The sequence below is a fragment of the Manis pentadactyla genome, chromosome 4 (genome assembly GCF_030020395.1).
Source record: "Manis pentadactyla isolate mManPen7 chromosome 4, mManPen7.hap1, whole genome shotgun sequence".
Taxonomy (NCBI): Eukaryota; Metazoa; Chordata; class Mammalia; order Pholidota; family Manidae; genus Manis; species Manis pentadactyla.
In genome coordinates, this window is record NC_080022.1 from 19980477 (window position 1) to 20051153 (window position 70677).

The following is a 70677-nucleotide window of genomic DNA, read 5'->3' on the forward strand; positions in this document are numbered from 1 at the left end:
CATTGCGCACGTGGCTGCATTCAGCTGGGTGCAACTGGGGCTGAATTACCAAGATGGCTTCTCATCCCCCAGGACCTCTTGTTACCTGGCCTCTCATCATTCGGAAGTCTAGCCGACCTTATTTACAGCATGGCAGCTGGCTTCCAAGAGGACAGGCCCCAGTGTGCAAGTACCTATTAAATTAAGTCTCTGCTTGTTTCACACTTCTTGATGTTCCATTGGCCTAAGCAAGCCACATAGCTAAGCCCAGAGGCAGCATAGCAGGGGACACATAAGGGACACACATACCTTGGGGCCTGGTTTGTTGGGGGCCACCAATATAACAGTTCAGCATATACCTCTGGGTTTGTGGCACAAGGAAATGGGTGCAATTCAAGGGTAGGGGAAAAGGACAGGGTTTGCCGGGGTCAAGGGTAGTGGTGCAGGGTCCTGCCCCAGGATCTCCCTGGTGAGACACTGAGCAGGATGGTGGGCTTGGAAGAGGCAGCAGTGGAGACATAAAGTCCCTGGCAGGTATGGTGAGGGAAAGGTAGGGATGGGAGGGGGTGGGGTGCAAGGTGAAGGACCTGAGAGGTCTCCAGGCCATTCCTTCACTCAGCAGGCACTGTGCCTTGCCCCCATCCAAGCGCTGTGGACACAGAGAAAACTAAAACTTGGAGTACAACTCTGGGGAGCTCATAGTGTATAGGGGAAACGGACTATTCCCAGAGCACAGCACAGTGTGAGAGATGACAGCTTAGTGCTGCAGTGGGAAGTTGCCCAGGGCCCTTTGGGGGCCCAGGGGAGAGATTCCAGGAGTGGCGCCCAGTGGACGAGTACTAGAATAAGTAGTTGGTCGGAGCTGGAGATGGTGGAGCTGGAGCAGGGAGAGGCCAGCCTGGACCCCCAGACTGGGCCAGCTGCCTCCCAGCCCTGGCAGTGAAGCAGGGGATGAAAGCGGACCCACAGGTTGGCTCTGGGAAGACCAACTGCAGATATTCTTCCCATCTTGTGGATTAGCAAACTGAGGCTCTGAGTGGGGAAGTCCTTCCGTCCAGATCTGGCTCCTTGCATCCAGGGCTTCTTTCCACTCTGTTAATTCTTGCTGAAATCATAGGGAAGTTGGCGGGTTGTGGGGAGGGCTTTGTCTTGACCTTGCAGGGATTCACGAGAGGCTGGCATGGGAGCTAGCATGGGTGCCCCTCTCTGTGTCCTGGATTCCTGCCACTTCCCCTAAGGAAGGCTGAGCCCTGTTAGGAGACATAAAGGGAGGTGGTGACATGCGCTGGGGTTGGGCAGACTCAGGCTTGGAGCCCCCAATCTGAGCGGAGAACTCTGATCTTGCCCTCAGGTCTCCACCGTGGAGTCCAGTGCTCAGGAGCCCCCTTTCTGAGGGGTGGGGGGAGTGTACGTCTGAGGGATGGAGGATGGAGGGGAACTGTGTGGATGTCAGAGGTCGGGGCCAGAGGAGAGCATAGCATACCTCCGGCTAGGTCTGGGCTGGGTTCCCTATCAGGTGGGGGAAGGTTGGGGTTTGCTAGGTTAAGCCCTGGGGGCTCAGGTGGGGGGATAGGAGGGAGGCTGGGCTCTTAGAGCCTAGCTCAGCTCAGCTCAGCCTGAGTGACCTGGAGTTTGTCCCACTGTTCAAGGCTGGTACCAATGGTTCCCAGAGCTCTGCCAAATGGAGCCACCAGCACGGGAGCTCAATAATGCATGCGCTAGCTGGGCCCTGGCCTCTCCTTGGAAGGTGGCCCCACTTCCACCCCACGAGAGCCCTGCTGCTCCTTCCTTTCCAGCTTGTCTGCAGGTGGGGAGGTGCTGTGCCCGGACCTCAGATACTACAGGGAGGGGGGACCGGATGGGGGGGAGGGGAGGTCCTGGCATCTGATGCACTCACAGCGAAATCCTCTTTTCCTTGGAACCAGAGTGCTCCTTAGCTGGGCTGGAAACCAGCCCTTGAGAGACTGGGGGTGGGTCTCAGGGATGCTGCCAGGAGAGGAAGGCAGAATCAGGAAAGACCTGGAGAGGGAGGTAAAGACAGACCTAGAGGGTCCAAAGAAGACAAGGGAGAAAAAGGCAGCAGCAAGTGTAATGGGTGTGAACACAGGGGCACACATTCAGGTAGGCAGAAACAGGCTCTTTTTAGAAACTCGCTGAGAGCCGTTGTTCCATTGGCTGGTGGGAAGTCCAGTCTCTGCTAGTGTTGGGCTCTCTCAGTCCATGACAGCTCCTAGACTTGGGACAAGGCCTGGTCTCCCGGCCGGCATTACCTGCCCGGTCAGGGACAGTACCATTCAGTACCAGCCCTGCTTGGCACATGGATGGAATCTTTGGTGATCTGGGATCCACTCAATGTGGGGTCCAGTCTTCTGAATGCCACTCATTCTCCTGAACTCAGGGCCTAGATCCATCCACTCCCTGGGACTGGGGAGCTTGAACCGCTACCCCCCTACTCCCCATCTAAGAAGTTGGGGCAAAGCTCCCCATTCTGATCCCTAAAAGCCCTAGGCAGTTGTCTGTCCCAGAGCGGTACCCCTGCATTCCTCTTGTTCTTCAGTATCCTATAGCTGAACAGCTGGGACCAGCCCCAAAGTCCCTCTGGGGCCTGGAGGCTTGAGGCCCAGCCAGAGAGCTCTGGGGAGATTCCCCAAAACTTCCACCAACCACCCCTGTGGTGGTGAGGGGATGGCAGCCAGAGCTGGAGCTTCATTCTGAGGGAGGAGGAGGGACCTGGCACAGAGCCAGACAGTCATTAATTATTCAGTACACACTCGGGCGCGCCTGCAGGGCACCAGGCTCTAGGCTGGTCGGCAAGGCCCCACATGGCCTGGTCCTCACACATTTTATTGGAAAAATTTTAATTGTGAAATGTTTCATACATGTAGGAAATATATGTGTGTATACATGTATGTACATATAAAATAATATCTATATTTATACATATGTCTATAAAAGTATACATATCAATTAAAGAATAACAATAAAATGAATATATCCAGGCACCCACCGCTAATGTAATGGGACATTTCAGTACCTTTGAAGCCCTCTGAGTGGCCCTCCTCTGTTGCTTCCCCTTTCTTCATCCTCCCAGAGAAAAACACCATCCTGAAAATGGTGTTAATTGTTCCCTTAATGGTGTTAATCATTTGGGTTGGATTACCCATTGGACGCAGTCAGCAGAGCTCCAAGGATCCATAAGGCTTTGAGGGTCCTGTGAAAATATTTTAATTTCTTTGAAAATCAGAGATGGTTGAATAAATAAATGGGAGAGAAGACAGAAAATTTCCTGACAGAACTCCAAATATACGTAGATACTCCCCCCTCCAGGTGGGATGCTTTATCAGATTAATGGTGCTTTGTACTTAGATTGTTGCACATTTTTAACATAAATGATTGTTGAATTATCAAATGCATTTTCTGCATTAATTGAAACATTTACTTGTTTTTACTCCTCTAACATGTTAATATGATTAATTATATTAGTAGATTTCTAATGTTGAATCAACCTTCCTAGAGTAAGCTCAATTTGATCATGATGTATTTATTATCTTTGAAATATATTGCTAGATTTCACTTTATAATATTTTATTTAAGGTTTATACAATCCATATTCTTAGCTTGATCAATCTTGCCAATCAATTTTGTTCCTGTATCAGGAATTAGATTCAGGTGCAAGTCACAGACCCCACCCCCCACCCCGCCCATAGCAGCCTACTGTCCTGCCGTCCCTAGAGTGAGATCCTTGTCTTAAGGTCCTCAGTGGCACTCACCACATCTGTGTCTCTGATCGCAGGATGGAGAAGAGGAGAAAGAAAAGGGCAAAGGTTGCTGGCCACTTCTCACTGGCTGTTTAACATTTGAGTGCCCCAGGATCTGTCACTGGTGCTGTCCTTTTCTCTCTCTGCCTTCTCTCATCCACAGTCATCTCATCCAGTTACATATGCTCTGGGAATTCTGAATTCATATCTGCAGCCTGGTCCTCTCTCCTGAGCTCCAGACACACAAATTCAACTGCCCACTCAAATTTTCTGCTTCAATATCTATCTAATAGGCATTTCAAACTCAACATGGTCGAAATTTAACTCCCTGGGAAAGAAAAATCCAGCAAGATGCTGGAGCCCCAAATGGTCCCTTCCTTCTGAATGCTTCCTGAAGGCAACTTGCAGTTTGATTACAACTTGGCATCTGCTCCCCAAACAGAACACTCTGCAACTCCAGGCACTACATCCTTTAATGAATTTCGACCAACATTAAAAAAAAAAAATTGAATAGCGTAGAATAGGTTAGACAGGGAAATATCAGTGTGCCTCACACGTAATCAGGATGAGTATTGTTTTTGGAACTTTTGTCTGTGTTACTGGGTCCTTTTGTAAGATGTATTATCATGTGTTGAAATACAACATTTTGACTGGTCTAGGTTTTGGGGTTCAATGGGTACCTTCAGGGCAAACACCGGCTACAAGGCTCCTTTACTCTTGAAAAATTGCCCTTTATTGTTGTTTTTGCCTTCTGTTATTTCCCTTACTTTGTAGTCAGCTCATTGATGCTATACAAAAGATAATTTAAAAAAACGTCCCACCATCTTTTAAATGCTACATATAGGGGGGTATTTCTCTGCTCCCCTCTTTGGCCATTTTGCTGGAGACGGCACTCTCTTCCTGCCACTGTCTCCCATCTCATTCCACCACCCCAAATCACTGTGTTCCAGATCCATAACTCCTTGGTGTTCCCTACATGTGCTAAACTCTCTTCTGCAAAGAATCTTTGCACTTCCTCTTATTTCCACCTGGATTGCTGCTCCCTGGTGTTTCTAAGCTTGGTTCCTTTGCGTCCCTTCAGGCCTTCTTCATCAATTAGGATTTGCTCAAGTATAAGCAACAGAAAAACCAGCTCAAAGTAGTTTAAGAATCTATTGGCCCACTTACCTGAAGGGTACTATCTTCAGGTACAGCTGGAATTAGGTGCTCATGTGATTTCCCCACTCATAGGTCTCTCTTTGCTTCTGGGCTGTCCTGCCAGGTGGTAGGCTGGTACTGACTTTGTGGAGACAAGATGACTGCCTGCAGCTCCAGGTTTCTAATCTACTTGGTCAACAATTCCCGGGCAAAGAAAGTCTCTCTTTCCCAGCAAACATTCTGGTATTGAGTTTCATTGGCCTGGCCAGGCTCAACAGGTGAGGTTATTACTCTCTGCCAGATTACCTTGCTACTGCACCAATCCCATCAGCAAACAAAGGTGCTCCTAGGAGCTCCTGTCTTACAGAACCCCTGTTCAACCCCACATGCTTGCCAGCTAACACCCCATTTCTCTGCTTCTTTTCAAAACAAAACTTCACTGAAGAGTGGTCTACATTTGCCATGATTGCTTCCTCACTTTCAATTTATTGTTCAGCCACTTTCTTGTTTTTCCCCTTTATCATCAACCACTTCTGCTCAGGCTCCTTTGCTGATTTCTCCCCACTTCTAAATATGGTGCCTCAGGCCTCTGTCTCCTTCTCTTTTTCTATCAACACTTTCTCCTAAGGCCTTTCATCTTGTCCCATGGTTTTAAGTACTGCTCATATATTGATGACTCCCTAAATTTAAGTCTCCAGCCCTGACTCTCCAGTGCTGATTTCCAGAAGCAGCTACACACCTGCCTACTTATCATAGATTTCCAACTGGGATGTTGTGAAATAGAAAACATATGTATTGGTCTTTGGCCCCAGTTCCTGACACAGGACTCCTAAAACCCATTTCCTAAGTGATAAAAGCACTAAAAGCATCTTTTGCCCTAATATTTGGTCTTTGAAACTGGTTCCTTACACAGAGTTCCTAAATCCCTTAGAATATCCTGTGTCAGAGGAGCATATTTTGTTCTAATGAGGTGACTCTTGGTGGGCTGCTGGATGGCTTCAGGATGGGAGCTGGTCACCAGAAAAACCAAGCCCTGCTTGGAAGCTTGGAACATTTAGTCCCATCCTCTGGGAAGGGGAGAAGCCTGAAGACAGAGGTAATGATCCATCATGCCTATGTGATGAAGCCTCCATAAAAATCATTGTATGAGGTTTGGAGAGCTTCTGGGCTGGTGAACACACCACATGCTTGGAGGGTGGCACACCCCAATTCCATAAAAAACAGAAGCTCCTGTGCTTGGGACCCTTCCAGGCCTCACCCTATGTGCCTCTGTATCTGGCTGTTCATCCGTTTCTTTTTTAATATCCTTTATTCTGTAGTAAATTGGTAAAGGTTAAGTGTTTCCCTGAGTTTCAGGAGGTGTTCTAGCAAATGACTGAATCCAAGGAGGGGGTCGTGGGAACCTCTGATTTGTAGTCAAATCAAATAGAAGTTGTGGGTAACTTGGGGACCTACTACTTACAGTTGGGGTCTAAAGTGGGGTGCAGTCTTACGGGAATGAGCCCTTAACTAGTGGTGTCTGTGCTAACTCTGGCTAGCATCAGAATTGAGTTGGATTATAGGACACCCAGCTGGTGTTAGAGCTTTCATTGGTATAGAAAACACACACACATATTTGGTGACAAGAACTGTCATAAGTGAAGCATTCTCTGAGTACAATATTGACAGTAGAGAAGAAAAACAGAAAATAGTTTCCAAAGTGTGCCCAAACCAAACTTCTTTCCAAAAGTTTACCTATCCCCATGCATGCAGACTTTTACTAGAAAAATATTCTCTCTTCTATTATTTTTTATCAGTTTTGCTTTTCCATATCAGACTCATACTTAATGAACATGATTTTACAAGTCAAACTTTCATTTTTCAGTGCACAGAAATTCAAACCATATTATCTGAATGCTAGGTTAATGCCATTATTTCAAATAATCTTCCTACCTTTGAAGCTGAATGCATTCCTCTTTCAAAGTATATTGCTTAGCTGGACTACAAAATGAGATGTAATGGGCTATTCCCATAGACCCCTTTTGTTCCTACTGTAATACATAATAACAAATAGTATCATTTAGGGGGAAAAAAGACAACTCTTGACCTTGATTTCTCCACTAAACCTGTCCCTTCCTTGGTCTGGTCTTTCCCATCTCAACCAAGGGCACCACAACCCATTCTGCTGCTCCAGCCACTAACCTAGAGGGCATTCCTTCACCTCCACATGAATCCAACCACAAGTCCTCTCAGTTCCCAAATAAAACTCAAATCCGTCCCCCTCCCAGATCTTGCCATCACAACTGGCATAGCCACCATCCTCTCTCAACCGATTACTGCAGTGATCTCTTGGCTGGTCTCCCTCTTCCCCTCTGGCTCCCTTGCAGTTCATTCTAGACACAGCAAACAGCATGAACTTTAAAAAACAAATCAGAATCATGTTGATCCCTACTTAAACCTTTCAAAAGCTTCCCCTGCACTCAGAGTAAAATCCAAAATCCTCATCCTGATCTCCAGGCCCAGCCTGCCCCTCTGACCTGAGCTCTGCCCATTCTCCTTCTGGTTTACACTAATCTTTCTGTCCCAGGACCTTTGCACATACTATTTTTTCTGCTGGGAAATCGCTGTCCTCAATTCAGCACAACTGACTCTTGCTCATCTTTCAGCAAGAAAGGTCTCAGCTTAATGTTAGAATTCTTACTGTTTTCCAGGTTTCAGCTTAAATGTCACTTCCTAAGGAGAAGCCCCCCTGATTCTACTGTCTATCATGTCACCAGTTTATTCTTGTTCATAATGTCTAGGGAAGCACTGTGGCATCAGGTTGAAAACAGGCTCTGGAGACTCCAAGAATGAACCAGTGGTTACCAAAGGGGAGGGGTGTGGGAGGGCAGGTGGGGAGGGAGGGAGAAGGGGACCGAAGGGTATTATGTTTAGTACACACGGTGTGGGGGATCACGGGGAGAACAGTGTATCACAGAGAAGGCACATAGTGGACCTGTGGCCTCTTACTACACTGATGGACAGTGACTGGATTGGGGTGTGGGTGGGGACTTGATAATATGGGTAAATGTAGTAACCACATTATTTTTTCATGTGAAGCCTTCATAAAAGTGTATATCAATCATACCTTAATTTAAAAAATAAATAAATAATAAACCCTAAAAAAAAAAAAAAAGAAAACAGGCTCTGGAAGCAGACTGCCTGGGTGTTGAATCCTTGCTTGGCCACTCCTTGACCATGTGACCCTGGCTACACTGACTTAACCACTCTGTCCTTCAGTTTTCTCATCTGTAAAATGAGGTATGCTAACAATAGTACCGCATAGGGTTAGTACCTGGCATGGAGTAAGCACTAACTGTTAGCTAGTATTTTATTATTTTTTCATGGCACATCTTGGGATTTAATTATTTTGATTTCTGAAATGTAAGCTTCAAGGGACTGTGCTTTTTAAATTTACTGCTGCACCCCTAGCAACTTACACAATGGCTGGTACATACTAAGTGCATAATTACGCTGTTGAATGAATGCATGAACAGCAATCTTACCCCTTTGGAGCTTACAAACAAGGGATCACAGAGTCTTACATTGTTCTCCTTACTTTTCAACACCAGGCCACTTTAGAGATGTGAAAACTGAGACCCGTAAAGGTGGAGTGATTTGAGCAAAGCTTCAAAGGGGAAGGGTAGTGCTCTTTCCAGCTTCCCAGAGGGAAGTAAAATTTCTACTTGTCAGAAACGTGATGAAGCACCAAAAGCACAAGGAACCTGCTACATCCATCATGAACACAAGTCACAACCTTTATTCTAGGAATAATAATGAGGGCACAATTTTCATCACAGGAGAAATTAAAAACAAAACCTGTGAGCTCTCCGGATGGAGCTGTACGATGGATTGTGGGGCTGTGGACTGAGGTGGCACTGATGCCACAGTTGTGCCTTTCTGGGAAAGACATTCAGTCCCCTGTCCAAATTTTGCCACCCCCAAACATTTTGTTCCTGCTGCATTTAGGAATCCAGAGGTCACGTCCAAATGTGGGAACAGAGGCTTAGAGAGAAGTGACTTGCTCAAGTCCACATAATGAATTAATCCCAAGTCTTCTGACTTCTAGCACAAGATTCCTTTAAGCTGTAATGAATATAAAAGCTCTAATATGAGAATGGAGAGAAAGAGAAAGGGTGGAGCAAGAGGAGAAGGACTAGAAAAAGGAAGAGAAGGTGTCAAGTCAGGTACCTGTTGGCAGGCAGGGGCACTGACAGGTGTGTGGGGCAACGTTGGGGGCAGGGCAAGGAAGTCTGCCAGGAAAAGAGGAGATGGAGGCTGGGGACTAGCTGGGTTATTTTCAGAGCTGCTATCTTTGTCTGCATCTGCTGAATTATTAAACTGATAACACATCCAAGAGGGTGCCAGGCCAGGTTGCCAGGAAGAGACTGAAAGGGAGGGGTTGGATCTCTTAGTGAGGCCTGGAATCTTCTAGGCTGGGACAGAAGTAGACTCCTCAGGCCTTGACCTCCTGCCCCACCCCACTCTCAGCAGATGGAGGGGATCCTGCTTTGAGCCACAGCCACACTAACCATTCCTTCTGTTGGGCTCTGTTTCTGCTGACTGCTCTTCTGGGAGAAGCATGTATGAAATGGACAGGACTCTGGAACCAGGTCCCCCTAGGCTCTGTCTTCTTCTTGGCCTCTGCCTCAGACCACAGACAGGTATGGCCAGCCTGTGAGGTCTTGGACAAGTCCTTGCATCAGTCTGTGTCCTTGTCAGTGCCATCATATTGGCAGCTCCATTCCTCAGAGAGAAAAAGCTCCTTTCTCAGGGTTGCATGGCTAGGAAAGGACTGAGATTCAATTCAGTCTCAAGTCTCTAATTCCAGATGCCTTTTCTCTCCCTATTCTTTTATTGTATTTTAGTATTTTCTCTGTGTCCCATCTTTTCTACAAAAGGGATACGTAACTTTTACAAAGATCAGAAAAAAAGCAATAATAATTATAATTTAAAAATATAAGCCACAGGGTATAAATCTGCAAAGAAGTAAAAAGCTAACCTTTTCAAAGAATATTGCTTCTCTCACACTTAACAACTTTACATTTCCCTGTATGGCCCCGGAAGATGACTGGTTAGCCAGAGACGGTAAGATTCCTCAAGGGAGGAACAACCTAAGACAGGCATAGTCGCAGAGGGGCCATCAGGTGAGAAATTTGGGATCAACAGAGGTGAGGCTTAGAACCTCACCCCCCCTGTTTTGAGAGAAATCTTCTGTATCCGTGGATGTTTTGTTGCCCTTGTCTAGCTTGGATTAATACTTAGTCTATAGGCACAGACCTGATCATCTACATTTGCCCTCTTACAGCACTAAACTATGTTTTCTACCTTTATCTTGCATCTACCTACCACTTCAGCATTTTATTAAAAAAAAATAAGGGAGAATTGTGGGATTCACATATAAATCAAGTATAAAAATCAAATGAATAATCATATCTGACTTGATTGTTTATAGTTCATGATGCGTGATCAAAACCACAAGTTTCTGTGATATGACTGCCCTTGCACTGTTCACCATGTAAGAACTTGTTCATGTAAGAACTTGTTCGTTATGCTTCAGAAGATTGGAGACTGTTGAGAATTAGACTTGGGGTTGATTAATGATTGTGCATTGAGTCCCCTATACAGAATTTTATTGTTGTTAACAACCATTTGATCAATAAATATGAGAGATGCCCTCTCAAAAACAAACAAACAAACAAAATATATATATATATATATTCCCTGACTCCAAATATTGTATATTCCAGGCTGGCTGTGCCCTAAGAGGTAGTTGGCTGTGGCCCCCATCCACTGCCGGAGTGTTAAGGAAGCTGGGATGGAAGCTGGCAGATGCCAGACTTCTCTCACCTCTGGCCCTGTGCAGAGGGTTCCTATCTTGAGTCCTTCTCCCTTTCTGTCCTCCACCATTTGTGAATCACTCACTTTGATTCATCCTTCAGGTCTCAGTTTAAATATCATCTCCTCTCCCTGATCCCTTCACCATCCAGCTGAGCTCAGTGTCTGCTTTGTGTTCTTGTAGCATCATTGTCTCTCCCACTTCAGTAGATACCTCACTGAACTGCCATCCCCCTAGACTGTGTGCTTTCCGAGGGCAGGGAGCCATCTGATCATTGCTGTTCCTCCAGCAGCCAGCCCAAGTTTATTGAATGAGTGAAATAATAAATAAATGAATGGATAGAAAAGGAGGCTTCTCCATTCTCTACAAGCTCTAACATTATTTTTCAATTCAAATAAGCATTTATTGAGTGCCTTACGCGATCAGGCACTCTACTTAACTTCAGGGGATTGAAATAATAAGCAAAACCAGGCAAAGGGGAGAGACTGAGTAAATAAAGGGATGCATATATATCTATAACTTGTGGAAAATGCCATAGAGAATAGGGGACATATCAGAGAATAACAGGGAGGTAAAGGATGATTTTGGATGAAAGCAGATCTGTTTAAATCCTTGCTTGGCCACTTATCTACTGTGTGACCTTGGGCAAGCCTCTTCACTTCTCTGGGCTTTCCTTTCTCATCAGGAAGGAAAGGCTGCTGATGCCTCTCTCTTTGGGAGGCTGTGAGGATATAGCGAACATTCATCCCTTCAATAAATGGAGGTTGAGTATCTCCTCCTATTCAAAGAAATGACTTGCCCAAGGTCACCTAGATGGACAGTGTGGGTGTGGGATTTGAAGTTAGATCTGATTGGTTCGCTGGATCTGGCTGATGGGGGTGGCGTGGGGTGGGGGGTAAGTTCTGGACTTGTCCCCTTGATTCATCCCCCAGAAGTTGGGAGCAGTGATTGGCCTGTCAATTGCAGGCAAAATACCTGTCGATCTCCCCACATTGATGGGGTGCACTTCTGCATGGAGAAAGAAGATTTGATGACACAAAGGATACCATTTAAGTGAATGACACCATTCAGCAGGGCATTCCTTCTTGTTGGTGGCAACCTGGTAGCTCCTGAGCCATTAAGCCCTTCCGACTCCCTGAGCACCCACTCCTCTCACTGACTCTCCCTTTTTCTTCTGTGAGCCTCCTCTAGCACCAGTGCAGTCACTAACCCCTTCCCCTCTCCGTTAAGTCCATCAGATTCCCTTAACCCCTCTTCTTGCCCTCACTGAGCCCCCCTCTCCCCATCCCTGGGCCTCCACTACTCCCTGAACGCCCTCCCACTCATCCCTCCTTCTAAGTCCTCCTCCCTTCCTCTTCACGGAACCTGGAGCACCCTATGGACCCCTCCCTCCTCTCTGAGCCTCCCTCCTCTCTGAGCAGCCTTTCAGGAGCCAAGCTGTTTCGCCCACAAGTCCCATCATTCAATCTAAGGAATCTGAAAGCACTTAGAGAACACGGTGGGCGAGACTCCATCTTCCTCCATATCAAGCAAGTCCTCCTCTCAGTCTGGGGTAGTAGTCACTCTGGCTACACCTGTGCAGGCTCACCTCCCGAGACCTGCGTTTAGGGAAGGTCTTCCCAGTAGGTCTCAGAGCTGATTTCTGGCCCTCCAGTCCCTGCCCCTGCCCACCATATAGACCTCCCATCTATGATGGCACCTTCAAACGGATGGAAACTGAGGCAGGGCCATGGCGTCTGGGCCCATGCTTGGAGCAGGTATGGCAGGGTCACTTCTGCTTGGGGGAAAATGAGCAGAGCTCAGTCTTATTTTTCTAGGTTGACTAAAGTCCTAGTTAAGAAGAGTTCTTCAGTGACAGAAGACTCAGGTATCTGAGGCCCTAGAAGGCATGAACAGCTGAGCTGGTTCCATTCAGTGGTCCAGATTCGGCCACCGACTGGCAATGTGACTTTGGGCAAGACACCACTGCACCTTCTGGGTGTCTTTCTCCTCCTGTGTAAAATGTGCGGGCGGGACCTATTGGGCAGAGCAAACAGGAGCCGCGTCCTGGAAAGAATTTTGCACACCGTGGGGTTCAGGGATCCTCTGGTGGGCCACCAAGGTTTGTGAAAACCGCGCCAGGCTCAGCTGCAGCCCTTTGGTTGGTTTTGCAAGTAAAGGCCTGCCTGGCAGGGATGCAATCCGACAGATCACACCGGGAAGCTGGTTGCCCTTCTGCCTTAACCTTTCCACGGGCGCTGGGACATTGGAGAACGCGTCCTGGAGAGACTTGTGACCCAGAAAAACCAGGCAGAACGTATTCGGTCAAGGGGCAGCGTGCAGTAGGGAAGGAGCACTGTGTAAGGAGTCAAGTCTCCTGAGTTCTGGTCCAGACTCTGTCACATAGTGTGGCGTTAGGCAAAACCCTTTCCCAGGTGGGGGCTGGAGTCCATGATTTCTAAGCACCAGCTACCAAAACTTATGATTCAGGGAACCAGATCAGAGAAGATTCTGTCCTCTTTCCACCCCAGATTTTGGGCGAGTTGGACGGGGACTGGTGCTCTGGCAGAGCAGATAGGGACGAAGGACCGACCGAGAACTTGGGCAGGGTCTTGAAAGGGAGGAGCAGGGGAGGAGGGTCCGGGGTATGCCACTCTCTGATTGGCTATTCTGTCCATCGCTCCGCCCCATGTTCTATAAAATGCATCTGCTGCTGGCTTAGCGCTAGCGTGGGAGCTGCGGCCGCTTCTCTCTCCGGTGCCTTTGCTTCTGTTCTCCCCCGGACGGGGGTGGCCGGTCAGACTCTCGGGCCCACAGCTGCAGACCGCCGGGGGGCGGGGGATGCCGGGCTGCCGCATCAGCGCCTGCGGCCCGGGGGCCCAGGAAGGGACGGCGGAACCAGGGTCTCCGCCGCCGCCGCCCCGGGAGCCCCTGTCATCCCCTCAGCCCCCGCCCTCAACTCCGACCTTGACTGCGACCCCGGCTCAGGCCTCACCGCTGCGGGAGGCAGCCCCGGCGTGGGAGGGCTCAGCGGAGGGGCAGGAGCTGCAGCGCTGGCGCCAAGGCACTAGCGGGGTCGCGGGGGGCGCCGGGCCGGCAGGGGGCGCAGGCGCCGGCGTGGTGGTGGCGGCGGCGGCCGCCGCGGCGGGGGCAGGGGGCCGGGCGCTGGAGCTGGCCGAAGCGCGGCGGCGACTACTGGAAGTGGAGGGCCGCCGGCGCCTAGTGTCGGAGCTGGAGAGCCGCGTGCTGCAGCTGCACCGCGTCTTTCTGGCGGCGGAGCTGCGCCTGGCGCACCGCGCCGAGAGCCTGGGCCGCTTAGGCGGCGGCGTGGCGCAGGCAGAGCTCTACCTGGCGGCTCACGGGTCGCGCCTCAAGAAGGGCTCGCGCCGCGGCCGCCGCGGCCGCCCGCCCGCGCTGCTCGCATCGGCGCTGGGCCTGGGAAGCTGCGTGCCCTGGGGCACCGGGCGCCTGCGGCGGGGCCATGGCCCTGAGCCCGACTCGCCCTTCCGCCGAAGTCCGCCCCGCGGCCCCGCCTCCCCCCAGCGCTGACCTCAGCGCGGTGACCCCTAGCCGCCCGCGACGGACCACCGCCGAGGTGCGGATCGACGGACTGCGGACGCCGGCTGGATGGGCGGTGTCACCGACGCTGATGGGCGGACTGACAGATCACAGGAAGAGACTGTCCGGGGGCCAAGGGCCCGGTAAAGGAGGCTGAGGTGTGGTCCTAGCGGCTGGTGCGTCCGAGGGGCAGGCCGGGCGGGGTGGCGCAGGGCCAGAATCTCCCTTCCCTGGGGCTCCTGGAGTCCACTGGGTCCCTAATAAAGCTCCGTCCACTTTCTTTTGCCGACCCTCCCAGACCTCCTGGGGAGTGATGTGGTAGCACCAAGTCCCCATTATAGAGTTGGACAAATTGAGGGTGCTCAGATCCCAGGAAATACTTGCCAGCAAACTTTTACCAAACTGACGCAGCACCCGCCACCCCACCTCCACCTGCGTTTCCTTCCCTGGGTCCCTTGAGGCTGTAAGAAGAGTCTTGGCCCTTGAGGCTGCTGCTTCTTGGCACCGCCCAGATCTTTACCTTTGGGGGACAGAATAATGAGGTTCTAGGATGGGGTGAAGGCTGGCACAGCAATGTACCATTGAACTCTCCTCTCTAAACTTCGGTCTCCTATTTCTCTTTGGGGGAGATGGAGTCCCAGGGAGGTCGAGGATTTGTTCTCATCATAGTTATACTTAGGCCCTTCCATTTCTAGGAGACAGATCTTTCCTGCATCTTCCCTTCCGTAAGAGTACTGCCTGACTTAGATAACTAGGGTGGGGTGTTTGGTAACTGCCTAGAGCCTCACCTGCTCTCCTACAGCCCCCCTCCCAACCTGTCTGTAAGTTGGCTCTGTTAGGGATGGAGCCTTTAACAGGCCCCAAGGAGGCAGGTGTGTCATCAGCTTCTAGAAAAGCCGGCCTTAAAGGGCCAGACCTGAAATAAGATCTGCTTTTCTTCCTGTCCACGTGCCTTCAGTCCCATTTCCCTGCTCCCACTCAGCTATGGATGGCCTGGGGGCTGCTTTGCTCCTCACCATTTGAGTTGACTGCAGTCTCCCTTGGCTTTCTGTCAAGTGAGTATCTTCATCTCCTAGAAGGGCTGTAGTGAGGTTAGCACAGAACAAAGGTCTGTCATCTTCTCGAATAACCCATGCAGGAATACTTAATTTTCTTAAATCACACCTAGAAATGACACTGCTTTTGCTTGTGGGGCCAGGAGCTAATATAAAGCCTTCATTTTACAGAGTGGAAAGGTCGCATGTCAGCAAAGGATAGAACTAGGTCCCAGGCCTGTGAGTGTCCTTCTGTAGTGTCTCTCCTCTGCCCAGGCAGGGGCTGGAGAGAGCCAATGTTCAGACTGTCTGCTGTGACCTAGAACAATTCTGCACCCCACTTTGGGCCAATTTCCCCTAACCCTCTCTGAACATAGCTGTCTCTCTGCATTTCGGGGCTTTGGAATGGGGAGAAGAGGGTAGGAATGAGAATGCCAGAGTCGCAGGAATCTGGTTTTAATCTTATAGTCCTGAGGGTCAGGTGCACTACTCTGAAAGGCAGAGCCCTAGGGGAGCTTCCTCCCCAGGTACTGCACTTTTTAGGTGATTTCTCAGCTAATGGCCCGGCCTTCCTGAACCCATTTTTAGCTGGGAGGAGGTCTGAGAGACTCCGAGAGAGCCTGGGAACCAGGAGAGCAGTGAGGAGCCCTTGCATCCTCTGGCCTCTCCAGAGAGGGAGAACCTGCTGAAGCTACTCTGGTCATTTCAGGTCTAAAGGCCTGGAGAGAACAAGGACCTTTTGGAGGTGACACAGTGAGCTGCTCAGGCCGCAGTGCTGGGCCGCAGCCAGGACTGTTTTCTGGGTTGCATGGGAGAAGGCACTTGGTCTAGAGAAGCTTTTAGCTAATGGTGTAAAGTGCTCTGTGCCATCACAATTTTGCCTTTCTCTGGGATTTATTGGTAATCAGCTTTGTCGTGATCTGAAGAGAGGGGAGTGGGTAGGAAATTAGAGATAGTTCTTGCTGGAGAGAGTAGTGTCTGTGTGGGAAATGGAGATTGGTCCTGGTGTCGCAGGCAGCTCTGTCCCCTCCCTCCACTTCTGGATGCTCACCAAGGACCTTGGCCAGGGCAGACAGCACTCAGTGACTTGAACCCTAGTCGTTGGTTCAATACTCTGTCCAGTACCCCTTGTCAACTAATAAAAGTCACCTTCCCACCTCTGCTTGGCTCACCCAGGACCCCCTCTAGAAGGCTCCATTTTCTCCTCCATCAACAAACTGGTATGTACTCAGTCCAGGGGCTCAGAAAGCAGCACTGACTCAGAGGGTCTCTAAAGGGCTGTGTCTCCAGCCCTCTAGGCAGCTTTCCCTGGCAGTCACGGTCCCTGAGGACCCTCTATGGGCAGGGCACTTTGTGGTGTTGGAGGACTGTTCTTAGTCCAGCACAAATAAGCATAGCCCCTAGTCAGAAGACTGACCCCTAACCCCCACAGCTTCCTGAACCTTTTCTTCATGGCCCCCAGCTCTGGGGGGTGGACCAAATACAGGGGATCTTGAGGGACTTGGGCATTGAGGGCATCAATGGTCACCAGTAAATCTCAGCAAAAGGAAATGGGGGGAACAGGAGCCTTCTTAAAGCCAGTGCCTGTGGCTGGGGGAACAGTTCAGGGTTCTAGTCTGGGACATACCCCTGCTTTCCATAAGCCCCTTCCTTCTCAGCTGGCCCAAGCCAAATGAAGGTGTCTCTGGGCCCAGCCACCAGAGGGCAGTGTGGGGCTGCTTCCGGGCCCTGGAGGGTGTGGCCGAGCAGGATTGGTCCCTAGTGTTCCTACCCACAATCAGCCCCTTCTCAGTGGCGCCGGGGCTTACTAAGCCCTGAGTTTCAAGGGGGCAGACGGAGCAGAGAGTGGCAGTCACTTAGGGAAGGGGTGCAAAGGGGGTCCTCTGGTTGGGGTGGGCCCAAAACATCAGGGACCATCAGGAAAGACTTTTCTGGAAAGAGAGGTTGCCGCTGTTGGCGATCACCATTTGCCTAAAAGCCCAGAGTCATTTCACTCCTCACAAATTTGTCACACTGATAATTGACCAGAACGGCCCATATGGCTGTCAGCTGGAGACCAAGGTGGCTTCCTGGAGATGAGGCCAAAGTAACAGGCCTCAGCTAAGGTGCTCGAAACCTTCAGTGGGCAGTCTTGGAGGATCCCTTTCCCTGACAGGTTTCTGGAGAAAAACCCAGGCAACCCAGCTTCTCAGAAGGAAAGAAGCTCCTTTACAGCCTGCAGGGGAGGAGATACTTGGGGAAGGTGGAAGATCCCCAGCCTATTTCTTCCATTAGTCCTTGACCGCACCCTGTCCAGCAGTGATGGGGGAAGGGAATCCTTGGCTCTGGAATAATACATTAACCACCTCCTCTACTCCAGGCACTGTGCTAAGCACTTTACACCCATTATCTGTTAGAATCTGCAAAGTAGGGGTTATTATCTCCATTTCCACAGATGAGGAAACAGGGAGTAAGGGAGGGCAGGCAGCTTGCCCATGGACATAGAACCCTAACTCGGGTATCCCTTATACATAGGATTGTCATGTGTCAGGCTGATGAGGGCTCTATTTGGGGGGATTTCTGGGCTCCCATCCTTTATATCTGGGTACAGTGACTCCTGGTCCTTGGATCTGGGGAGGGATGTGATTAGGCACTGGAGGAGTGGCAGAAGGGGCCACCCCAAGGTCTGGGTGCACCCCCAGAGGTTGGCACCCCAGCCTGGTTGTTTGGGCTCTTGCGGGTGAGTCAGGCTGAGTCAGCACACCTGGCTTCAGGCAAGGGCAGGGCAAGGCTGATGGGGCCTGGGTTCCCCATGGAGGGCTGCCTCCTCTCCTTGCACACCTGGGCTGGAATTTTGGTGCCAAGGAGAGGAAAGAGCTTGTAATGGTATAGGAGGGAGGTGACAGGCTTCCTGGTGGAGCAGAGAGTGCCCCAGGCATGGAACGGAACAGAAATGGGATTCAGTCCTGACCTGGAACTTCTCAGCTGGGAGACCTTGGGCAAATGACTTGCCTTCTCTGAGCCAGTTTCTGGTGTGTGTGTGTGTGTAAGTAAATGAGCAATCACACTGAATGCCTAGCACATAGTGGGGATCTTACATGTTTGATGGAGCCAATCTGCCTAGCTCAGGAGAGGCTACCAGGACAGAGCCCCCAGGCAGTGTGGGCCTTTGCTTCTCCAGAGCATTGCCATATCAGGAATCCCTGGAACAGTCTCCCTTATCCCCCGACTACAGGCCCTGAGGAACTCCATAAGGGGAGAGGTGGAGAAGGGGGCAGGCTATTCATCCCCGGAACATTCCATTCCAGCTGCTCAGACCAGTGGGGATCCCAGCCAAGGACAAAGGCCCAAGGGAACCTCTGCTCACCCCAGGAGCCCCCATCCCTTCTCGGTGGGAGCCAGCAGAGCCCTGATCCATAATATTGCCCCCACACCTTATCTCCACAAGGGCCCCTCTTAAGGAGGTGTATGTTGAAGAGTTTGGGTGGTGCTGGGTGGCTGTGAGAAAGAGGTAATTAAAGCTCTTGAAATTATTCTTTCCAGCTCCTCCCAGTTCCTCAGAGCCTCCGTTCTATGGATCTGGACTCCTGGATCCTGCTCCTTCCCTGAACGCCTCCTTCAGGAAGACTTCTCAAATCACGCTACCCAGCCTGGCACTCTCCTTTCTTCACAAGAGCCCTGCATTTTAGTGACAAGGGGCTGGATTATGGGGAAGCTGCCTATACTATGAATTCCTTTAAACATGCCACAATCCGACTGTGGCTTGTACTGTACAATTGGAAATGTTACAACAGGCCCTCCAAGACACAGTCAGCTTATTTAAGAGCGCAGCAAACATTTCCAATGTGAAGATGAAAAGGATTTCTTTTTAACACAGCCATCATAATAAGTCACAGCGCAGCTGGGGTCCTCATTTTGGAAGATGCCATCACTTCTCAGTCTAACACTGGGAGGCCTGTTTGAGGGAAAACATTGGTCAGGGATCTCTCAGTTCTCCTCACCCTCTGTCCTTGCCCTCACCATGTGGGAGTGCCTGTGGCCCCTCAGAAAGGTGATCAGCTGCTCACTCCTGGGGGCACATACCTCTTTCTCACAAAGAAGTGGTAGCAACATAAAAATTATAAGCAAAGTTTTAAGTGAAAAATGAAGCATATTTATTCAAATATCCTCAACATAGAAGGGGGGCACATTTACTCACACAAAACCCAGAACTTGTAGAATTCTGCAAAATGAATGTATATGGAATCTGTCCCTAATTTACATATTCAGGAAGAATAAATTTCAATCATGTGAGACAAATACATATAGTTTTGAGGTTTACTTTGCAAGTGTCCTTGCTGGCTTTCCTTTGTCTGTCACAACTGTTTAAGTTGGCAGGTCCTTGAGCAGCTTCTGTGTAGTTTTGTTTGGCAGTCTGGGCCTGTTGACTGATTTGCAGACTGCTTTCTCCCTTGATCTGGCACAAAGCTGACCCTCTCCAGGAAGCCTTCCCAGATTAAGGATGTGACAAGGAAGCCAGGAGCTGGGAATGCACGTGTGAGACTGTGTGACACTGAGGGAGGTCCTGCACGTCTGTGATAACCTGGCTGCGTGATGGTCGGTGGCACATTGTGACTGTGCTGGTGACTGTATGGACCTGTTTGTCAGTTAGGGTCCCAGCAGGAGACAGGGCATACACAAACTGGGAAGAGGCTTTAACGGACTATTTCCAAAAATGTGGGCTTAAGAAACTAACAGGATGGTGCAGCTAGCTCTCTGGGGCTAGCAACTGTGGGAAGCCTTTACAACTCCTGGGCCTGCAGGGGGAAGAGGAGAGTAGGGGAGGCGAGGGCACAGGGCCCTGGAAAGTGCAGCCCTGTGGAGAGGCCCCTTTCCGCAACACACACACACAGGAGCAGTGGCCTTTGGTTAACAGATGTGGCCAACTATGGCAACCTGGTGGAGAGGGAGCAGGGGGAATAAACCATGTTCTCCTCTTTCCAATCTGCTGGGGCCTCTCATAGGCTGGACCCAACAGGAAGGCAGGGAACAAGGGAGCCATTGATGCACAGTCTGTGGAGGTGAGCCTCCCCAGGGCACAGCAAGGAGGAAGGCAGGAAGTGGGACTGAGGGGGCCAACCCGTCATGTAACTGCCTGGGGTGTAGCTTCTGTTTCCCAAAGTTCATAGCAATGCTTCTGCCCACTCTGGAGCCCCTCCCGGCCACTGTGGGTCATATAAAGCGTGGGTAGACTGTTGCTTGGCAAGCACTGTGGGACTGGGGTGGGGGATAGGCTTTCTTCCCTCAGCCTTTTCCTCTATGGCTCTGATTCCCAGTTCTTGATTCTTGCCTGTCCCAGCATCTCAGTTGGTTGCAGGAATTGTCCATGAGAGAACAATGCCAGCCACTGAGTCAGAGTTTTGCTCACACATGGAAACACTGCACCACCCCCAAACACACCCACATGGACGCCTGCTGCCACCACAGGCTGCTGACATAGTCATCACAAGCCATGGCTAGTGTCACATGTATTCAAGAAAATATACATCTTGGCACACTGCTACACTCTGCCATAGTCATACATAAAATGCTGTCACAGTAATACAAATTCAGTCACATGCCAAACGTGACCTGTCGCATATATATACAGGAAACACACTGTCATGCTCATCCATGTAAAATCTGTGCATGGTGCACGGTTCATAGCAATGGTTCTGGATGGAGTCAGACAAACCTCTTTGACCTCTGGCATCCATTTCCTTGTTCTGCAAAATGTAAATAATATGTGTTCTTCTCTCTCTTGGAGTTGTGAGGATGAAATGAGAGGTATTGATCGGGAAGACCTGAGCACAGTGCCTGGTCTGCAGTAAAGCACTCCAGAAATGGTAGCTCTTCCTGGGAACTCCTGTCTCCCAGTCTCCTGCTTGTTATGCCCATGCCTGTTGCATACCAGCACCAGAGAGCACACACGCCTGCACAAGGCCAGGTGCCCTCAGGCGCACATGCCCTCCCCCAGACACGCCTGCTGGGAGTGTTTGTTCATTAACAGACAAGTTCCCTCTGCCCAGAATGCTCTTCTCCCATTCTCCTGGCTCTCTTTCCACTGTCTTTAAGTCTGTTAAATCAAATGTCACCCTTTCAATGAAGTCCACCTGACTTTAAAATCCCTTACTCTGCTACGTGTTTTTAGGCATTGCTGAACTTCTAAGACTACATAATTTCATTTACTTCCTGTCTACCCCTTTCAAATGTAATCTTCATGACATTCTTGGTCTTCTGTTAGCTGACATATTCCCAACCCCTGCAGGGGTCGCTGGCACATGTGGGCTGACTGCAGTGTACACACATGTACCGCAGGCTTCTGGCCTTCTGATCCTTTGAATGCACATCCAGGTGAACCCACTTTCTACCCCAACAATCTAAGCTTGTGTGCAAACACTGTGAGCATCCCCCTCACGCCCAGATCCAGAGCTGAGACACACTGAAGGCTTCCTAGAACCCAGGCTGGGTGGGCATGGTTGGGGTGGGCTGGGTGGAGCTGCTGCAGTCACCAGGTGAAGAAAGCCTTCCCACTTGCCCTTCTGCCATTGAGCCTGGCAGGAACCCACTGGGCAGGTGAGGTGGCTGGACTCAACTAGGTGACTTGGGGCCTCCTCTGTGGCCTTGTTTCTTCCACCTTGGCTGGAACCATCAAAGCCACCACTTCAGAAGCCACTAATGAGGCTGAATATGTTAAAGGCTTTTTAACCTCTGGATCAAAGAGGCTGGATAAACAGTGGGCAGCGTCCAGGCCTGGACTGGCTGATGCCCTGAGGGAACAGCTCTCTGAGAGTTTGTGGCTGACGTTCACTGCCATCCAGCCAGGCATGGCCCCAGCTGGGTTTGGAAAGAAAAGACCCTGCCGGGCTAGGGGACCTGCTTAAAGCAAGCCAGAGAATGCTCATCCAGAACTTGGGGGCAAGAGAGGGAGTTGGAGGATTGAGAGAACCTCTCCCAGGTAAGGAGGCCAAACATGGGCTCTAGGGGACCCTAAAAATCCCCCAGTCTCAGCTGCCACTACTGGAGGGGTCTCTGGCCCAGATTCACCCAACTTGTTCTCTACCTGCTTCCTGATTGGGGTAGGGTGGGCAGAGCTATGGCAAAGCAGCCTGTGGGAGTGAGGCCAGGGCCAGGGCCATTAGGACTCCAGGTAGGGAACACTGAAATAGTTACTCTTCAGTGGAGACTTGCTGAGGCAGTTTGCAGGTACAAGTCACATGTATAGACACAAGCTCCTAGCACATTGTCAAGCTGGTGCTGGTGCTGAGTGAAAGGGTGGTAGTCCCCCAGACCCAGCCTGGGATTCAGACACCAACCCCTCTGAATGTCCCCTCCTACCAGCCAGACTCAGGCAGGGGGAGGCAGCCACAGCCCCCACAGCCATGGAAGGTCCTTCTCCCGGGAGAAATCATGGTGCTAGGCTCAGTGTAGACAATCTTTATTGGCAGGTGTTGAGAGTGCAAAATAGTAACAAATGCAGAGCGATGGGAAAGGAGGGAGAGTACAGCTTCCCTTTCCCAAGTGAAGATCGGTGGCCAGGCCAGTGGAGTGGGAGCACTTGCTTGTGACCACTCTGGGCCCAGAACCCTCTGAAGAACAAGTTCCCAGGCAGGAGGGCTCCTCACAGCACGAGGGAAGGGAGCAACACCCCGGAAAGGGGCCACTCTCAACCCAAGATGGTGGCACACAGGCTGCTTGGCTCCTGTCCACCACACACCTCAACAGCTGGGGGTAGGGGAATTAGGGGACTGGGCTAAACTATCCCTCTCCAAACCCTCTTGCCTCAGTGTCCCTCCTTCCAGTGATTAGCCAGGTTGGATCAGCAGGGCCTGTTACTGGCCCAGCCTGACCCAAGTAGTTCCCATACATATCATATATTTTAGCATTGTGTAGGCTGCAGGCCCTTGGAGGGTGCTGCAATCACTGAGGGCTGGCTCGAGCCAAAAAGACCCTTTGTAGGTCACAGAAATCAACCCAAGATGGTGGCACTGAGGCTACCACCCCAAATATGCTTTGTCTCTTGAAGGCAATTGACCCCCAAGGGAAACAGCCCCTGCACCCCACTGTCATGCTGGTCCAAAAGTGTGGTGCAGTAACTGAAGGGTCCATTTGCCAAGAACCCCAGGGGCCTCACTTGGGGCAGTCTGGTCTGTTTAATCGAAGGCCCATCTTGCAACAGTACTGGGCCACCTGGCACCAACTGCCTGTCTCTGGTCATGTCCTCCACACCTTCCTGGAGGCCCCACTCCCATGGGGAGGCCCAGTTCCTTCTGGCTAGGGTCCGAGTCAGTTACAAGGCAGCCAGGTGGGATAGGAGGAATGGGCCCGGGCCAGCAGAGGCTGCACAGGGGTCACATAGTAGTTGACAGTAGCAGGCACCACCCCGTCAGGGCCTGGAGGGCGCCAGGCCAGGGCAGCCGCAGCAGCGGGGCCCTGCTCGGCCAGCGCCTGGAGTGCCAGTGTGGCAATGAGGTCCAGTGTCTGGCGGCGCTCGTGGTTCATGAGGCACACGGTGCTCTCATTGACCACCCGGTGCAGCGTCACCAGGCAGGCGTAGCGGCGGGCCGAGTCAGCCCCACTGAAGTGGGCCTCCAGGTAACGCTCCAGGGTGCGCTGCTGCTCCGCCAGGTCTGGGAAGTCTATGAAGAAGCGAGAGCACATGTAGCGTTGCAGGGCACGCACATCCGTGCTGGGCCGCGGCCGGAAGCCCCGCACCAGGAGGTGGCAGTACTTGAGAAGGCCACCACCTCGGATCTCCTCAGGGCTGCGTGTGGCAATTACGCGGTGCTGCAGGTGCTCCAAGGCCTCGGCGAAGTCCCCGTAAAGGCTCTCGCCTGTCACAGTTGGGTGGAAAGCCTCCGACATGGGTGTGGAGGAGCACTGGCCAAAGAGCAGCAGGGAGTCCAGGATGATCTGGAAGGAATCAACACTGAACTCGAACTGGCGCCTGACTGAGTCCACAAACTTGAGTTCCACATTCTTGCCACTCTTGTTGGACAGTGAGATGAGGCTCCAGCGGTCCGTGTCCGTGCACACTTTCACCAGCTTCTGCACATATGCCTCCTTGAGCGTCAGTGGCGTAATTTTGGCCCTGCTCACACCAGCTGGCAGGAAGTCCAGCAGGCGGGCCAGCACCACCTCCTTGGTCAGCTGGAAGGATGCCTCACTGTGCAGGTCCACGCGGAACACCAGGTCCAGGTCCTTGTAGCCCAAGCCACTCTCCGGGTGCAGCACATGGCTGGCCGCGGAACCATGCAGCCGCACACTGTGCACGCGCAGCCCCTGTTCCTCCAGGCTGCTGCGGACCACCTGCAAAGGTGACAGCAGGAGGGAGAGGTGTTAGGAGTCTGGGCCTTCAGGGCTTCCATTTAATAGTCACAGAAACATCAACCACTGTTGACCACTTACCAGCTGTCATGCCTTTGGAAAGCCATTTAATTCTCTAAACCTTGATTTCCTAATCTGGAGAATGGCCCACTCAAAGACTGAGAAAGAACAGCAATAATGATAGCAAAAGCATGCACAGAATTTACTAAATGCCAGGTCCTGATCTAAGAACTTCAAACATGGGGATCTAAACTCACATAATTCTCACAATAACCCAACAAGGCAGGTGCTATTATTCCGTCTTTACAGATAGGGAAATGGAAGCACCGAGGCGCCGAGTAACTTGCCCAAGGTCACACAGTTGGTGAATGCAGACCTGGGAATTAAACTCAGTCTCTTAACCACTATAATATTCTATCTCTCTGAAACTGTAAGTAAAATGTTTCATGTTATGCCAGGCATGATGCTAATTGCTCAAATGTGTTGGGAATGTAAACAGCAGTCCACAGGTATGACTACATTAACCCTCCTAATAATCCTATATTTGAGTATTATTATCCCAATTTATAGATGGGGACCTGAGGCACAGAGTGGTTAAGAAATACAACCAAGGTCAGAGAATGGCTAAGCTGAGACTAGAACCGAGGTCAGTTGTATTTTCAAGTCCATGCATGCTCTTTTGACTATGACACACTCAACTCAATTCATCTTTATATTACACTTATTTTGCAGATGAGAAAACTGAGGCTTATGATTGTAAAACACCTAAGGCTCAGAGGGAAAGCCATTCAGAATTGGCAGGGCTGGAAGTTGACACCCAGACCCTTTCTGCCCTTGGGAGACAGGGTGGGTCAAGATCTTAGGAATCCTCCCAAGTCAAGTGGAAAGAGATGTAGCAGACCCCATCTGCTGGCACAGGAACATGACAGGTTTGAACCTATCTGTTCCTTTAACCAGAGGAGAATCCCTGGACCTAGGACCAGTTGGGGACAAAGCAGGGGCTGGGCCCTCAGCAACCCCGAGTACTTCATACACCATCCAGAAAGTGACCAGGCAGCATTCTTACCCTGAGTGATTCTGCAACCCCGCCTTGTGCCAAGTCAGCCCCAGCTCTAAGTCAGGCTGCCGTCCTGCCTCTCAGGGAATTACTGCAAAGAATGCACTTAAGTGCTGAGAAGGCAAGCATCAGTGGGGCAATCTGAGGCGGGCGGCTCCCTCCAGGAAGACTTCCCGGAGGAGGACCCTGGCTAGGGGAAGGTAGTGTCATGGCTATGGGAGTAAGCAACTGGTGATGAGGAACATGGTTGGAGGGGGGGGAGGGTTGGTGCTGGGAGGAAAGAGGAATATTGCTTAGTCTTCTATTAGGTGTCAGGCACTGAACCTTCTCACGAGAATCAATGGGGGATAGATCTTCATGAACCCCAAGTTTTAGATGGGGAAACTGAGGCTCACAGGAGGAGAGTCATCTGTCCAAGATCACACAGAGGTACCTTCAAATGCAGGAGTGGTTGACTCCATAGTCTATTTTTTTAAATCAGATTGCCATCCCAGGGTTCAGAAGGAGCAGAGATCAGAAACTAGGGTTCTAATCCATCCTCCCTTTCAGAGTTTCAAAGTGAGGGCAAACCTCCAGTCACTGAAGCCCAGAGTCAGGGTAAGTGGGGAACAGGAAGGTGGGGTTTGGGAATGCCTTGCTCAGACAGTCAGGGGAGGCTGGATGTTAGGGGCCAGTAACTGCAAACTGCAGTCTAGCCTGTGGGACTTTTAACCTGTACTTGATGCGGGCAGCCATGCCATAATAGGCCAAGGACAAAAATGGCCCAAAGACCTGGTCCCAAGGACCCTGGCAGACTTGCAGAGCAGACCAGCCCCCCCCCCCCCACCCGACCAAGTCCGATTAGAATTGACTGGGCCTTCCTCAGTGCCAGCTCCCGCTCCCAGGCTGGTGCTCACCCCAGGGCATGGCATCTGGCCTGGCGAGTAGGTAGGAGAACCCTTGTTAAATCTCCTGTGTCAGGCCATGGGGCCGGCTGTGTCAGCCAGCCAGCAGCTGTTGTGTCTTTCCCAGGTGTGACTATAGCCAGCTTGGCAGGCAGACCCCAGATACTGCCACACCCAAGGACTGCAGGGCAGTTTGGAGCCTCCTGAATCAGACTTTCCAGCCATTGAGGGGGCAATGGCTGCACCCTCCTTTCTCCTGTGCCAAGAACCCCCCCAGAACCACTCTGCTCCCAGGCCATTGCCAAAACCTGCAGAGAAACTGAAGGTGCTGTCAGCTAGCAGGCTTACAAAACTCGTTTTCAGAGGCTGCCTAAAGAAGGCCCTCTGGCAGCTGGAGAGATCAGATTGTCTAATTCAATTCTCTGGGCCCAGAAAGGACTCATCCAAGGTCACACAGACAATAAATGGCCAAGTGTGGGTAAAATTGTAATATTTCCAGAATATCTCACCTGGCTTTAGTGCATCTCCATATCAACAGGTGTTCCTCAGGGGTGGATAAAAGTAGTTCATCTCCATATCAATGGGCAATTACCTGGGCAACCAGGGCTTATCTGAACCTGAGAAGCTAGGGGAAGGTCTTGCTTGCTTCTGCAGAGCAGGAAAGAGACAGCCTCGGATTGCAGTTTGTGAGCAATAAATGGGCTTTAAACTGTATTTCTCTCTTTGACTGATTTCGGTTTTAGAGGTATTTTTTGCCCCAGGATTTCCTCTCCTGGAGTTACACCAGGCTTTAGAGCCAGGCCTCCCAGAATTATGGGTAGGAGGTCCTCCAACAGGAAAGTGGGTCCCTCTAGCCCAGGTACAGCAAGAACAACATCCCTAGCTGCTCCCATTGCCGCTGTAGGTGAAGTATTGTGGGGAGAGAGAGGAAGAAAGGTTTAAATTCTTGAACCATGGAACAACTCAGCATTGGTGAGCAGCTCCAAGTCAACAACTAGCACCCCCTACACATATACCTAGCACCCCCACTACACCGACATATTCCAATAGTTTGTGAAGTTGCCTGCTGCAGATTCCCACCAGGAGATGGACTTTCTTCCCTGTAGAGGCAAATGTACAGCCCAGGTGAAGGTACCTGTTCCCCATTGACTGGGGAACCAGAAAGGGTGTTGGAGAGCGGTCCAACCCATCCTCACTGAAGATGGGGACACTAGGCCCAGCAAAGGGAACCGACAACAGTGCAGGCCCTGAAGCCAGATGTTCAACCTTCCAGTCCAGCTCTGAAGACTCCACTGACCCTTCCCACGACGATCTGCGATAACTCTGACCCTAGTCTAGGAGGACATTGTACTACTATTGCATTGTAAAGTCAGCTCTTACTGACCTGTAGTCTCTCTCACCTGGTTGGGAGCCCCTGGAAGGCAGAGAGGCTGGGTCCCGGTCCCAGTCACATCTATGCCCTGTGTGCTAAGCAGGGCTTGGCACAGAAGAGGCACCAGTAAAGGCAGTTTGGGTCATAATTGACAGGAGCAGAGTCTTCCCCTCCAGGGTACACCCTGTCCCTGCGGAGGGGAGCTGCCACACTGAGTTCTCCTGATCAACCCCCTTCAATGATTGGAACAATAGTCCTGGAGGTATAGAAGTTGGGGCCCCAAGGTTGACCTCACTGTCCTGGGGAGAAAAGTCTCAACTGGTTTCCTAATTACCCCATGAGACAGCGGGCAGCCAGGAATGCTTCCATAAGCACTGCTGGGGCTGCTAGTGAGTCAGGGCTGGGGAATCTGCCCCTACTCCCTCCCATTCCTTGAGAGGGAGGGCGAGGTAATCCCCCAGCAAGTACCCCTCCCCCTCTGTGGATGGTAAGGCACCAGGCGGCTGGGGAGTGGTCTGCTTCACCTAGCTTGTATGGCTACCTCCCCAGAAAGGCTTCCTCCACAGGAATACATAGAAATTGACTGGGTTTTCTAGTTTCTATTGGAAGACTCTCTTAGGATGTAGGAGTTGAGTCTTAGGAGCTAGGGAAGGGATGGGAAACCTTGAACCTGCAGCAGCTGGCTCCCAGGAAGACCCAAGATTCCCTGGGTTTGAGTTTCACCTCTTTTGGTAAACGTAGGCAGCTCACTGCCACTTTTGCTGCCTTAGCTTCCCAAGCTATAAAATGGGTATGAAAATAGTCATATTTGGCATTTCAGAGCATGCCAGAGCCCGAGCTATATAGATAAAAGAGCATTTTTAGAATTGCTGGATGTCAAGGAAAGGGAAAAGGGAGCCTGAGGAAGGGGAGAGGGGTTGCCAGAATTTGCTTCTCTCACTCCTCAGGAGAGACCTGGGTGGGCCTTCATTTCCGATCTTGGAGAGGGAGAAACACCTAAACAGGATGCCCGATGCTGACTCTGACATGTGGGCATAATGTCTGGGTTGGGGATTAGTGAATCTCCTCCTGCTATAACCCCAGCTGAGAAGGAGACCTTGTTGAGATTTCTTGGCCTTTCCACCTAGCCAGGGGCTCTTGAGCCAAAATCTGTGGGAGCACAGGCCAGAATCTGCCCCTAGAATCTTGGGAGAGGCAAGGGGTGGGGGGTGAGGCTCAGGGATGATGATTTGGGGATGAAAAGAAGTATTTTGAATCCAAGCATACACACCTACCCACCCAGGGCTGCCTGGCCCCTTTGTTTTTGCAGGTGGGGCTGTTCTTCCCCCTGCCACCAGGTCCCTCCCCATTTTCTTCCCTCTCCCAGCCAGGACATGGATGAATGGTCGGAGGGAATCGGGGCTCCCCAGGTGGGCGATGAGAAAGCCAAGTGGGGAGGGATTATGAGATGTAGGGGGAAGAGGGTATGGTTTTCCAATCAATGCACTAAGCGATTTTGTTAGAGCCCCTGTCCCTCTCTGAGCCTCATTTGTGAGCCAGTTAGCTGTCCAGCCAATTGAACAGACGCTTTCCAGCAGGAGAGACTGAGGATAGAGACCCCCATGCTCCCTAGCCAGCGCGCTCTCACCTGCACGATCTGCCGGGGCTGTACACTCAGCGTGGGGAAGTTGCCCCGCCCGTGAATGGGAATCGGCTCGCTCAGGAGTGCGTCCAGCCGCTTCACCTGTGGCCAGCCCAGCCCACTCAGGTGCCGTCCGAGGGAGGCCGGTGAGGCCTCTGGGTCGGGGCCGCCGCCTGCCGGGGTGGCCGTGGTCACCGCCAAGGCCGCAGCCGTCCCCACGTGCGCAGCTGCCTGGTCCGGGGTCTCAGCCCCGCTCTCCGACGGCATCATTAGCCTGGCCCCGGGGCCCCGACGGTAGAAACCTGGGTGAGGGGCTGGCTAAGGGGAGGAGGGCAGGGAGAGCCGCTGGGCCGGGGCCAAGGCGGGGGCGCGGTTGCAGGGACGGGTGGCAGCAACGGCGAGGAAAACCCACGGCACACCTCCAACAGCGACGACCAACCGACCCTAAAGTGTGTCTCCCAGGGCCCAGCCGACTCTTATAGGCCGCGGGCGACCTGCCCATTGGTTGGGACAGCTGTCACACAGCAGTAGTGACCCCCCTCCTCTAGACGTCCCAGCCATTGGTCCTCAGAGCTTTGCACGTGAGTCACTGGTAGCCAGGGAGATTCCGATTGGCTGGAAGGCACGCCCCTGCCCCGCCCTCCTGCTAGGGCTGAATTGCCTCCTGTGGTCTTTAAAGAACTTCTGTCCTCGGTGATTGGCTTGGGCGGAGACAGGCTGAACTTAAAGGGACTTGCGCCCTCCAGGGGCTGGCAGGAGAGAAGTAACCCATGGAATTTGTAGCGGAGTCGGAATACTAAGAAATTCAGGGGTTTTTGGTGCTGAAAGGAATTTAGAAATCACCTAGCCTGGTCCTAGCCATCCGCTTTTTTCAGAAGCCCAGAGAGATTGCGCCACTCAGTTCAACTTCACATTGTGCTCCTCTTGCTCTCCGGCAATCTTCCAGAGTCAAGGAAAGGTAACAAACCCTGTATATAGACGTAGACACTTTTTAACGCACTCTGTTGATTGGCTCTTGCCAACCACAGCCAGGCCACCTTTAAGGTTCCCATTTAGGAGAGGGGAAACCTGCTCAGAGAGGGGTTGTGACTCCTTCAAGGTCACACAGCAAAGGAGTCGGCTCTGTGCTGAACCTGGGCTATATAATCTGTGGCGCATGCTCTTTCTACTACACTGGGTAGACCTAGGGCGTTTTACAGGGGCTGTAGGATGGAGGGAAGCTGGAACTGCGGGATTGATTTTCTGGACCCACCGTCTTGGGCCCTTCTGGCAGGGGCTTCCTGGGCAGCTGGCAGAAGTCTTTCAGCCTTCTCAGGTCCCTGGTGCCCTCATTCAAGTCACTAAAGCTCTCTAACCCAGTTTCCTCATCTGCCCCAAAGAAAGTGCTCAATAAATATTTTTAAAATTTTGATTTGATTATTTATAGTTTGCAAAACATTTTCATATGTTCTCTTGAAGTAATATGTTTACATGTTTTTCGCTCCCACTTTACAAGCCTAGAGGGATGAGGCTTATTATTGTTACTTTTAAATTCATCTTTTTTTCTAATTTTAAATATATGTGTTTGTTGCAAAATTTCAGAAATTGAGTGTGCTTGGTACATCACTACAATAATATTCTCTTAAATATCATTCTACTAATAATATATCAAGTTAAATATCATTCTCCTAATGCTCTCTTATTCTTTAAGGTAGGCTGGGCAAGGAGTAACATGCCCAAGGTAGAGAAGGAGAAACCAAGACATAGAAATGGTAAAGTACATTCTGAGGTCATCAACTTGCCTCTGACAGACTTGTGACTAGAACCCAGCAGCCTGACTCTCAGACTAGAGCAACTCCTTCCTCTTTCTGGACACCAGCACAAGCAAGATCCTGCCCTTTTCCCTCCCTCCACTTTGCCTGGGATCGGGGGCCTCCTCTGGCCCCTTGTTGCTCCACTGTTTGGCCGTGTGACTGTGGGCAAGTCCCTTGCACTGTCCTCAGCACAGTGGCTTTCTATTTTGTTTTGCCTTCTCTTGAAAGGTAAGAAATAGATAAGAAACCTCCTTTGGCTGAGCCCAGAGTTTCCAAACCTTTGACCTCCATGCCCCAGAAAAGGAAGGAAAAAAAAAGAAACTAACATTCACTGAGTACCTACACTGTGCCACATTATTTTACATGCACAACTCCTAATTCCTAAAAACACACCTCAAGATGTGCAATCATTATCCTCAATTTACAGATGATGAAACCAAGGCTTAGAGAGGTCAAGGGACATGCACAAGGTAACAATCAGTAAGTAGCAGTGTAACACTTGAATCCAGGTCTCCTGACTCCAGCGCTCTATTTTTCAAATGCTCCTCATGGAACAGTTGGCACAGATCACAGAGTCATGCTTGGCACAGCCCCAGTACCACCCACAATATCTATTCATTCATTTGTTCATTCCTTCATCGACCAACACATGTATATAAAGCACCTACAGTGTACCAAGTGAAGAGATAGGTCCCAAGATACGATGGGCAAGGTCCCTGCCCTGGAATTGACCTTGTAGTGTAGAAAGGCAATAAAATTCAAGTAAACAAATGAAACATTTCAGATAGTGCTAAGAAGAAGATAAAACAGGGTAACAGGAGAGAGAACAACCATGTGTATATGTGAGGGTGAGAGAGAGAGCAAGAAAAAGCACAGGAGAGACTGACACCCATCATTAGATGGTGTGGTCATGGAAGGTCTCCCTAGGGAGTGATATTTCCATTGCATTTGCTAGGCCCCTTTCTGCCCTATGTCCTTGTACTTGTCCCTGAACAGCCAGGGTAGTAGGGAAGGTGCCAGGTCACACATTCCTAGAACCCTGAACCTTTGGTAATCATTGTTTCACTCCCTTCCCACTTTGTATATGGGGAAATGGGGGTCCGGAAGTAGGAGGGGTTTACCCAGGGAGACTGGCTAGGGCTGGAACCACACAGGGGCAGGGCCTCATGGGGCAGCTGATGTTGTGCCCACCCCACACTCCTGAATCAAGTTCTCTAAGGAAGGAAACTTGGAGGTCTCTTCCTCTCTCTGGCCTTCTCTGGGCTAGGAAGAGCAATTAGTAAATTCATGCGCTGTGAATCACTCTCCTGTTGACACTTATATTCTCAAAGCTAATTGGTCCAATGTTTGCCCAATGATAGGACCTGAACACCACTGTGATGGTGGTGGGGGTAACTTGGGATGTAGGAAAAGGAGAGAAAGGAGAGAGCAGGGGTATGCTCAGTAGGGTTTTTCATTTTCACCTAGACCAACTTTTATTTGTCTAAGTGAATGGAGGGGAATGACAGCTGGGGTGCAGCCTGAAGAGTCTCACTGGCTTTCAAATGTAACATATGAGCCTTTCCCCCCTGTACAAATTTCCCATCTTCATTCTGACTCCGACTGATTTTAAAAGGGAACTTACTGTAAGACAGTTGAGTCATAGTGACATAAGTAAGTCACTCTTTCTGTCTGGGCTTCTGCTTCCTAGTCTGTAAAATGGGAATGAAATAGGAATCAGGCTCGTCCATTCACCCCCTCTGTGACTGGAGGTGGTGGGAAGGGAGAAGGGGTCCTGGGTAGAGTCTTGGTCCCTGTATTGGCTCATCCTCAGCTCTGGGAATCCAGACAAGAGCATTCTGGGATCGGCGCACATCACCTAGTGCTTAGAACCACACGAAGCACTTTCCACACAGTTTCACATTCAACTTTCAGAGTATAATCTTTTGACACAGGACTGATCTCTTGCTAGTTTGTGCAGGGCCCACCGTTGGGAGGAGGCGCTTCACATCCAGGTCTGGCTGAATCCCAGGCCCATGCCTTCCCCAGTGCTCCGCCTCTGAGGGTGACGAATTGTTCAGTTACACACAGATGATCCTCCCCTATGTAGAATCGCCTTTCCTCTTTTCCTCTGGTTTTCCTGTACCCGGCCTCAGCCCTCATGGCCCGAGTAATTTCCTGGACCATGTCATTACCAATAATTGTGCCCCTAACCAGCATTATTTCAATATCAAGAATCCCGCCTTCTAATACCACCTTCTCTCCTTCCTGTCCCCTCCTGCTGGAACCCTGACTCCATTGGTTCCTTGCCCCACCAGGAATCCACTGATGCTCCCACCATTTCCCCCCCGCCCCCCCATTCCTGGCCACCCTCATGTCCTGACTTCCGCTTAGACTCCATGGACAATCATTATAATTACTTGCTTGTCTACACCCTCTTGCTCCTCTTGTTAAATTGCACTCATCTGGCAAAACCACACCTGGCTTAATCCAGCTCTGTGCTTGCACCCACACAGTTGACTGAAGCTGGAGAAAGACACACAGCCTGCCTCCTGGTCTCACCTGAACATCACACCCATGAGCCTCCAGGGGGCCCTTAGCCGCCTGGCAGTCCTACCATCTGACCCAGTCCTTTCACTCTCCCATGGTCCTATAGATATTTTCATACCTTCTCTCTCCCCAACCCTGGACAGTTCCTCCCCCATCCCTCTCTCAGCTGCTGACCTTGCCTCCTACCTCACTGAGAAAATAGAAGCAATCAAAAGAGAATTGCCGCAGACTCAACACATCCTCTACACAATCAGTGAGTCTGTGCTTCATTTTTAGCCTCCCCCTGCTGCCTTGATGAATCCTGCCTGCACTGCTCTGCGGCTAGCCCTCCGCTTACACACCAGATGCCCTCCTCTCACCTGCTGAAGGACTTCACTCCGGCGATTTCCCCCTTTCCATTGGGTCATTCCAATCAGCGTTAAAACATAATTTCTTGCATCTAAAAAAAATCCCTAAGAAACCCAAACACAACAAAATCAAATAACTTCTCTTGACCTCACATCTCCCTTTCTTCCTATCCCATCTCTCTATATAGCAAGACTCTGAAAGTGTCTATATTCACTGCCTTCAGTTATGCTATTATCTCTTGAACACATTTCAGCCAGGCCTTGTGCCCACCACCCCACCAAAAATGCTTTTGTCAAGGTCATCTGCGACCTTCACATTGCTAAACCCAATCACCACAGGTTTTTGGTAAGAGCTTTATTGAGATATAATTCACGTAACATACACTTTATCCATATAAAGTGTACAATTCAATGGTTTTTAATATGCTCACAGAGTTGTTCAACCAGCACCATAATTAATTTTAGAACATTTTTATCACCCCAGAAAAAAACGCTGTACCCTTTGGCAGTCACTCCCCATTTGTCCTCAATCCCCTCAGCTCACAGCCCTAGGTAATCACTAATCTACTTTCTGTCTCTGTATAGATTGGCCTATTCTAGACATTTCATATAAATGGAATGATAAAATATGTGGTCTTTTGTGATGGGTTTCTTTTACTTAGCATAATGTTTGCAAGGTCCATCTATATTGTAGCATTAATATTTCATTTTTGTTTTATTGCCAAATAATATTCCATGGATATTCCACATTTTACTTATCCATTCATCAGCTGATGGACATTTGGGTTGTTTCCACTTCCTGGTTATTATGAATGCTGCTATGAATATTCATGTACAAGTGGTTTTTCTTCATGTTTTTATAGAGCAGTTTTAAATTCACAGCAAAATTGAGAGGAAGGTATGGATTTCCTACGTACTCTCTGCTCCCAAACATGCATAGTCTCCCCCATCAGCCTAATCCCATCAGAGCGGTACTTCTGCTACATTGATGAATTTACACCGACATATCATAATCAGCCACAGTCCATATTTAGAGTTCATTCTTGGTGTTGTACATGTACAAGTTTTTGTGTGGCTACATGTTTTCATTTCTCTTGGATATATACCTAGGAGTGGAATTGCTGGTCATAAGGTAACTTTATGTTTAACCATATAAGGAACTGCCAGACTGCTCCAAAGCAGCTGCCCCATGTTATATTCTTCCAGCAGTGCATGGGAGTTACAGTTTCTTCACATCCTCGACAGCATTTGTTTTCTGTCTTTTTGGTTATCACTACCTTAGGGGGTATGACGTGGGGTCTCATTGTGGTTTTGAGTTGGATTTCTTTGATGGCTAATGATGCTGAACATCTCTCCATGGGCTTATTGCCCTCTGTTATCTTTAGAGAAATGTCTATTCAAATCCTTTGCCCACTTTTAAATTGCATTGTTTTAAAATTATTGTTGGGTTCTAAGAGTTCTTCATGTGTTCTAGATGTAAGTCCCTTATCAGATACATGATGTTCAAAATTTCTCCCATTCTAATGGTCAATCCTTAACCCTCATATTTTACTAGATCTATAAACTGCCTGTGACACAGCTGATCATTTCCTCCTCTTTGAAATGCTTTCTTCACTTGGCTTCTAAGACATCTTACTGTCCAAATTTCTCTCCTGTTTCACTGACGGCTGTTTTGTAGTTTTCTCCTCACCCCCTCAACCTCTAAACAGTGAAATGCCCAGGATCCCCTCCCTGGTCTTCTCTTTTCTGTCTACACCCACTCCCATGCTGCTCTCATCCAGTTTCAAGCTTTAAATGCCATCTGTGTGCCGGCAAATTCCAAATTTATGTATTCCAGCCCAGAGCTTTCTCCTGAACTCCACGCTCATTTATTTAACTTTACTCAACATCTCTACTTGGATAGAGTTTATAGTCTCAAACTTTACATGTTCAGAGCTGAATTCTTGAACTGAATTGCTCCTCCCATAGCACGAGGCAGCTTCCAGTTCTTGGGCTGAAAAGCTAAAGTCATTTTTTTACTCCTTTTTCTCTCACATCCTACATTCAGTTCTTCAGCAAGTCCTGCTGGCATACCTTCAGAATACAGGCAAATTCGACTGTGTCTCACCTCCCACCCCAGCCTCCTACCTTCTCCATGACCACTGCCCCCTTTTCCTGGATTGCTAGACCCTCCGTACTGGCCTCCCTGTCTCCTGCTGTTTGTTTTCAACCCAGCAGCCAGAGCGATCCTTTTAAGACACAAGTTAGGTCAGGTCACTTTAATGCCGCCATATCACTTGGAGTAAAAGCCAAAAGTCCTGCCGATCTCCACGAGGCTGAGGCTGTCCGGATGCCCCGCCCCATCTCCTCCCCTCTTCCCTCACCCCTCTGTTGCAGACGCACTGGCTTCCTCGCCTTTACAATTACTCTTTCATCGTCAGGACACATTCTTCGCCTTGACAGCCACCTGGCTTCTCTCCAGTTCCTTCAGGTCTTTTTCTCAGTGAGTACTCCCTAAATATCCAGTTAGAATGGCAACCTCCCTCCCCACCCAGCTGCCTCATCTCTGCTTTGTTTCTATAGCACCCAACACCATCTACACATCATGATGTGTGCTCATCTATTTATTCATGTACTGCCTGTTTCCCTGTTGGAACAGAAACTCCAAGAAGGCAGGGCTTTTTTATGTTTTGTTTTCAGTGTATGCCAGCTCCTGGAACTGTGTTGACAATTATTCTGTGTTCAGTAGATATTCATCGGATGAGCAAAGGGATGCTTGAGGAGGGAGAAAGGGGCTCTTCAAGAACCAGATGTGGCAGGGGTGGTGCAGTGTGGCCACAGACAGAGCTCTGAAGTGGGACTTTGACCTGAGTCCCCCCACAAGGTCATGAAAATTGGTTCCTGTGTTCCAGCCAAGGAAGCCCGGTGTAGTGGGAGCCAAAAGCTCAAGTTCCTATTCCATCTTGGCCTCTTATTGGCTGTGTGCCCTGCGTGCAAACACTCCCCTTTGCTGAGCCTTGGTTTTCTCATCTGCCGCTGGGCCATTATCACCTGCCTCTCTGGGCTGGTGTGAAAGACCCAGTGTGTGAATGGATCCCAGTTGTAGCCAGCACTCAATGCAAGCTTGCTCTCCCCAGAAAGTGCTAATTTGCTAATTTGGAGCAAGGTTCAGACAGGTGTTTTTCAGAGAGCAAAGGAGGAAGAGGAAACCAAGGCGCCAGGAGCAAAGCAGGAGGGCAGGGGTCTGGATCCTGAAGGATTGGGAGACGCAGAAGGTAGAGCTGTGAGCAGGGCACTCTTGGACCACACTTCTGTCAGGACAAGGCAGCTCACAAACCCCCTCCCTGTCTCCAAGCTCACTGGGGCCTGTCCAACCCCGTGGGGAGGCAGGTAGAGAAGACTGATGATTAAGAGGCAGGCAGAGAGGATTCTGATTAATTATGCCCATTTCATGGGTGAGGAAACTGAGGCTCAGGGAGGTGGCAGTATGCATCTCTGTCTCATCTCCCCTGCTTGAGTGGAAGCTCCTCAAGTTCAAGGGCCGCTCTTTCCCTTTTCTGTCTCCCCAGGGCTGATGTTGCCGACTGAGGACAGGAATGGTGCTCATCAGTGGGTTTCCAGCCCCAGTGACTCCATTCCCCTTTTTATAACAGATATTTTGCAATACCTCTTTCCTGTAGTGGAATGCAATTCATAGATAACACATCCTACTTATATACTCTTAATTTTGAAAAAAAAAAGAAGAAAAGGCAAGATAATGCCCTAAGTGAAATATAAAGAAGAAATAAAAGGAATATTAATCTATATCTTTTTTTCATGATTTAACTTTTTATTGAGTGATAATTGACACGTAACATTACATAAGTCTCAGATGTACATGATTCAATATTTGTATATATTATGAATATTTATGTATATTGTAAAATTACCCTAGTAAGTCTAGTTTAAACATCTGTTATCCATAGTTACAATTTTTTTCTTGTGAAGAACTTACAATCTACTCTTAGCAACTTTGAAATATATAATACAGTATTACTAACTATAGTAGCCATGCTGTTTACACTGTATCTCCCTGACTTATTTATTTTGTAACTGGAAATTTGTAGGTGCTTTTTTTTTAAAACTGTAAATACGGAGGCCAAAACTCTCCTAGAACAGGATTTCTCGAGCTGGAATGCGCATAGGAGTCACCTGGGAACCTTGTTAATATGCAGATTCTGAGTCAGCAGGTCTGGGGAAGGACCTGAGAATCTGCATGTCTCCACAGCAGCCAGGTGTTTGCCAGCTGCTGCTTGGCAGACCTAAGAAGGATACGTCCAGTTCCCTGGGCCCACGCACCTGCCTTCGCGGCCCAGCCACCGCCCAGAGCTGCCCCCTCCGCAGGCTGGGCAAAGGGCAGCCCTGTCTGGGCCCGCCCTGACTGCTGCCCAGGAAAGTGCCCGCCCTGCCACCCAGCCCCATTCCTGGCACTCACATGGCTGCCAAGACAGCAGTTTCCACGGGAGGAGCCCGCCCTGGGGCATGGGCCTGGGGTCAGGGAGGGAGGATCAGGAAATTGACGGCTGAACGGGGGCAGCCTCCACGTCCCCCCTCCTGCCAGCCTCACCCTCTTCCCTGCCACATCTAGGGTCAGTAAATCCCAGTGCCCTGATCAGTTGCCCTGCCCACCCTCCCATCCTCTTTTCTCCCATTCCTCCTTCATTCCCTTTGCCCTCAGTTTGGGCTCTGCCCCTGCAGTAGGGAGCCCAGATGAATGCAGCTGCTTCCTGCCCTGAAGAAACTCTCAGTCTAGGGCCTAGCAGATAGGCAAACAGACATCTTGCATCTTTAAGCTGATTTTCTGTCAAAGGAGGGGTGTGGCAGAGAACTCACTTCCAGCCTTTGGGTGCCAGTCAAGGAAGGCTTCCTGAAGGAGGCAGGAGCCTAGCATGATGGCTGTGGAGGGATGCCCCTTCACAGTCCCTTTCTTGCAGAGTCCCAGGCCTGGTCAGGGCTAGCTGATTTGGGGTACCAGCAAGGGCATTGTTGTTTGAGGATTCCAGGGGACCCTGTTTCCGAGGCTTGTTGGAAGGAGAGGCCTGGGTGTGAGGCCCAGCTTTACCACTAACATGCTGCCGTGTGCCTCCTGGGGCAAGCCCTTTTCCTGTCTGGGCCACCATAAAGGAATGGGATCTGAAGATTCCCAGCGTGGGTCTGGCTCTGAAGCCCACAGTCCCATGGTGGCCAGTGGGGAATATTTGGCCAACCCTGAAGCAGGCAGGCCAGGCAGCAGGTTTGTGTAGGGCTGGAGCTGGTGCTGGGCAGCTCAGTGGTAGTGGGTCCTGGGGAAACACTGAGGAGGGGTCCTACCTGAGAGCCTGGACTGTCCACTTCCTGAGCTCTGCTGGAAGGCAAAGCATTAACCCAGAACAATAGCAGGAACAAAGGCCTGCCCTACAGCTCACACAGAGCTTTTCCTTCCACGGTCTCGTTTGAGCCTCACAAAGTTGGCGTTATTGCCATTTGACAGATGAGGAAATTGAGGCCCAGCAAAGCCAAGTCACTAGCACAAGCTACAAGAGCTAAGATGACATCTCGGGACTTGAGTCCAGTATCCCATACATATTGTAGGACAGCTTCTTGGGTCTCCTGGATCTGAATTATCCAAGAAATACTACCCTTCCTACCTTTGAGCCTGAGGCCCTAAGTTTCCATTAGGATCGTTAACTTCAGATACTAGAGCAGAAATGCTACATCTCTCACTGCACAGATGGGGAAACTGAGGCCCAGAGAGGGGAAGGGTCTTGCCCAAGTCCATAAGCCAGATAAGGTCCTGGCCTTCCTCACTAGGCTCTCAAATCAAGTTCCTGGGGATTTCATAGCCCCCTTTCCTCCCAGAGACTTGGAGACAGTGGAAAGGAGGGTGTAGGGCAAGAATCCTTCAAATCAAAGAGGGAGCCGGGCAGGGGTGTGGAGGGGTTAGGCCTTAGAGAATACGCTTTGCACTTTACAAATTTCAGGAGGAGGCAGTAGTGGGTTTTAATTTGGTTTTCTTTTTCACTGTCTGCTTCCCAAGCAGGCCCTCAAGCCCCAGCTGCAGAGGTGGGCGGTGCTGAGCCTGCCCCCACCCAGGCCTGCTCCCCTTTGGGCTCATGGGTCAGGCTTTCTTGATTTCAGGGCTGATCCAGGGCTTGTGTCAGGTGCAGATGGAGGTGAGAATATGTTTTTTGTGGCCTGATCAGAGCCCAACCCAGAAGCAGGGTGGGGCTCTGTCTGGGTCTGGGTGGAGATCTTTGTCACAGGGCTCAGGCCTAGTTTTTGACCGAGGTCGGAGCTCCTCCAGGGAACAGGGAACAGGGAACAGAGAGAAACAGCCTTTGGTTCTTCTAGGACAGACATAGCTCAGGATTCTGAATTTAGGAGGGTGAGGCAGGCAGCCTGGCCAGGGACCCACAGGCCTTAATGTTCCTGGATGGAGGAGAGGCTCCAGTGAAGGTGATGACCCTGAGCTAATGCCCATCGGGTGTGTCTTGAGGGGAGGTGACCTTCTATCTCCACCCACATCTCCTCTCCAGATGGCCAGCCCATCAGGACTCTATGGACATGGCTGGCTGTCTCCTTCCACTGGCCCTGCTCCAGTCTCTGGAGTTTATAGAAGCCAGGAGTTTACCATTACTTTCACAACAGCTACTACCTCTGGGCAAGCAGGAGGCTGGAGCCCTAATTCTGGGATGCTGGAGGCTGCACACCTGAATGCTAGTGCAGAAGCACCTTGTGTTACTGCAAACTTGCTGGCTGGCCAAAATAGCTAGAAAGGGGCAAGAAATAATAAAAATTAAGTAACAATAGCAATAAAAACCAACACTTACATAGTGCTTATTATGTGCCAGGCACTGTTCTATTATTATCCCTGTTTTATAATGAGAAAACATAGAAAGAACTGTGTAGCACTTTGGCCTTCCAAATCTTGCTCATCTGAACCTAATTGGTGGAGCCCGTTCCACATGCAAACACAGCAAGGGAGGGAATGTGGTTGTTAGGATTCTAACCTCCCCGTCTAGCAGGGTGGGATGGAGGCCTAGAGAGCCCAGCCACAGGGTCCACCCACAAATTACCACTCTCCCTGTCACCTCTCCGATGTTGTCATCTGCCATCATCATAGCCATCACCAAGTCAATTACCAGCCCCATCACCTCCGCCACCATCAAGATCCAAAAGAGCTGTCATCTTTTCTGTCATTTGACCACAATCACCATTGATGTCACTACCCCCACTGCTATGATGACGCCCATTACCCCCATCCCTGGCGGCAGGGTGGTGTCCAGTGGCCAGTGAGGTCACTTCCTTCCCTTGGCATTCCCTGAGGTAATTGCCTGATGAGATGGTTGCAGCTTGGAGCTATTAGTTACAATATCCACTGAGGAAATCCTCCCAGGCTCTGACGATTCCAAGGATGCTTTATTTACTGCAGGGGTCTGTGGCTGGGAATGGGGTTGTGAAGGTCCAAGACAGGCCTCTGGGAGGCCATTTCATCCATTCCCCTGCCTTCATGGTGGAGAAAAGCAACATAGTACAAAGTGCTGGTGGGGTCGGCCTGGGCCAGTTTAGGCAAGCGACTTCACCTTTCTGCGTCTCAGTTTCTTCATTGTAAGATGAACTATAAAAGCTATTTTATAAAGGAATGTGGGGATTAGAGTGTAAATAAAGCTGGCCCAGTGCCCAGTGCCCAGGATTTTCTCAAATGGTGGTCACTGATATGTTTTCTTTTCTCAAACACTTATATAGTGCTCACTTTGTTCTGAGCACTTTACAAATTTCAGTTCATTAACTTCAACTTTGTAAGAGCCTTAGGAGATAGGTACAATTATTGCTCCCATTTACTGATGGGAAACTGAGGCACAGGAAGGTTAAGTAGCTTACCCAAGGCTACACAGCTAGTTAGTGACGGAGCTGGGATTTTTAACACAGGGAGTGTAGCTCAAGTCTAAGCCCCCCTGACCTTGATGCTCTTTGGCAGCAAGTGGTCCCCAGCAACCCCATTCTAAAAAGCTCCACTCCCTGCCTCATCCAGGTTGGAGAAGACTCTGCTCTTTTTGTCCAGCAGTTGGAAAGGGACCTCCAGACACTGCATGTTGTCCCTCATCTTGGGACAGAAATGCCCCCATTCACCTTGTTTGGGCCACCCATCCCTCACAGTCAGAAAGTCCTTCCTGTTGTCTGACTTGAGTGGGGGCGAAGGCAGCAGTTCCCAGGGAGAAGCCTCCTCTGATGCCTTGTTAGTGGGACCCCAGGAGTGGTGGAGGAGGAGAAGTCTTGATCCTGGGCTCTGAGAGAGTGGAACTGGTGGGGGGTGGGGGATTCTGGGCACCGGGACCCTGGGGCAGGCCTCCCGTTAGCTGCTCTCCACAGGGAGATGCCCACACCTCCCTCCACGACTGTGCCAGGGATCTCTGTGCTCATGCGGCTCCAGGCCTCTCACCAAGCCCCACTCCCAAGCCCCTGCATGTCTCACCCAGGCCCTGCCATGTTCTCTGGGGTCCCCTTTCTTGGTCCCCATCCGCCTTGCTGTCTCGGTGTCTGACATCACTGCTCACTCCCTGGATTCTGAGACTCCATTCTGTCCAGGCTTCCGTCTCTCTCTGCAGTCCTGGTCTCTTCTCCCCCTTACCCTGTCAGGGTAGGCTCCTCGGGGAGCTGGCACCACACCCCAGGGCCTGGGCATCTCAGTCTCACCATGGCCTGGCCTGTCCCAAACTCATCACATTTTCCCTCCCCAGTTTGGACCCTAGCTTAGCCAGGGGCCATGCCAGAAAGAAAGCTGGGGGTCTCCCTCGACCTGCCCCTCTCTCCTCCCTCCGCACTCTATCCTGGCTGTCTAACAGTGAGTGCCTACTGCATACCTGAGTAGCACCCAGAATTGGGGCTAAGGTGGGTTCCTGACAAAAATAAACACCCTGAAATTCCCACAAATATGGGGATAGGAAAGAGCTTTTTCCTACAGTCAAGCTGGGGTGGGGAGGGCCCCCATGGCGGGTCATGTGAAGGGGCTGCCCATGGATGCTGGGGTGTACCACCCAGACCCACCCTCAGGACCGAGGCACCCATTCCCCAGCAGCTGCTCGGTACAAGAGTGTATATCCTCCCTGGGGGCAGCCTGTATTCAGTGACAGTCACCAGGGAGGCTCAGAGGCCCAGCCTCCTCACCTCAGCTTGGGCCAACCCTGAAGGGCCGTAGCTCCTGAGCTGCCCACGAGATAGGTGGAGGTCTCTGTTGCAACCGTGCCTCAGGACAATGTCCCCCACCTTCCTCAGGTCCTTCCAGGAGCCTGAGAACAGCCCCCCATAAGCCTCCTGCACGAAAATCTCATCTCGGTGTCTCCTTCAAGGAAACGGAGCCCAGACGTGACTGCCCCCGAGGCAGCCATCCAGCTGTGGTGAAGGTTCCAGCCTGGAGCCCCCAGAGGATCCCCAGGGGTCAGACTTACTGCCTCCTGTTCTCCACCTCTGTGGCCACCGCGGGAGGCCTAGCAGTGCCTGTGACTGAATCACCGAATCACCGAATCACCGAAGCAGTTTCCCAAGTGCCTTCTCTCCTCCCCTCCTGCCTCTCCCCCACAGCAAAGCAATCCGTGAAATCCAGAGCTGACCCAGCCACTCCCTAGCCTGAAGCTTTCCCAGGCTTCCCCTTGTCTTTAGGGTAAACTGAACTCCAGACCCCGGCTGCCTCCCACCAGCTCCCTCACTCTCCGCTCAGCTCCCCTCGAGCCCAGCCTCCCAGGGCTCACATGGGTTCCCCACCCTAGGGCTCTGCTCACACCGTGTTCAGTCCCCTCCTTCGCATCCTCCAGGTCTCAGCTCAAGTATCCCTCTCTCAGGGGCAAAGCCCTGCCCCCTCCCTGGGGACAACCCGTGACTGGTCAGTGGGCAGGTTCAAAGGCCCCTTGCCCCAGTTTGGGTTAACTCTGAATGGCCGTCCCAGCTCCTCTGAGAAAACATTTCGCCACCTGCCACCACTCAGGTGAGGTCTGCCGTTCCTCATATGTGGGCTTCCTGTGTTTTTCATTCAAAGCCCTCATCCCACTTTGTAATCATCTTGTTTCTTTTGTTCAGCACATCCCATGTACCAGGCGTGCTCTCGGCACTGACAGTGAACATGAGACACAGCCCCTGCTCTGGACAGGGAGGCACAGGATACGAGTACATAAAGAATAATACAGTCCAGGGTGGGGATCTGTGCTCTGGAAGAAAGTGAAGCAGGACAAAGGACAGAAGGAAGGAAGATGGTATTTTGAGACAGAAACACCTGAACAGAGGCCTGTGTGAAATGAAAGGAAGCCATAGGAACATCTGGGAAAGATCATTCCAGGCAGAGGGAACAGCACATGCAAGGGGCCCTGAGGTCCCTGAACTTGAGAAACAAGGAAGCCAGTATGCCTAGAACAGAAAGAGCTTGGGCCAGAGCGACATGAGGTGAGGCAGAAGAGGTCACAGTACCCCAGGTCACATGGGGCCTTGGAAGTCACCAGAAAGAGTTCGGATTTTATCTGAGTGGGAAGCTGGTGGGGGTTCAGAGGGAGAGAGTCCAGGAGGTTCACCCTGCAGGGGTGGGGAACTGTCTGTGGAGAGGAGGCTGGAAGCCTCAGTCACAGTCCTGACCGAAGCTGGCATGCGGTAGGGGCAATGTCAGGGCAAGAAGCGGCTGGACTCCGGATGGAGAGAGTAGAGCCAATAGGACATGCCTACGGGTTGGCCAAGACATAAGGAGGATCGATGCCAAGAGGAAAACACCTGTGAATTAAACCTCTGTATTTTATGTGATTACTTCATTACTTTCTGTTTTCCTTCCTGTCCAGGAGAGAAAGGCCCTTGTCTGGTCTGTTTTCACTCACTGCACTTAGCCTGGTGCCTGGCACACTGTATGTAGCTACCGTGAATGTTTGTTGAATGACTGAATGAAAGAGATGTGGCTCTTGTAGGCCTTGAACTCTGGTCTTCCAGCCTTGTGCCCAGTGACTTTTCTCTCTTGCCAGGTTTTTGGTGAGGATCAAAGGAGATAGGGGTTGTGCAAAGGCTTTGCAAGTGGCAAAACAGAGCTCATGGGCTGGTGGCTCTGGGGTCATTACCAAACAGTAGCTCAGCAGACTCACCTCACAGCCAGTGTAGCCTCCAGCCTGCTCTGCCTGCAAGGTGGGCATACTGCCAAATCCTCTGGGGAGCCACCCACCCCCAACTCACAGCCTAGCCCCCTTAGCTTGGAACAGCTATGCCCAAAGGGTAGGCACAGACTGGGAGGGAAGGGTACCCTTCAGACCCCAGGGTTCTGAGCCAGTCCCCCACCCCTCAGGAGATGCAAAACAGAAGTGAAGGGGAAGTAGGACTTCAGGCCAGCCCACTCCCTTCCGTGGCAGCTTCTGGAGGCCTCAATCCTGGGGGAAACCTTGGGGGAGCTCTCTTTCCCCGGGCCAGCTGAATGTGCTGGTCTCCTGGTTTCTTCACCCCACCTCATCTATGCCCTTGGACAAGTGCCTGCCCTGTCCTGAGACTCTGCATCTCCGTCCGAGGCAATGGGCTGAGTTATCCGTGGCTGCTGTTCTGCAGGTTTATTGAGATTAAGTTGGGGCATCTTGTGATTCTCTCTCCTGGCCCCCTGTACTTTTTTCTCCTAGTCCTTTGCCCAATTTCTAACTATATATTTATTTGCATGATTAACTGCTCCACGTCAGCTCTCTGGGTGCAGAGACACTGCCTGCCTCATCCACGAGGAGATACCCAGGATCCAGCACTGTGCTGGTTTACAGAGGAGACAGTAAGCACTTTGTATACTACAAAGCAGGAATGACGGGGCAGTGTGGGCTGTGATATTTGTAAAATAGCTGCCGTCTACACAGACAGAGGAAAACAGCAGGAGTCTTGCCAGCCGTTGGCTGTGGCTGGGTGGGATAGAATCTGAATGGCTTACTCCCAACCCACCTCTAAACCCCAAGACTTGGTAAGATTGAAAATAACAACCACAGCCGTGCTGTTTCGCCCATGCGACCTCATTTAATCTGCACAACAAAATCACAAGGTGAGTACTATCATTATTCCCATTATAAAGATTTGGAAACCAAGGCCCAGGGAGTTTAAAGAATTTACCCAGAGTAAATAAATGGTGGGGCTGAGATTCAAGCCCAGGTCTTCCTGAGGTCAAAGGGTTAGAAAGGACATTCTCCTGCTCCTCTCCTCACCTTTAAATCTTCCCATCCCATCTTGCCTCCTCCATTTTCCCTACTCCTTTCTCAGCTGCTTTGAGCAGGTACCTCTCAGAGCCTCAGTTGATTCATCTGTAAAATGGACACACTGATCCCTGCCCATTTTGCAGTGAAGGTCCATCAGGACAAGGATGCTCTCTATAAAATGGCAAGGGCTGGGTGAGTCAGCAGAAGACACCGCAGGGACCTGCCCAAGACCACCTTGAGGTGGCAGGGGGACAGGTGCCCGCTTCCCAGCCTTAGGTTCTGGGTGAGTGAGTGTGAGTGTGTGTATGTGAGGGTGGGGATGAGTTTGAGTGCAGACCTGCCTCCAGGGAATGCTTGGAGGTCAAGAGAAGTCCCCCCTGCTTCCAGTTTTTTAAGTAAAAAAGGCTGCATAATACATGGTATATTTTAAATGTTTACATTTAACAAATGAATGCTTTTAACACACACAAAATACAATGGAATATAATTGTGCTATTCAAAGATAATTACAGGATTTATAGAAAATATTAATTCATAGTGCACTGTGGGAGGTGTGGTTGGATAATGAGACACAAATTTAGAGTTGCCTAATGAGCGGCTCTGTGCTTCTCTCCCATTGTGTACCTCTGTCACTACATGCTATATCCTCATCTGGGCATCCCAGTCGCCTACAAAGGTCTTATTCCATCTGGCCTCTCTACCCCCAACTCAGCCCTCTCTCTGGCTTTTTCACTTTTCCTTGAACCTTGGCAGGCTCCTGGGCATTTGCCCCAGGGCATTTGCACTTGCTGTTCATCTGCCAGGGACCCTCCTCCCTCAGATATCCTCAAGACTTACTCCCACCACATATTCTGGGCTCTGTTTAAAGGTCCCTTCTCAGGAGGCTTTCCTGCACCGTCCAATTTAAAGCTGCAAACATCCCCACATTCCCTATTCCCCTTCCTGTCTTAATTTTTTTCTCTAGAACTTTTCAGCATCACACACACACACACACACACACACACACACACACACACACAGTGTTGGTTTATTGTCTGCTGCATCCCCAGGGCTTCTAACAGCTGGAACATAGTGGGTATTAAATAAACAAGAATGATTACTGGTTACATCAAAGGTCTCTATCTGATGCCCTCTGAGGCCCACCCCCGTTCCTCCACCTGGTGCCCATGCATTATAGGATGAATCTCTGCTCTCTCTGGGGGTTGAGTGCTTGGACCTCAAGGGATCTCCTGGTGCTGCCATCTCAGAGGTGCTGATTTAAACCAGCTGGGTACCCTCGTCTCCTCCAGCCCCAGTCTCAGGCCCTTCCCTGATGGCCTCTGGGACCCCACTACTGGCCCCTGGTGGCCATTTCCCAATGTGCATCTGGCTTGGTAGGGGAACCAATTAGAGAGCCTAAAGGTTCCTTACTGTACCAGGCCCCGTGTCTCCTTTCATCCTCATCTCACTCCATTTTGGAGGAGGAATCTGAGGCATAGTCAAGGGAGGAACTTGCTTTTAATGGCAACTTGATGAATTTCCTGCAGACCTCTCCTTCTCTCTGTCCTTCCTGGAGGCTCAGAATTTGCAGAGCACGTCATGCAGGTTTTCCTTTCTGGGCTCTTGCTTGTGCCGTGCTCTCTACCTGGAGCCCCTTCTCCCTTCCTTTCTTTACAGGTCCCATTCTGCTGTGTTGTCCTTTCCCAGGAAGCCTTCCCCGAGGCCTTTGGCCAGGTAGGATGCCTCTTTTGGTTCCCCCAAACTCCTGTGCTTCCCCCAAAAAGCAATGAAAAAGGTGGGGGGCCTGGGGCAGAGGGGGCAGGACTCACATCTCCCCTTCACCAATCCACCTTCCTCACTAGGCTGGCAGGGCCTGGAGAGCAGGGACTGTTTCATTTTGTTTTGTTTTGTTTTAATTTTTGAAATCTTGCATTCATTCACTGATTTCTTAGTTCATTTGCAAATGTTTGTTGAGCACCTATTTTGTGTTCTGAGATTAATTTTGAGCTCTGGAGACAGCAGAGAAGAAAACAGTCCAGGTCCCTGCTTTCAGACAGCCCACAGTCTCAGTGGGACATACATGTAACAAGTAAATCAAGCCACACACGTGGTGGTAAGGGCTTCCGAGGGATGAACAGGGACTGAGACAGAGGATTACAGGAGATGCCAGTGCCCAGTGGAGGGTCTGGCACAGAGTTGGCACCAAAACCATATCTGAATTAGAGCTGAAAGGCCCTAAGGCTCACCAGCAGTGAAGGTTCAGGACCAAGAGCCTTACTGTCCCTTTCCTGTTACAGAGAGAAGTGCTTCTGGTCCACTCCCCACCTGCTTGACCTTGGGAAACCTTCACCTCTCCGTGAAACCTCAGTTTCCTCATCTGTAAAATGGTACTATTACCTGCTTGTTGGGCTGTTCCAAGAATTAAATGTACTAAAATACTGAAAAGGGCTGAACACAGAGCCTGGAATGCAGTCATGCTCAGTAAATGGAAGGGAGAAGATAAAGAGGACGGAGGCTGGAAAGTTGGCGGAGCACTGGCTAGCTGCCTTTGCCCTCTGACCTCTGCGCTTAGCTCTGCCTGGATGAGCAGTTCCAGAAATGGACACGAGGTGGCGCTCAAACCCCAGTTATTTGGGAGTCAGCGATTCTTAGATGAAGCATTTGGGGAAGTTAGGGCCAGAGAAGCCGATGGGCTCTTACGGCTTGGGATGGGCTGGGGCTGAGGCTGGGACTTGCAGTTACTTAAAATCCAGCCTTTTCCAGCCTCTTTCTCCCTTCATTTTTTCTCTTGGGGTTTCCCTGTCCATGATCAGGTAGTTAGCCTCCCTTTCCTTTCAGCTTCCCAACATTGGAGCACAAGTCTGCTAAATAGGTCCTGCTTCTTGCATCTAATGACAAGCACCCTGGCCCCTCAAGTCATCACCCCTTTTTTTCCTCATTCGTGAACCAGGGAGTGGCGGCGGCGGCGGTGGTACTTAACTGCACACTTCCTCTGGGCCTTGCAGGGTGCGAACCAGAGGAAATGACCTTGTTCCTGTTCCTGTTCCTAGTCTCCTGGGGGTGGAGGGGTGGGAGATGGTAAACTGAAAGAAGGAAATAGAAAACATGCAGCAGTTACTTAAGACTTCCTTCCCATCTGTCTGTTCAGCACACAGGAAATATCCTCATTTCACAGATGCAGAAAGTGAGACTCAGAAGTGTTAGGCCACAAGCATGGATTGCTCTTCCCACATACCAGGCTCCTTCACCAGCAGTAAGGTGTGGTCAAAATTAAGTATATTCATAAATTCATTGCACAGCATCTCCTGAGTTCTGCAGATCCAGCAAGAATCAGACCTGGCCCCTGCCCTCTGGAGCTGGCTGTCTGGAGGGAAAAACTGGGAGGGAAACACACAAGGGCAGCTTGTCCTTGAAGTCTGTGCTAGGCACAGTGGGGACCCAGAGGATGCAGTGGCTGGTGCCACCTGAACAGATTGGGGTCAGAAAGGGAAGGAAAGTGTGAGAGAGTTTGTAGATTCCTTGGGGATGATGGATCTACTCAGGTATATTTTTCAAAAGGTAAAATCATGACCCTTATATAATGTTTAAAAACTGAGCACATGTCAAAGACCTTCTTTAGCTCACTAATTGCCAAGGAACCACCAAGATGTTAAAACTAGTTCAAGTGAGAATTTGACTTCAGGTATTTACCTCCACTGGACAAAATTCCTTCCCATAGTTGTGAACAGGAATCATGTGATTGTCTGTTTTCTATAAGTTACCTCTATCCCTGCAGAGTTATAAAACCCATCAAGTAATCACTTGCCCACAGCCCTAAATAAATAGATCATCATCAGAGGACACTTAGCTGATATCCAGTCCTCTTAGGAAAGGATACCCAGGAATTTCTTATGCCTTTTCCAAGGCTTTAATATGTTTTCTTGATGACCCTTGGAAATTTCAGGATAAACCAAGTAGCAGCAGTTCCTGAGGGAGCAGATCATCTGGAGAGAGGCTGGTCCCCATCCTTAATCATCCCCTTTTACATGCAGGTTAGTCTTCCAACCCCAGCAGGGGCTGGCCGGGATCAGCGCCTGCCAGCAGGTGGCGCTGAGGCACATTCTCAGAAGGACCGCAGGGAATTCTTGGGCTGGGAGCTGAAGGGCAGCGCCCAATTTTTCACCATTGCCGGCCTCCAGAAGTCAGGTTTCAGGATTTCAGAATTTGGCAGGGTTGTTTCAGAGTACCTCCATCTAGAGCTGTGAATTCAGTCATTCACCAATTCAGTCATTTTTTTTTTTCATTTGACAAACATATGGTCAGGCCCATAAATCACGTTCCTGAGGCTCTCCAGAGATCTATGTGTCAGAGTCAGTCCTTGTCTTTGCTGCCAGGACTCAGAGCCATCTGAAATTCTGAAATCTCAGGATCTCACCCCACCCCACCCCTGCCCTGCCTACCAGTGTTCCACTCCCCCTGGAAAATTCACCTCATCAGAAGTTTAATAAAAGTCTTTATTTCTATAATCTCCTTTTATGAGCTTATTATTCCCAATTTCCAGGTGAGAAAGCAGACTCTTCCTCTCCTGGGGCCGTCCTCGCTGTGTGAGAAGGCTGTACTTCCATCCCTTGAGGCCCGAGGTTAGCTGAGATGCCACCCTAGACCTCACTGGCCTTTCCCTGGCCTTTCTATAAAAATAACTCCCCAGCCCTTCCCAGGAGTCTTTGGAGTTCTCCAGAATGTAGTGGGAATAGCTACAAACTCAGGGCCACCCCAGCTCAGCAGACAAGGAGCCCCAGAGTGACCTTCCTTCCTTCCTTCCTCAGCTGAGACTCTTTCTGGGGCAGGTGCAGCGGGCCCAGCGATGGAGGTGGGCAGGTGGGGTCCTGCAGGCCATCTGGGTAGTGAGGTCTGCCCTGGGTCACAAGAGTTGCAGTGGGGGCTGTGGCTGGTGGTGGGGCACCAGAGGGCACATTTGTATCACTGGCAACTGGGCAGCGGTTCCCAGAAGGGTCCTGCCCTGGCTCCTTGGCCTTTCCTGCTGGGTCCGGGATTGTGGGAGAAAACCTTCCCCCCAACATGGGAAGTGGGGAGTGACTTAGGTGGGAGTTTCTGCCCCCACACCATGATTGTGACATCAGCAGAAGCCACCAGAGTGCTGTCAAGCTCCTCAGAAATTTCTGGAAGGAGGAATCTTTGAGAGGAAAGAGTGGGACTCCTTGGGAAGTGGATGCCGGGGGAATAGACCCTGGTCTCTGAGCACCTGGACCTGCAGGCATTGAGATGTGGTGGGAATGAAGTAGAGAGGGTGAGGCGAAAATCAATCGGGGAACTGGGAGGCAGAAAAGGGAAGAAGAATCATGAAACCCCCAGAAGCCTGCCTTTCCCTGAGGGAAACGGTGAGCCCAGACTGGCCAGGAGAGGGCCCCATGCTATTAGCACAGCCTGGGTCCCTTTCTTTCCCAGGAAGCCTGCAGCCTGACTCAGCATTCCAGGAGGACAACTTGGACCAACGGTCTGAACTTCTCTGTCCTGACAAATTGGAACATCCCTGAGTCGTTCCTCGGATGGGTCCCTGGGTATTTAATTTCGGTGCAGAACTAAAGGCAATATTTCATTTCTTCAGATAGGCCCTAAGAACCTACTGGAACTTCTGGTTTGGGGAAGGCTGTACAGCTGAGAACAGGGCCCCCTCAGTGATCTAGACCATATTTTCTCTTTCTTTCCTCTACCAGGAAAATCTAACCAAGTTGGCCTCCTTTGGCCTGGAAGATACTCTGGGATTCTTGGACTTACTTCAGGAGAAGAAAGGGTAGGCCTCTCACTGTCTCTAGGATGGGCACTCAGAAATCCTGATACTTTCAGTATCAGAAGAATTGTCAACTTGTCTGTCATGAGATGAAGCAGGACATATGCTAAAAGGACACGGAAGTTGGTGGCTGTTTCCAATGGCTTGTGCTCCTTCCCTCAATTGCCAAAGGAGATTCCCTTCTTCTCCTCAATGTCAGAGAATTTAGGGGGACTCTGCACAGCTGCCTTTGGTGCCCGAGATCCCACTGAGGCAGGTCTGGGCCACATGGGTGTATCCTGTCATCCCCTTTGTGACTGCTTTCCGGAGATGTCTCATGCTAGCACGTTCCCACCTCAGTTGTATTAGTTACTGCTACACAGACTACCCAAAACTTAGCAACTGAAAACAATAAATATTTATTCTCTCCCCCAGCTTCTGTCTGTCAGCAACCCAGGAGCAGCTTAGCTGCTGGTTCTGACTCAGGGTCTCTCAGGAAGTTGCAGTTGATGTCAGCTGAGACTGCAGTCACTTAAAGGCCTGAGCACCTGGGCCTGCAGGCATGGAGATGTGGTGGGAATGACTTGACCTGCTCCCACAGTGGCACACCCACCTGGTTGGCAAGATGGTGCTGAGGGTTGGCAGGTGGCCTCAGCTCCTCACCTCCTGGGGCTCTCCATTGGGCTGCCTGTGTGTCCTCACAAAACGGCAGCTGGTTTCCCCCAGAATAAGTGAGCCGGGAGAGCAAGGCTAAAGCCACCATTCTTTTATGACATAGCCTCGAAAATCACATGCCCTCTCTCCTGTCATGTCCTATTGGTCACCTAGGTGAGCCCTATTTCATGTCAGAGGGGACTGGACAAGGGCCTGGCCACCAGCATGCAGTGTTGCTGGGGCCACCTGAGGCTGGGTACCACACCAGCCTTCAGGGAAATCTTCAGAAATATGAATCTCATACACTGAGGTTTCCCTGCCTCCTCCATCCCACATGGGCTCTGTCTGCAGAGGGGTGGGGGTGATGCCTGGCGCAGGCCCCACCAGCCTCCCATCAGCTCGCTGCCTCCTGGGCCCTCCCCCTGCCTGACCTCCTGTTTCCTGCATTTGAGCAGCCAGTGCCAGCTGCAGCACACGGTGGCTTTCCCAGGCCACCCCAGGCTGCCAGACCCCTTCCACCAACAGCTTCAGCCTTCGGCATCTCATGGATTCCTCAGGTAACTGACTAGATGGGCCCACTTCATGGGGAATCATAGGGACAGGCTGGGATCACAGGGACGTCAGATTCACTAACTCTGATCCCGCCTCACTCTGCCAGCCTGTAGCAGCTGAGGTGCTTTTGGAGGCTAGGGACAGAAGCCAACTCACCCAGAAGTGGAATTTAGTGGAAGGATGCTGGAGTATGTCACAAGAAGGAGGGACACTAAAGAGCCAGGATCTAGGAAGAATAGTGACCAGTTAATCCTGTCGACCTTAACAACAGGGGTTTGTGGACTGTCACTGTGGAGCACAGCCAGGATGGACGCAGGACCAAAGACCCTTCCTCTGCTCCAATTTCCCGGCAGAGAGATTCTGATTGGTCCAGCTTGAGGCAGGTGCCCACCCCTGGTCCAATCAGCAATGGCCATGGAAGGGGTGGAAGCCCTCCTGGTGGTGTCTGATAGGGGCAGGTCCTAGAGTGGGTACTACTGCTGAGGGCTGAGACTCACTAAGAGGTATCTATTCAGGGCGGAGGTTTGTTCTGTGTATAACTAAAGTATCTGGAATATTAGGGAGCTCCAAGATCACAAGGAAACTCCTCTCCCTTTCTAGAATCTTCTGGGGACTCTGAGTGGGACTCACTGATTCAAGAAACTTTCCTCTTGATTATTCCTCCCCTCTGAATATTGTGCCTGGAACCTGGCTCCCATTTAAGGGCTTCAAATTCACTTCAAAATATAGTTCAAAGACCATCTACTTCAGAATCATCTAGGAAGCTTGTTAAGCATCCAGGTTCTAGGAGTTGAGCCTAGGGATCTGTAGTTACACCTGCTCCACAGGTGGTCCTAACACACAGCAAGGGCTGAGAAGCACACCATGTTAGCGTGCTTCAGACGCAGCTCATCCTAGCCCCTGAATCCTACAAAGTGGCAGAGCTCTCTGGGAGGCCATTTCCTCGCCCCCGTCCCCTCCTTCATCCACTGACCATCTCCTTGATTTTGTCCCAGCACTCTCCAGCCCCATGTCCCTCTCCTAGCAGGAGCCTGGCCCACTGGGCCACACAGCTTTTGTTCTGGTGCTGCTCCTGGTACCATTTTTAATTTTTGTCCTACCTTCATTTTCTGTTCTTATTCTCTCCATTACTCATTTTGAATTTAATTTTATCATTAAAAAATCTTGTGTATTTACATAAATAATGTGAAACCCTTTTTTGGAGCTAGGCAATGAATAACTGAATAAAGGAGTGAATTTCAATTGTCCCTAATCCTAGGTTATTAGTCCCTGTGCAGATAGATGGGCCTAATGAGCACTGCACAAGGCTTTCTAATTATCCTTAATGAGCTTCCAAAATTCATGGCACATTATAGGGTGAGGTTGATATCCAAATGGCCCAATGAATCAAGCCTCCTGGGATCTACACCCATGTGTCATCCCCTCCCAGGTGGACACTGGGCTTGGCCATGTGACTCACTTTGGCCAGTGGAGTATCAGCAACCATGACACGAACAGAGGCCTGATGCACGCTTGTGCTTTGGGTGCACGTTTGTGCTTTCTCTCGGAAATCTCACGGAACCATCATGTGAGAAGACCTAGGTGGATCTCATCTTCCTTGAGGATGAAACGCCACGTGGAGAGGGAGGCCTAGCCATATCCAAGGTGCCAGCTGAAGCCAGTCCTCAGCCATTCCTCCGGCTGAATGCAGGTGCATGAGCAAGCCCTGGAAAAATCAGCAGAAGAATAAAACCAACCTAGAGCATCATGAGGAATAATAAATCATTATTGGTTTAAGTCCTACATTTGGGTGGTTTGTTATGTAGTAGTAGCAAATTGATACATAGAGTCATAGTAATATCACAGAACAATATTTCTGTGCTGCTGTTTCCACCTGATATTCTGGAGCTTCATATAGATCTGCTAGAGTGAAGTAATAAAAAAAATCCAGTGGCTTAAACAAAACCCTTTATTTTTCTAGCATGGAAGAGGTCAAAAGTAGGTGGCTCAGGGCTGGCAGGGCAACTCTGCCCACTCTCAGAATGGCTCTTCCATCTCTGGATCCCAAGTGACTTCTCTAGCTCTTGCTGTCTTCCCCTCAGCAATAAGAGAGAACAGCGTGGCGCATGCCCAGTCCCTTCAGAGCAAAACCCAAAAGTGGCACACATCACTTCTATTCACATTCCCTTGGCTAGAACGTGGGCATGAGGCCTGACCTAATTGCAAAGGAGGCTGGGAAATGCAGTCTCTTAGCTAGGAAGTGTGTACCCAGTTAAAATATGGCAGTTCTTTCTATTAAGGAAAGAAGGAAAAACCAAATATTTGAGAATAACTAGCAGTCTATGCTATTGTCTGCCTCCAGGGTGAATATTCTTATCAAAAAATACGAGCATCCCTTAGACCAGGTGGTTTATTTCTCCTTGTAAGTCAATCATGAGCGTCAAGCTTTTATGCATGAGTTGGTTAGGATGCTTTAGGCTGCAAGTAACAGATTACTCCACTAAAAGTAGCCTAAAGAGTTGGGGTTTTTATTATCTTACAAGATCTCGAGGTAGATGATGTTAAATGAATAGTTTTCTTATTTCTGCCCTCCCATCTTCCGTGTTAGGTGGCCCTCCTCCGTGGCCTCAGGATGGTTACAGTGGCTCCAAGCATCACATCCACAGATAACAGAAATAACAGAGCTATCATGTACTAGTGCTCATGGGCCAGAACTGTATCAGCATCTAGATGTACCCTCTCATTTGATCTGTACAACTGTGTGAGGAAGGTACTGTTATTATTTCCATTTTGCATATGAGGAACATGAGGCAGAAGATCAAGTAACCCGCTCAAGACCACACAGCTCATCAGAGCCATGCTATTAACCCCAACTCTGGGGTTCCCACTGTTAGCGGCTCAGCTGCTCTGTGACAGACAGCATCTCAGGAAAGGAAAGCTGGGGCAGGGCTTGCCCTGGAACAGCCCTCTCCTTTTACTAGAGGAAAGTCCTTCCCAGAAGCCCCCACCCACTTCCCCTCTATCTCATTGGCCAGAGCAGGGTCACATGCCTACCCCAACCCTGTCGCAGCCAGCCGAGGGGAGCAGAACTCTGTAATTATCCTTGACCTGTTATCATCCCCCCAGGGGGTGGGCACACTGCCCTCTCACTTAAACAAAACAGCCTTCTTTTAACCAGGAAGTTGTGGGGGCAATTTCTGCCCTGAAGGTAGGGTGGGAGGAACCTCCGTTTAACTGGAGGTTCCCAGCTCACAGGGACTGAAATCAGGTTGGCCCAGCCGCATCCCTCCCGCTCCACAAGACTTCTGCAATGTCTCAGGCTTATAATTGTGTGGCTCTGGTTTCCTGCTTCTGCTGAATTCTAGCAGCTGTTCCTTTATTTCTGCCCTGGAATTGACTCAAACGTAGGATGCAACCCATTTCTTCTCCCAAGAAACCATGAATACCAGGCTGCTGTGAGCAGAATTTCACTGAAGGTGTGTAGGTCTCTGGAAGTTACAGCACTGCCCACACAACTGCAAGTGGCATGGGACATTCCTTTTCTTAAAAGCTGCACCACCAGGCATTCCTCACTCATCCTCCCCCCAACCCCCTCCCTGCCGCCCCAGCAGAGCTGCCTCTCCCACCTGCTGGCTCCCCATCTTCCACCTTCCCTCCCTCCTTCACAAGCCCTGCCACCTCCATGCCCCCAGGGACTTCAGTTCTCACTCCTGACACCCAGCAGTTAAAGCCATTCAGCCGCCCACAGCCACCCGCACCGCCAGCCCCGCTTCCTCCTCCCAGAATCGCCACTGGGCTGCCTCTGTGGGGCCAAACCCAAAAGGGGCCTCAGAACAAAAGGGCCTTTTAAGAAAGCAGGATTTACTCTCTAGAGAAGGAAGCTGTTTTTATAAAGAACAATGGTCTCCCTCTGGACTCTCCAGGTGCGTCGGGCGCGTTGAAATTTCAGAGTAAGCTGACTGCCTCGAGGGCCCTTCCCGTGCCGGGCCTGTCTGAGCAGCCTCAAAGGTCACAGTGAAGGGCAGGTGCACCTTTCCAGAGCCTGAGGAGGTGAAATCAAACTGCATTAGAAAGATACTGGCCTCTTAGGGTTTTCTAAGCTTCTGTCCCCAAACCTGGTGCTTCTGGGCGCCTTCTGGGGTTACCCTGCCTGGTGAGCTGCGTCTCTGCCTCTGAGGCCCAAAAGCCTCACCGATGCCTTTTAGGAACCTGTCCTGAGTGATCGTGAGAAGAGGAGGGAGCCCTGTCCTTTTACAGGAGCCCCAGCACCCCAGAGAATCATCCTAGGCCCCAGGGGGCCAGAAACACGGCCGAGTCCCCACCCCAGCCCACCAGGGGCAGAGTCCTCCCTGGGCCGTCTCCCGACAGCCTCCTGCATAGGTAGACACTCAAGGGCCCTGGCCGTCCCCTGCCCACCCCCAGGGTTTGCTCAGCTAAGCCGCAGCCCGCTGGACAGGCGCAGTTCCTAGACTCTCCTGCCCTCTGCTCCCGGGTTTGGCCTTGAAAGAGAGCTGAGATGGGGAGGTGGGAGGGAGGGAGGAAAGGAGGGAACCAGCGAGCCAGCAAGCGAGCTGCATTGTTCTCGTTGCCCTGGGGGCAGCTAGGAGGGAGGGGTGCGTAGGAGAGGAGGGAGCGGGGAGGCGAAGGAGCTGGCTGGGCTCTGTTTGGAGTGCAGGACTGTACGAACAGGGGAACACCAGGGTCAGGGAGACCTCGGGGGTTCCCAGAGCTGGAATGTCTCTCATGCTGCTTTCCCTTGTGTGCTGTGTCTTTAGTTAAAGACCTGCTCACACTACAGCCTGTACCCAAGTTTGCTCCCTCGTCCCTTATTTGGGTCCATTCCAGGGCAAGAAAAGGGGCAACAGCTGCAAGAAATCAGCAGAAGCAGGACAGCGACTGTGAGAACATAAGCCCTGAGAACTGGTGGGAACGTCAAGGAGGCTGGGGTTTGCACACACCCTGTCTCCATCTCCAAGGGCCGAGACCACAGTCGGAGATGGGTGACATCTTTGGAGCAGACGTTTCTCTCTCTCCATGCTGGGATTCTCACCATAAGTGTGGTCCCCGGAACAGCAGCATCTGGAAACCTGCGAGAATGCAAATTCTTGACCCCACCTTAGGCCCATCTGACCAAGCTGGGGGATGGGGTCCAGAAATCTGTGTTTTAACAAACCCCCCAGGTGATTCTGATGCATCTGGAATTGAGAAGCACTGGTCCAAGCTAACAGAAGCCTGATCTTGTTCAGGTGTATAACCAGGGCATTCCCATTCCTCTCTGCCAATTAATATTTTAGGGGCAGGTGTGGGACCCTGTTTTGCTCAATGAGACAGAATGGGGTTCTGGAAAGATCCCCCACCTCCGCCCCCTCATAAAACAAGGCATCTGAGGAGAGACCTTGCCCTGTCCTTTGACTTTTGGATGCTGTCAGGGGCCATGTAGCAGAGAGGCTAAAAGTGGAGGCAATGCAGGCAGGCTGCTGGGGTGTCCCTGGGTAGAGGACAAAGGGAAGAATGGACAAGGTAATAGTAGCAATAGCTGCAGACATTTGTCAAAGGCTTTCTGTACGCCTGGGGCTGTTCTAAGCCCTTAGTGTAGTTACCCTCGTAACAGTTCTGTGCAGTAGGTTCTGTTATGCCCATTTTACAGATAGGGAAATGGAGACACAGTTTAGTTGAGTGTCAAGTCACACAACTAATGTATGGAGGCTGGGACTTAGGCGCAGGCAGTCAGGTCTGGGCATGGAAGGCCACAGTGGAGATTCTGGCCTTTTCCTAAGTGCAACAGGAAGCTATCGAAAGGTTGTAAGCAGGGTGGCAGCTCTGATTTGCTTGTTAAAAGTCATAGAAACACTATGGTCATAAAATTCTCCAGGTGGCTGGGGACAAGCCAGACCGCTCTGCATGGCCTGCTCTTCAGCCTCTCTCACTTGTCTCGGAGGCATCACTCCCCTCAGAGAACCCAGAGCTGGGGTGACTGGGACCGGGTGGCTCAGATTGCTCGTGGGGGTGGGAGAACTACAAATCCCAGCCACCCTTTGGGGAAAACATAGAAGTAAATTGCTATGGTAGTTGTTAACTAGAAAAATCGAAACATGATCTTTCGAGAGTGGGATTGTAGGTGATTTTTTAAAAATTTAATCTGAATTTTTACATTTTCAACTAGTTGACCATATGCGGATAAAATGAAAGTTCCTGTGGCCAGGATCCTCACCTGGCCCTGGTTGGCTAGCTCACTACACACGTGTGGGCAATGCATTGCTATTGACTCTATATAAAGAGCACCACCCAGTGCTCTGGGCAACACGGTGGCATGGCTCAAGGCTGTAGGAGAGCATTGCAGAGGCTGGAGTGGTGGCAGTGCCAAGGACAGAGGCCCAGAGGATGGCTGTGCAGGACAACTGTGCTGAGAGGCCCAGTGGCAGAGACCGGCTTGCTGCATGAAGACTCGCTCTGAGTGGATGGGATTCTAGTGATTGACCTGCCACCGTGGAAATAAAGTTCATCCCAAGAATGTTCTACTGTCATTTCTTTGGACACATAGTGAACTTACCCGGGGCTGAAACCCATTGGCAAGACATCATATATCCCTTGTTGTTTAAAAACCAATTTTATTACCTATAAAAAGAAACGGCCAGAACTCAGCCCTCCCTGGGTGGTTGGCTTCTGCTGGTACCAGTTTAGCTGAAATAGTCAGATCGGCAGAGGATGCTCGGAAACTGTTGATAGCATGCTGGCCCCTTTCTCAGCACTTTATGTGATACGTATTAATTCATTTCATTCTCACCAGCTTGGTCGAGGTCACGAAGCTGAAGAATGGTAGGCTAGAGTCAGGTCTCTCAACTGTGCACTATGCTGCTTTCCTGGAAATTGTTTCCAAGTCCCTGAGGATGAAAAGCCTGTCCTTCCCTCCCTCCCTCCACAGTGAAGTTGGCCTCCATTCTGTATGATGCAGGATCACTCAGGTGGGGGTTTGGGAGCTGGAGGAGGAAGCAGAGAAGATGGACAGGAGTACCCGCAGTTTGAATCCTTGGAAGCCCAGACTAAACTCGTTTTTCGTGAGGATGCTGGCCCATGGAACCATCAGCCGAGACCCCAGGCTCCCGGAACTTTCATGGTATGTGTGGGTAGAGAAGGGTGGTTGTTTCAGGGCTATAGACCCCTGAGCATTGTGGTTAAAATTTTGTGGCTTCAAATCCCAGCTCTGCCATTTGCCAGGTGTGAGACCTTTGGCAAGTACCTTACCTTTGTGAATCTCAGTTTCTTTATCGCTAAAATGAAGACCTTGGCAGTTGTCAGCGTCAAATGGCTTAATGTATGTAAAGTTCTTAGCACAGTGCCCAGCACGTGGTGAGCACTTACTAAATGGTGATGATTGTTCAACAAGCATTTATTGAGCATCTACTTGGTGCCCACCACTGTGACAACAGCAGACGCCCCTGGAGGTGCCAGAGCCCACAGACAGTTGTATCTGCAGGCTGCAGACACCCACAGACATAAGAATTCAGCAAGCAAGAAGCCAGAGTTAGAAACCTCTGGGGACGAGATGGGGTTTGAGCAAAACTTACTCAGGCTGGGAGAGGCCCGACTCTCTCAAGGTTTAGGGGCGATGTACCCAGGTCTTGGGGGGTAAATTGTATCTGGTCTGAACTAAGTATGGTTTTCCTATCCCTTTTTGCCACCAATGAACTGCTCAGAGTCACTCAGGAAATATGCAGACAAGACTAATCTTTTAATCTGGTGGTTTCAGGGTGAGTGGGTGACCTCATTCTGGCAAATAAGGAAAAGTAAGACCTATTTCAAAGGATTATTAGAATAACTAAATTCATGGTTACACACAAAGTGCTTAGAACAGTGACTGGAATTCAGTAAGTATATAATTGATGTTGGCTGATTTTATCTTTCACTTCTACCATCCTTTCCTTCTGTTTCAGCTACTTTGGATACTCTGTGTCTTAAATCACTATTTATAAACAAATATCTACATTTTCCCCTTCTCCCTTGCAGCATATCTAGCCATATGACCAAATTCTAACCATTGGTATATAAGTACAGGATGTATGTGCAATGTCTGGGGATTGCCCTAAACAGAGGGCTTGTGCCTTTCTCTTCTCCTTTCCTCTTTCCTGCTAGATGAAACAGAGGCATGATGGCTGGAGCTGGAGCAGTTGTTTTGGACCATGAGGCAAAAGCTGAATGTAGAGGATTTGGGAGAAACAAGATAGAAAAAGTCTATGTCCTTAATGATTGTGATACCAGCCTAGACTATATTCCTATATAGGAATTCACATGAAAGAAGTAAACTTTTGTCTCGTTTAGACCCCTATTATTTTGGGTATCCATCACTCATAGCTGACATTATTCCAAACTTACACGGAAACAGAACTTGGTTTGGGACTGAGGCTTGCCTGACCCTGAGGCACTCCATCAATGTAGATGGCAGACTACCTGTATCAGAATCGAAGAGTGGGAAGCTTGGTTTAAATGCATATTCCAGAGTCTTATGTCTTAGCTCTGTTGGTTAAATTTTCCATAGTTAGGGCCTGGGCAGTTCTATTTTAAGCAAGCTGCCCACTCAGAGGGTTCTGATGTACACTCAAGTGAGCTGTGCCATGATATACCTCTGTAAGTATTAAGAAAATCAGGAGTGCATTCTGATCCCTAGGGCAGAACTAAAGGCAGGTAGAACTCAGAGGCCTAATGTAACAGGGGATCCTGGGGAGAGGGAGGGCTTTTGAGCAGAGGTCTAGAGTCTGGGGTCCCAGGTAATCTGCATCCATCACCTGACGCAGGTGCAGCCCTCTCCCAAGAGGCAGCTCTGTCCCTGGGCAGGTCCTGGATGGGGGCGGAGGACCAGCCACCACCTTACCCCTACTCTCACACATGGCATTTGCTTCAAAGCTGGAATCGTCTGAGGTCCCATGTGTCCATGTCATATTGAGATGCCCTTATGGAGCCTGGGACAAGCCCCAGGTGGCAAATCTTAGCTCAGAAGCCAGGATTTAGTGCAAAGCTGTGCCCCCTTCTGCAAGCCACTATTCATTCTCCTTTTGACATGCCTTTCATAAGCTGTTGGGCCCTGGGGGAGACCGAAAGCCTCACATGAGGCACCTGGGGACCATGTGATGAGAGCTGAACGCTGTCTGACCTTGCCACAAAGTCAGGTGTGCCCAGCAGCATCTGTTGTCAAGGGGAGAAGGCACACATGGGAGAGGGACTGGGTTCAGGCACGTCTTGAAGCCCAAATGAGCTGCTGAGCGGGCAGCTCATTCCCCAGAGTCCCTTGTCAGGCTTCCAGCTGCCCCTCCCTCCACCCACACTTCAGCCGCAGGTCCCCAGGACCAATTGCTCAAAACTCGAACCTCTGCCATGCAAAGAGCTAAGGGAACTCTTGCAGCAACGCTTGGTAAGGACTGGAACTCACAGGCAGAGCTCTAGCAGGCACTGGGTCCCTGTCTGAGACCAGAGGCGCTGTGGGGAAGAGGGACTCTGGTCCCTTGCCATGTTCTCCCTCTTCATAGGCAAGTATGAGAATGACCTTGGGGGTGATGGAGTGGGGACGGAATGCCAAGCAGTCAGAACTTAAGTGTCAGCTGTTTAGGAAAGTGATGGCCTGGGGACTGCAAGCCCCATGCCCTGCCTCACCCTCATCCCAAGGGAGGTTGTGTTCCCAGCACATAGCACATCCCCTCCTTCAGGGACAGGGAGCCATCAGTCCCAGCTTGCTAGTTGCCAGGCAACCCAGGATGAGCCTTCGAGGTCATTTCGCAGACAATTCTGAGCTCTCTCCACAGCCTGTTAACAGATGGTTCTGCAAGCAGCCAGCCCCAGCCAGAAATCGATTGCTGTGGCTCTGCCGTGTGTTTCCAGCAGCAACAGTAACGAGAAACCTTCCCAGGGCTCCCAGCCTACGTTGTGCTGTCCATGTGGCATGGAAGGAAAAATGGCCTAAGGTCAGGCTCTATGTCAGCTCTGGGCAGTGGCTGGGGGTCTTGCCAGATGGGTAGGGCCTTCTTGGCAGGTGGGAGATTGAAGGAAGGGGCTAACGAGGTGCTATATGGTCAGACTGTCAGAATGGGCCCAGCGTGTGAGAGAGCACCTGTCCTAAGGGACCGTCCACCAAAGGGCACCCCTGGAAAGAGGCTTTTCATCAGGCAACACCTGCGGGTGTCAGCATCCTCCCTTCTGTTTTTAGGACCTGGGCAAAATTCAAGATGACATCTCAACCTCAGCTGGGCCTTAGCTTTGGTACTTCTCATCGCAATGAGACTTAAATTGTAGCACAAGAGATACAGCCTTTTTCATAAGCTTTTTCCTGCCCCATCATCCTGATCTAAGACAATGCTAAGCAACATTTGGCTAGTATTCCCTGGGGACGAACAAGTCAAAGCTAGGTCGTGACTCTTACTCATTTGAGGCAGCTTCAGGGGTGACATCCCAGCATGACTTTCTTGCCTTATCAGAGGCACAAAGAGCCTCAGCTTTCTAATAGAAATGTTAAACAGCAAGTCAGCATTTTTTTTTCCAGGACAAGGACAAATTCCCGTAAGAATTTTGCAAACATCACATGTTCTCCTTCCCCTTGTTGCAATATGTATAATTTATCTCCTGGTATAACTTGCTTAATAGTCACAGTTTGTTGATTCCATCTGCTTCCCAAGAGGAGGACAAATTGTTACATGGCAATGTCCTGAGATTCCAGAGTCTCCCATAAGCCACAGCTGGTCAAGAACCTAATCAATGAGGGGCGGCGATTTGTCCACTTGCAACAGATCCTCACTGTAGAACTGGATTTGCTCTCCCATCTTCCCTCTGCCTTGCCCTGTGCCTCTGTTCATAAACTTACTGAATGCCACTGTTAGGCATTATCTAACACAGCACTGCCTCCTACCAAGAAGCTTGTGTTTCTGTGAAGACTGAAGGCATACGTCAATAGGCCAGTGCCCATGGGATTCACTGGTGTTTCCTTGTGCCCGTCACCTGGACGAGGGGGCTTAAAGCATAGTGGCATGTCCTCCTGCAGGCTCAGTTATGGTGGCAGCTGAGAGGCACCGCCCTGTGAGACCTGCTGGCCTGCAGATAGTGGAATGTGCTCTGAACCAGTAACACTATACGATGCTGGTTCTCCTGGAGTCCAATACGTGCGCCTGGGATTGTGGGGGAGGTCGGAGTGGCACATACTTTGAACCCAGGCGGAGAACTGGGTCTATCAAGAGATGCAAAAATGATTCCTCTGAAGCAGAAGCTGAGACTGTCACCACCATTGACAAAACAGATAAGGAGGCTCATGGTGTTGGCTGGGGTGTTGACCTTGACTATGAAAAGTAAATGGAGGATTTTCATCCTACATGGTGAAAATACAACCAAAGGTTGTGATTCTTCGAGAGCAAAGGTTTGAGGAATGAATGGATCTCCTAGCTGCAGTGCTGGTTAAAAGCAAACAACATGGAATGGTAGTGTCAGAGAGAAATACTGCCCTTAGAAGACCAGCAGGATCGGAGGCCCCTTGGTGGGTCCTGTGGAAGGTGGTGGGGGCTAGTCAGAGGGAGCCTGGCCAGACCAGTGCAGTCCCTTCTAGAGTAACACGAGACCCCAAGTCCTTCCAGCCTCTCCTCCCCTTTCTCCAGTCCCTGGTGTCCAGCTCTCTCTTTCTGTAAGGAAGGATAGGGACCACTAGCCCTAGAAAGTCATTTAGTCTGGGCCCCTCCATCCCCCACAGCACCTTCCTGAAGAGGTGCGGAACAATGTGTCAGAGTTTGAGTCTGGCGTCTGACCTCTTGGATTCCAGTGCCAGCATAACAACTTACTAATGGTGCCAGTGGCTTAGCCTATCTGTGAACTCAGTTCCTTCCTCTATAAAGGGAGGAAATGTACCTAACTCTTAGGAGTTGTTATCAAAATTAATGTAGAACTAAACCCAGAAAGCTTCGAGAAGGAAACACAGAAAAGCTTTGTAATCTGGAGGTAGGTAGATTTCTTAGACTATGTCCAAAAGAAAACAATAACCATTAAAAATGATAAATTAGACTTCATCATAATTTAAAACTGCTGCTCATCAAAAGTCATCATTAAGAAAATAAGTAGATAAGCTACAGAGTGGGAGGAAATATTCACAAAGCATACATCTTGATAAAAAATGACTTGTTTCCAGAAAATATGAAGAACTTTAAAAACTCAGTAATAAAAAAAGCCAATACCCAATTTAAAAATGGGCAAAAGACTTGAACAGATACTTCACAAAGATATGCAATGGCCAATAAGCATAAATAAGATGTTCCACACCATTAGTCATTAGGGAAATGTAAACTAAAGCCGCAGTGAGATACCACTGCACACCCATCAGAATGGCTACAAATGAAAAGACCGCCTACACTAAGAGTTATTGAGGATGTGGAGCACCTGGAATACTCATATATTGTTCCTGGGAGGATAAAATAGTTGAGCCACTTAGGAAAAGGTCTGGCAGTTTTTCTTTTTTCTTTTTTTTATTAAAGTGTCATTGATATACAGTCTTATGTTGGTTTCAAATAGACAACACAGGGGTTCAACATTTACCCATATTATCAAGTCCTCACCCCCTCCCTCCAGTACAGTCACTGTACATCAGCATAGTAAGATGTTTCAGAATCATTAACTGAAATCATTATTCTCAGTACTACTGTCCTCATAACCAACCTACATTGTGATTGTGAATTATTGTGCCCCTTAATCCCTTTCCCCCTCCCCTCCACCATCCCCAAATCCTCCCCCTTGGCAACTACTAGTCCCTTCTTGGTATCTATTAGTCTACTGCTTTTTTGTTACTTCTGTTTTGCTTTGCTTTCATACTCCACAAATAGATGAATTCATTTGGTATTTGCCTTTCTCCACTTGGCTTATTTCACTGAGCATAATACCTTCTAGTTCCATCCATGCTGTTGCAAATGGGAGGATTTTTCTTTTTAATGGCTGAATAATATTCCATTGTGTATATGTACCACCTCTTCTTTTTTTTTTTATTTTGGTATCATTAATCTACAATTACATGAAGGACATTATGATTACTAGGTTCCCCCCTTCATCAAGTCCGCCCCACATCCCTGTTCACAGTCACTGTCCATCAACATAGTAAGATGCTTTAAAATCACTACTTGTCTTCTCTGTGTTGCACAGCCCTCCCCATGCCCCCCCCACACTATACATACTAATCGTAATACCCTCTTTCTTTTTTTCCCACCCTTATCCCTCCCTTCCCACCCGTCCTCCCCAGTCCCTTTCCCTTTGGTAACTATTAGTCCATTCTTGGGTTCTGTGCTTCTGCTGCTGTTTTGTTCCTTCAGTTTTCTTTTGTTTTTATACTCCACATATGAGTGAAATCATTTGGTACTTGTCTTTCTCCGCCTGGCTTATTTCACTGAGCATAATACCCTCTAGCTCCATCCATGTTGTTGTGAATGGTAGGATTTGTTTTTTTCTTATGGCTGAGTAATATTCCATTGTGTATATGTACCACCTCTTCTTTATCCATTCATCTATTGATGGACACTTTGGTTGCTTCCATATCTTGGCCATTGCAAGTAGTGCAGCAATAAATATGGGGGTGCATATGTCTTTTTGAATCAAGGATCTTGCTTTTTGGGGTAAATTCCTAAGAGTGGAATTGTTGGGTCAAATGGTGTTTCTGTTTTTAGTTTTTTGAGGAACCTCTATATTGTTTTCCACAATGGTTGCACCTATTTACTTTCCCACCAATGGTGTGGAAAGGTTCCCTTCTCTCCATATCCTCTCCAACCCTTGTTATTTTTGTCTTTCAAATAGTGGCCATTCTATCTGGTGTAAGGTGATATCTCATTGTGGTTTTGATTTGCATTTGCCTGATGATTAGTGATGAGGAGCATCTTTTCGTTTGCCTGTTGGCCATCTGAATTTCTTCTTTGGAGAAATGTCTGTTCAGGTCCTCCATCCATTTTTTAATCAGATTGTTTTTTGGCTCTTGAGGCATATTAGTTTTTTTATACATTTTGGGTGTTAACCCCTTGTCGGATATGTCATTTACAAATATATTCTCCCATACTGTAGGATGCCTTTTTGTTCTGCTGATGGTATCCTTTGCTGTAGAGAAGTTTTTTAGTTTGATGTAGTCCCACATGTTCATTTTTTATTTTGTTTCCCTAGCCCAAGGAGATGTGTTTGGGAAAAAGTTGCTCATATTTATATTCAAGAGATTTTTGACTGTGTTTTCTTCTAAGAGTTTTATGGTTTCATGACTTACATTCAGGTCTTTGACTCATTCTGAGTTTACTTTTGTGTACAGAATTATACAGTAATTGAGTTTCATTCTTTTACATGTAGCTGTCCAGTTTTCTCAGCACCAGTTGTTAAAGAGGCTGTCTTTTCCCCATTGTATATTCTTGGCTCCTTTATTGTATATTAATTGGCCATATGTGTATGAATTTATATCTGGGCTCTCTATTCTGTTCGATTGCCCTATGGGTGTGGTCTGTTCTTGTGCCAGTACCAAATTGTTTTGATTATTGTGGCTTTGTAGTAGAGCTTGAAGTCAGGGAGCATAATCCCCCTTCTTTGTTCTTCTTTCTCAGGATTGCTTTGGCTATTCTAACACCAGTTAGAATGGCCACTATCCAAAAGGCAAGAAACAACAAATGCTGGTGAGGATACAGAGAAAAAGGAACTCTCCTACACTTGTCTTTCATGGTTCTATATGAATTTTAGAACTGTTTGTTCAAGTTCATTGAAGAATGCTGTTGGTATTTTGATGGGAACTGCATTGAATCTATAGATTTCTTTAGGGAGGATGGCCGTTTTGACAATATTAATTCTTCCTATCTGTGAGCATGGCATAGATTTTCATTTATTGGTGTCTTCTTTAATTACTCTCATGAGTGTCTCATAGTTTTCAGAGTGAAGGTCTTTCACCTCCTTGGTTAGGTTTATTCCTAGGTATTTTATTCTTTTTGATGCAATTGTAAATGGAGCTGTTTTCCTGGTTTCTCTTTCTACAAATTTGTTGTTAGTGTATAGGAATGCCACAGATATCTGTATAAATTTTGTATCCTGCAACCTTGCTGAATTCAGTTATTAGTTCTAATAGTTTTTTGGTGAGGTCTCTAGGGTTTTCTGTGTATAGAATCATATCATGTGCAAACAGTGAGTTTCACTTCTTCCTTACAAATTTGAATGCCTTTTATCTCTTTGTGTTACCTGATTGCCATGGCTAGGACCTCCAGTACTATGTTGAATAAAAGTGGTGAGAGTGAACATCCTTGTCTTGTTTCTCATCTCAGCTTTTCACTGTTAAGTATGATGTTGGTCTATGGGTTTGTCATATATGGCCTTTATTAAGTTGAGGTACGTACCCTCTAACCCATTTTGTAGAAGGTTTTTATCATGAATGAATGTTGAGTTTTGTGAAATGCTTTTTCAGCATCTATTCAGATGATCATGTGATTTTTTGTCCTTTTTGTTGATGTGATGTATGATATTGATTGATTTATGAATATTGTACCATCCTTGCAACCTTGGAATACATTCCCTTGGTCATGATGGATAATCTTTTTAATGTATTTTTAAATTCAGTTTGCTAATATTTTGTTGAGGATTTTTACATCTATGTTCATCAGGGATATTGGTCTATAATTTTCTTTTTTGTGGTGTCTTTATCTGGTTTTGGTATTAGAGGAATGCTGGCCTCATAGAATGAGTTTGGAAGTATTCCCTCCTCTTTTACTTTTTGGAATACTTTAAGAAGGATGGGTATTAGCTCTTCTTTAAATGTTTGATAAAGTTCAGCTGTGAATGGGTCTGGCAGTTTCTTTTTTTTAATTTTGATATCATTAATGTACAATTACTTGTATGGTTACTAGACTCCCTCTATTATCAAGCCCCCCCACATACCCCATTACAGTCACTGTCCATCAGCGTAGTAAAATGCTATAGAATCATTACATATGTTCTCTGTATATACTGCTTTTCCCATGTCCCCCACCCTGCTGCATTATGTCTGCTAATCGTGATACCCCTTTTTCTCCCTTATCCCTCTCTTCCCACCCACTGTCGCCAGTCCCTTTCCCTTTGGTAACTGTTAGTCCATTCTTGGGTTCTGTGATTCTGCTGCTGTTTTGTTCCTTCAGTTTTTGCTTTGTTCTTATACTCCACATATGAGTGAAATCATTTGGTACTTGTCTTTCTCTGCCTGGCTTATTTCACTGAGCATAATACCCTCTAGCTCCATCCATGTTGTTGCAAATGGTAGGATTTGTTTTCTTCTTATGGCTGAATAATATTCCATCGTGTATATGTACCACATCTTCTTTATCCATTCATCTACTGATGGACACTTAGGTTGCTTCCTTTCTCGGCTATTGTAAATAGTGCTGCGATAAACATAGGGGTGCATCTGTCTTTTTCAAACTGGGCTGCTGCATTCTTAGGGTAAATTCCTAGAAGTGGAATTCCTGAGTCAAATCGTATTTCTATTTTGAGTTTTTTTGAGGAACCTCCATACTGCTTTCCACAATGGTTGAACTAGTTTATATTCCCACCAGCAGTGTAGGAGGGTTCCCCTTTCTCCACATCCTTGCCAACATTTGTTGTTGTTTATCTTTTGGATGTTGGCCATCCTAACTGGTGTGAGACGGTATCTCATTGTGGTTTTAATTTGCATTTCTCTGATGATTAACGATGTGGAGCATCTTTTCATGTGTCTGTTGGCCATCTGAATTTCTTCTTTGGAGAAGTGTCTGTTCAGCTCCTCTGCCCATTTTTTAATTGGCTTATTTGCTTTTTGTGTGTTGAGGTGCATGAGCTCTTTATATAACTTGGATGTCAACCCCTTATAAGATATGTCATTTATGAATATATTCTCCCATACTGTAGGATGTCTTTTTGTTCTACTGATGGTATCCTTTGCTGTAGAGCAGCTTTTTAGTTTGATATAGTCCCACTTGTTCATTTTTGCTTTTGTTTCCCTTGCCTGGGGAGATAAGTTCATGAAGAAGTTGCTCATGTTTATGTCCAAGAGATTTTTGCCTATATTTCTTTCTAAGAGTTTTATGGTTTCATGACTTACATTCAGGTCTTTGATCCATTTTGAGTTTACTTTTATGTATGGGGTTAGACAGTAATCCAGTTTCATTCTCTTACATGTAGCTGTCCAGTTTTACCAACACCAGCTGTTGAAGAGGCTGTCATTTCCCCATTGTATATCCATGGCTCCTTTATTGTATATTAATTGACCATATATGCCTGGGTTTATATCTGGACTCTCTATTCTGTTCCACTGGTCTATGGGTCTGTTCTTGTGTGGCAGTTTCTTATAAAGCTAAATATTTACATACCCCATGAC

The 70677-nt window shown here is 49.5% G+C and overlaps 2 protein-coding genes across 3 annotated transcripts; one reads left to right on the top strand and one right to left on the bottom strand.

Annotated features, from left to right (window-relative positions):
* The first annotated feature begins 13479 nt into the window (after positions 1-13479).
* Positions 13480-19582, top strand: TRNP1 (TMF1 regulated nuclear protein 1). 2 transcript variants are annotated; one of them, XM_036914893.2, is made up of 2 exons: positions 13480-14444; positions 18825-19582. In XM_036914893.2, the coding sequence occupies exon 1, from the start codon at positions 13552-13554 to the stop codon at positions 14257-14259; it is 708 nt and encodes a 235-aa protein (XP_036770788.1). In that variant the 5' UTR covers positions 13480-13551; the 3' UTR covers positions 14260-14444; positions 18825-19582. The 2 variants fall into 2 exon arrangements, with proteins under 2 accessions (XP_036770788.1, XP_036770785.1); XM_036914890.2 differs by having other exon boundaries at positions 13480-14426.
* Positions 19583-22721: 3139 nt separating this feature from the next.
* Positions 22722-30025, bottom strand: TENT5B (terminal nucleotidyltransferase 5B). The gene is made up of 2 exons (XM_036914885.2): positions 29567-30025; positions 22722-24608 (listed from the first exon to the last, which is right to left on the bottom strand). The coding sequence occupies exons 1-2, from the start codon at positions 29828-29830 to the stop codon at positions 23586-23588; spliced, it is 1287 nt and encodes a 428-aa protein (XP_036770780.1). The 5' UTR covers positions 29831-30025; the 3' UTR covers positions 22722-23585.
* Positions 30026-70677: the final 40652 nt, after the last annotated feature.

Excerpts from the sequence above, each read along its gene's own strand:
- TRNP1 (XM_036914893.2), top strand. The coding sequence starts at position 13,552 with ATGCCGGGCTGCCGCATCAGCGCCTGCGGCCCGGGGGCCCAGGAAGGG.
- TENT5B (XM_036914885.2), bottom strand. The coding sequence starts at position 29,830 with ATGATGCCGTCGGAGAGCGGGGCTGAGACCCCGGACCAGGCAGCTGCG. Across the intron at positions 24,609-29,566 it reads AGCCCCGGCAGATCGTGCAG|GTGGTCCGCAGCAGCCTGGA; the intron begins GTGAGAGCGCGC and ends TCACCTTTGCAG.